General features: G+C 34.9%; 4 protein-coding genes and 1 long non-coding RNA gene across 8 annotated transcripts; 2 read left to right on the forward strand and 3 right to left on the reverse strand.

Annotated features, from left to right (window-relative positions):
* Nucleotides 1–4,467: 4,467 nt before the first annotated feature.
* Nucleotides 4,468–10,795, reverse strand: LOC137824034 (putative E3 ubiquitin-protein ligase RING1a). 4 transcript variants are annotated; one of them, XM_068629460.2, is made up of 10 exons: nt 10,454–10,795; nt 10,322–10,364; nt 9,115–9,173; nt 6,896–6,977; nt 6,560–6,680; nt 6,447–6,488; nt 5,538–6,059; nt 5,344–5,451; nt 4,840–5,061; nt 4,468–4,750 (listed from the first exon to the last, which is right to left on the reverse strand). In XM_068629460.2, the coding sequence occupies exons 1-10, from the start codon at nt 10,587–10,589 to the stop codon at nt 4,724–4,726; spliced, it is 1,362 nt and encodes a 453-aa protein (XP_068485561.2). In that variant the 5' UTR covers nt 10,590–10,795; the 3' UTR covers nt 4,468–4,723. The 4 variants fall into 4 exon arrangements, with proteins under 4 accessions (XP_068485561.2, XP_090153576.1, XP_068485568.2 ...); XM_090297450.1 differs by lacking the exon at nt 6,447–6,488; XM_068629467.2 differs by lacking the exon at nt 9,115–9,173 and having other exon boundaries at nt 10,454–10,775.
* A 15,420-nt stretch (nt 10,796–26,215) lies between these two features.
* Nucleotides 26,216–33,871, forward strand: LOC137830387 (protein kinase and Mad3-BUB1-I domain-containing protein). The gene is made up of 14 exons (XM_068637699.2): nt 26,216–26,370; nt 26,460–26,601; nt 27,508–27,665; nt 27,743–27,833; nt 27,977–28,087; nt 28,181–28,268; nt 28,703–28,806; nt 28,909–28,980; nt 29,056–29,145; nt 29,228–29,385; nt 29,926–29,986; nt 32,629–32,767; nt 32,857–32,974; nt 33,196–33,871. Exons 1-14 carry the CDS (start codon nt 26,288–26,290, stop codon nt 33,383–33,385), a joined length of 1,605 nt encoding a protein of 534 aa, XP_068493800.2. The 5' UTR covers nt 26,216–26,287; the 3' UTR covers nt 33,386–33,871.
* A 10,768-nt stretch (nt 33,872–44,639) lies between these two features.
* LOC137829062 (ADP/ATP translocase 3, mitochondrial) lies at nt 44,640–48,203 on the forward strand. Its single transcript, XM_068635860.2, has 4 exons — nt 44,640–44,856; nt 46,120–46,587; nt 47,132–47,503; nt 47,726–48,203. The coding sequence occupies exons 2-4, from the start codon at nt 46,141–46,143 to the stop codon at nt 48,020–48,022; spliced, it is 1,116 nt and encodes a 371-aa protein (XP_068491961.1). The 5' UTR covers nt 44,640–44,856; nt 46,120–46,140; the 3' UTR covers nt 48,023–48,203.
* Nucleotides 48,204–51,746: 3,543 nt separating this feature from the next.
* On the reverse strand, nt 51,747–52,256 carry LOC137824641 (uncharacterized). The gene is made up of 3 exons (XR_011083274.2): nt 52,078–52,256; nt 51,912–51,985; nt 51,747–51,827 (listed from the first exon to the last, which is right to left on the reverse strand). It is a non-coding gene; the product is annotated as an uncharacterized LOC137824641 (long non-coding RNA).
* Nucleotides 52,257–52,529: 273 nt separating this feature from the next.
* Nucleotides 52,530–54,668, reverse strand: LOC150023150 (exocyst complex component SEC10a-like). The gene is made up of 6 exons (XM_090297741.1): nt 54,660–54,668; nt 54,414–54,578; nt 54,243–54,317; nt 53,621–53,726; nt 53,420–53,538; nt 52,530–52,801 (listed from the first exon to the last, which is right to left on the reverse strand). The coding sequence occupies exons 1-5, from the start codon at nt 54,666–54,668 to the stop codon at nt 53,456–53,458; spliced, it is 438 nt and encodes a 145-aa protein (XP_090153867.1). The 3' UTR covers nt 52,530–52,801; nt 53,420–53,455.
* Between the last annotated feature and the right edge of the window lie 17,421 nt (nt 54,669–72,089).

Raw genomic sequence — 72,089 nt, forward strand, 5'->3', positions numbered from 1 at the left:
TCCTACATATCATCATATTCAAAATAAAGATCTGTATATTTGTTCTATGTGTACGCTTTATGAAAATCACAAGGAATCTATTCAATATTTATTTTTTGAATGTTCTAATGTTTTGCGTATTTGGAGTTGGGTTCGACAGATTTTTCCTACTTCTCATTTCTCTAATAAGGATTATATTCTCTCTTTTATTAAAAGTGATGGTAGTCCTTTGGTTAAATTGATTAAGTTTGCTGTGATAATTTTTCTATTTGGATGATATGATGTATGAGGAATTATGCTCGATTTCAGGATAAGATTGAGGCTTTTAGGACTATTTCGGTTATTAAAGATTTAACTCGTCTAGTGGGAAATTCGTCTAAAGCTTCAATGAAGAATGATATGTTGGATTTCTACATGATCAAGTTTTTTGGTATTAATACTCGTATTGGTAAAGTTCTTCGTCCTCTTCCTATTAGATGAGAGTTTCTTTCACCAAGCTGGGTTAAAATTAACACTAGCGGGGTTGCTAGGGGATATCATGGTCTTGCTATTTGTGGAGGTATTTTCCGTGAGAGTATGAGAAATTTATTGGAGCTTACTCTGCGTTTCTTGAAGTTCAGACTGCTCTGGTTGTTGAGTTTTATGGGGTTATACATGCTATGGAGGGCTCAAAAGATGGGGCTTACTAATGTCTGGCTAGAATGTGATTTTGCTTTTGTTTGTGTTGCGTTTACTGCTAGGACTAATGTTCCTCGGATGCTTCGTAGTTGATGAAATACTTGTCTTAATTACTGTGGAAAAATCAAGTTTAAGGTTACTTATATTTTTCGTGAAGGAAATGTGTGTGCTGATAAGTTGACTAATTTAGGATTTATTCATAGATAATCTTTTCATTGGTATAATAGACTACCATCTAGTCTGTTCTTAAAATTCTTTATGAATAGATAAGTCTACCTATGTATCGTTTTTGTTAACATATGGATTTTGGTCTAGTCCCCCATATTTTTGTATTTTATTTCTTTTTTTAATAATATTTTTTTTCATGTGATGACAAATAATTGTTGTTACTTGAGGTGTCAGCATAGTCGAGATGTCAAGTTGTATAGTGATGCATAACATGAAAGCTTTTATTTAAAAAAATATATAAAATTATAAGAATATGTATACCTAAAATAGATGTATTTATTATAATAATTATTAAAATAAAAAAATATGTGATCCGGTCGGTCATCGGTAGTCGGTGACGTCAGCAAAGGATAGCCACGTGGACCGTTCTTAGGGGAACACGTGGGCCAGGGAAGCAGACGAGTCATTGAGAAAGTCACCCAGGGGGGGTGATCGGTCGTCAGAGGATGTGCGATCAGCGCCTAGATAAGCGCCTAGAAGCTGAGGGCGTGGCGCTATGGTGCACCGATCGGTCATCCGGTGTGAGTGATGGTCATCGGGTTTTCGTGTTACACGTAGTTAAGCTGGAAACGAAGGACGTTTCCCAGCGAGAGTGTTGCATACGAACCTTGGGTGGCAGAGTATCAGAGAAAGGAGAAGTTAAGTGTTTAGTAGTGTCGTGCCCGAGAGTGGCCTAAGAGAGCTAGTAAGCCAGTCGGTGATTGGTTCTCTCTTAGCCCATAACGTGCATGGCGCAAAGCAGAGGTGATCGTTCACACAGTAGGTGATGCCTGGTGCGTGCGCTTAGCCAAGCCACACTTGGTACTCACGCTGAGGTTGCACGAGACACCTAGTGAAAGAAACGCGCTAAGTTACTTCATACACGAATAACTTAGGTGCGCAACAGAGGGAGGTAAGATTCATTCTTGCAACTTACTAGTTTACACACACAGAGAGAGAATCACAGAGTGCACACGAGTCTCGCTGAGATTCTTAGTTCTTAGTTCTTTGGTGGTTTTGCGAGGCTGACTTGAGTGTCGGAGTGCAATCGGCTGCTAGAGGCGCCGTTTGTTGTGTTTCGCAGGTTTGCTTGGAGTTCTTGTGGAGTGCTTGGAGCGTTCTTGCGTTCTTACGGAAGACAGAGTTTAACGTGGCGAATCCTTTGACATTCGAATCCCCCGCGAGATCAATATTGAATTATAAAAATATTTTCATTGAAAGTAGTTTTAAAAATAATTTTTTATTTTATTTTATCGTAGATAATTTTTTATTTTATTTTATCGTAGATAATTTTTTAATATATAAATGGCTTTTTTTTGTTTTGTTGGTAGTTATTTTTGAATTTTAAAAAATAGTTATTTAAGAATAAAATTATAAGAAATTATGTGAAAAAATATATCATCTTTATATATTATTATTATTATTATCTAACTTCAAATATTATTATATTTAATAATATTAAAGAAACACATCTAGTATAGTGGTTTGATAATATAGTAGACTTGGGTTTTGTAACATCCTTAATTTTACTATCTCAAAAGAAATATCCCTCTTCATAGGGATTTAATATATACATCAAAAGTTTTAACAACAAAACAAAGCATTCAAATAAAACTATCTCATTCTCTATTACCTGCAATCTCATCTGCTCCCGTGTAAAACACGATCATCACAGATAAAGAAACAAACACAAACAAATAACAGGTAAGCTATCTATATAAAAAGTTTTGATATAATTTAAATTTCAAATTAATAAGCATAATTCATCAATTCTCATATGATTTCTCAAACGTCTATTACATTCATAAAATTCATCTGTCATATGTAAGACTTTTACTGACTCACAACACATAGACACTTGACTCTACTTCCGGAAGACTCGTGTATTGAAATTAGCATCCAGAGACCTGCACCTGTCATACTACTGCTGTGAAACCCACACAACCATGCATATAATTATCTCAATATCTCATCATCTTCATATGACAGGGTAAATCCATTTGATATGCTCTAATCAGTTCTTTCAAACCTCAGACTCAGCCAAATGGACCTCCTTCGACTCTCACCAACTGACTAACTTCATCTATGTGATTCCATTATATCAGTAGAGTCATGATCGTCTCATTCACAGGACACTCACAAATCAATACACCCTAATAACAATCTCAACATGGTATTTCCTTTCCTGAAAATACTACGTCTTGATCACACTTTAACCTCATTACATACATCATTTAACATATCAATGCACCACTCAATCACTTCATATTTAAACTTTTTAAACAATCCAAATATATCTCAAACTTTACTTAAACACATAAGTAATTCCAAATACATGATCTTTAAATCAGTCATCATCTGAAATCACACAACCACTTCTCATCAAACATCTCACTTAAGTAATTCAACAAAATATTCAAAAAGAACCGTTCAACTCATTCATATTATCATTCAAACACTTTCAATTCTCAATCACAAACACTTTCAACAAATTATTCACCTTAAAATTAATATAAAAGATTCAAAATCAACCATTCCAATCAATATATTACTTTACTCTTCAAAACAGACAATCCTGCAAGCAAAAACAATTGAAATTGGTGACCACGTCACCTCCACATCCAGAATAAGATTAGCTTTCCTTACCTGAACTTTAGCTGATGCTCACTAAGAACTCCAAATCTACCTAAAAGCTTAAAGGTAATTAACCTGCACCACATAGTCCTAATCAAAATCTACATGTAAAACTCATAGACAACCTATCAAGTTCAAAATTTGACTCAAAGAAAAGGGCCAAAAATGAACTTATTCTGCTTAGGATTTTGATCGGGCAATCTTGTAGAGTTCATTGCCAGGAGTCCAATGGCAGACTCCGATCTCCGATCGTCAAACAGATGAATGAGGAGATCAGAATCTTAGAGAGAAGGAAGAGGAAGGAAAAGGGAAACTTTTAGAGAGATAGTAGTTATTTTAAAATGAAACCTGAATAACTGAAATTTCTATTTATATGTCATTTTCATTTTAATAATAAAATATTCAGGTATCATTTAAAATATTCTAATTTTTGTTGTTTATTTTAAAAATTTGGCTTAACACAGGTGCATGCAGAATTTGACTAATTATATCATGTGACAAATTTGTTATGCTCTTCGGATTTAGTTAAGGTACATGCATTTTGAACAGGTGTTTATGTTCGAAATGCTGAAAGTACAAAGGAAACCTTGCCAAATTCTCTATAAATTTAGAAGTAATGCTTGAGAAATTAGTTTGCTAAATCTGCTTAAATGAGCACTAGAGTTTTTTGTTTTTTTGTCAATTAACACCAGAGTTGGCAACGGTATCCATATAAATACGACTTTTTTTTTAAAAGAGATGGGTATAAAATAAGTAGTAACCTAATTACATGTGATCATTTCCATTATATCATAAAATAAATAGAACCTCTCTTTACATGTGTGCCGAATAAGTCCAGCATTAAACGTGTATTCTTTAATTGCAAGAACCTCTGCGCTCAGTGCTGGATAGTTTAAGATAAATAAATAAAATTAAAACTAATCAAATTTTGAGGGTACAAACCAAAGTACCAAACTTGTATGCAACAAGTTGAAACAAACTCTTGTATATAAATAACCTTTCGGGAGGTTCATATAAACTCACTATAGTTTTAAGTTGAAAATTTTCCTATGTACATGCAGAATAAGTCCTGACATCAATAATATCAAAACTGTCTATATATATATATAACCTTGGGGAGGTTCATATTATTTAACTATATATAGTTTCGTAGTTAAAATTTTCCTATGTACGTAGAGAATAATAAGTCTTGGCATTTATAAGTCTAAAAGCTGTCTTTAATGTTTCACTCCTTCCGCCTGTATGCCAGAATCTGAAGCAGCAGAAAAGGGTAAAAAAAATTAGTCAGTACTTGAACAAGTAATAATATTGGGTGAAAAATAAGTCTTGATTGATACTCACCAAATGCGCCCTCTGAGATATGCATTTGGATTTAAGTTCTGCCAAAGATTCATGCCCTTGCAAAGTTTCCAGTTCATCTTTGCTAGGATCTATAATCAGCGTTGTTAGCTCATCAAAGGATGAAATCTCATCAAATGACTTGTCACAAACTGTACTGTAGCATCCTTTAACTGCCAGTATCTCAACTTCTTCAATTGGCAAAGATGTCTGGCGAGCAACATACTATGCAGAAAAAGGATTCATAAAAAAAATTAGAAAATCATCATCAGGCTTAAAATTGGATCATCCAGAAAAGACATCATGCAGTCACTTTCATTAATAAGAGAGCATTGGGAAAGTAAAAGCTTGTTATACATACTGAAAAACATGCTTTTATTGCGTAAATATCAACAACTTCTAGTAAGCATGAATCAATGAAGTCTGGTATTGATTTCACAACGTTGTTAAAATTAACTTGACTACAAATTATCATTGCAAGAAACAAGTGATCAAAGAGAACCTCACCTCACAAAGGTGCTTCACAGACAAAATTGGTCGACAGCAAAGGTGTGGCTGCTGCAAGCTTGGTGTACTTTGTTTGTCCAGAGACAAAAGAATGAGATGGACATCTAACTGCAAAAATGAATATAGCCTCTATAAATTGAACTGAAACTGGGATATATTCATCATTATAGAGGGAATTCAGCCGTAAGCTGTACCTCATCAGTGTTTTCATTCAAGTTACGGAGATAATCAACTAACTTAGCCAAGCGGCTACTGCGGGCAGTTTTGCTATTGATACCATTGCCACTGCCACTGCCATGCCGTGTGTGACTCCTAAAACCACCCCTTCCCCAAGTTAGCTTTTGATGTTTTGACAACGGTCTAGAAGAAATTCCTCGATTCTCTCTTATATCCACATCACTTTCCATGCATCCACCATCAGGACTTGCTGTGGATGACGATGGCTGAGAAGGACGACCTCTGGTCCGCCTCTTTCGCCTTCTGTGCCTAATTTCTGTACATCGCTCATCTGTGGAAGATGAGTCCTTTTCATTATTGTCATTTTCATCCTCATTATCTTCAGATCCTTGATTATCAATTACTTGGTTTTGTCTCCTAGAAAGAACATTGCGTTGATTCCGCTGTGATCTTGTTACAAATGAACTAGGTGTCTCTCTACGTCTCTTAACCAGTGCTTCAGATTGTCGTTGAACAACTTTTGCAATTGAAGCTTGAATCTGTCAGAAAAGCTATCAAATGACAACCTAGTAACAAAGTACTCTTGAACATGCTAAGATCTGACTATTTAGAGAATGTTGTTGACGAGTGATAAAATTCAAATAAGGATAACTATGAACAGTAAGCAAATATAAATTGATGGATGAGAATTTTGGGGCCACCAAGCCACTAGATAGTCAACAAATCTGATTTTAAAGAAAAAGCAAAGATCATCAACAATACGAGCATTCCCCTCAAAAGCTATGATTTGAGCCTTCATAATCCAGGAGTGTGATGCAGTCAATAACAATTTCGCCGTGAAACTTTCCTTACTGGTGTAACTATTGTACACGATACATCTGAAAGTTGAAGCATACTTAAAAATGATTACTCAAAAAAATATTTACCAGCTTATTGCGGTTCTTGTCCTCTTCACGAAACTCAAGCTCCTAGCAGGTGTGATATAAGTAGTTAAACATTGTGAAAGTTTACATTAAATACAAAACAAGTGAACTTATACCTCTTCCTCGTACTTCTCGATGTCAGGATATAAAGCTGCAATTAGAGCATCGTAGTTCGGATCATCTCTCAAAGAACGACGACTGGCACAGTGTGTCCGACAAGCAGGACATTCATTGTTCCTGAATTACACAATAAATTAATAATCTAGTTGCATATAGTTTTTCTGATAAAAGAAAATCTAGTTACATAATAAGTGTGTCCTGAATTACACAATACATTATAGCTATAGTTTTTCTGATAAAAGACAAAATAGGCAAGAAGAAGACCTAGTTTATAATTATCAGGAGCACATTAACATAAAAGAAAAAATCTGGAATAGCTTCATTTCACCTACCCTAGTCTCATCGACTTGTCAATGCATTCCCTGCAAAACCGGTGCAAGCATTCCATAACTGTTCGTGTCTTCTTAATAATACCTGTTAGAGGAAACAGAAGAAATACTTAGTAATTTCTTCAACGAACAGGACGTTTTTATTAGAACTCGGGTATAACATGAATAGCAGATTTAAAAAAATTCGTTCAAGGATAAAATCCAGCTCTACCAGGTAAAACCATAAATAAGACTAAAGGCACCAAAAACAATGGCCAATCAACATTATGGTAGACGTACAAACACCAGATACAGTGAAAAAACATATAAAATTGCATTCATTAAACAAACTATTCAGGCAACATTGAGATCTTAAATCTTTTTGAAATTTTATTTCAAAAACATGACTCAACAAAGTAATATGCATTTCAAATAAAAACTTATTTAGTCATTCATAAACTTGAGCTGCTGCAACGGAATCACTCTTCCCTGCTTTATGTAACAAATTTAGAGTTTTAGTTTAAACACTGTTCAAAAGCCTTGAAGCACCGAAAATATCTTGAGATCGTACAAGATATTTTCTTTCGTCGTACATGATATTTTCTTTCGTGTTTGTAAGTTTGCGTTGATATTTGGCACACCTTCACAAAAATATCTGTGAAATGAAGTTGCAAATCTCACACAGTTGCCCCGAGTGCACACTCCCAAATGACCTTTGAGCAGAGTATTGGAAAGTGACAACAGAAGCCATGAGAATGAAAGCTGATCTTACTGGTCCTAAATAAGAAATGCATCCGTCTCGGCGAAGACCATAATCTCACTGAAGCAAAACAACAAATGGGTTTTGGGATTGACAATCAATTAAATCATCATAATCAGTGAACTTTGATCACCGCCTTGATTGGCTACTTCAAAATCAGAAAATTCTTCCCATCAAGAAAAACAACAATGGAATAAAACAAAGACACAAGTCTAGAAACAGGAAAGCTGAAGTTTAAAACAGATTTGACTGTGAATACATGCCTCAGGGTCAAAACAAGCTGATGATACCAAATTAAATTAGACTTTATGGTAGTAGAGAAAATGGTAGAAAGCAAGAGAAAACAGAAATTCAAGAAAGATTGATCATTGAGAATTGTAGTTATGATTGATAAAGAACTTGTGTGGTTCTTGTATGTACAGGAGCTGTTACAAGTTGTCAGAGATGCCTCTTCTGACTGACCAACCAATCACTAATTTTCTAATGAACTTCGTATCACGCTTATACAAATTCAATTATAAGAAAATTGCAGCTTTGCTGACACTACAGCACAGACAGTGCTATTAAAATGAGCTAACAGTATAAACTCTACTGGAGGGGAATCCACACTTTTTTGCTTTTGGTAATAATGTTCCAGAATACTATTTAAATCACAGGAGAGATCTTTGCATCTTGGACTGGGAGATTTAAAAGGGACAAAAACTGTGGCACAGTGGTAGTAGGAAAGAATTCCACTTAAAGTGATTTGATGTGAAATACATCCAAAACAACTAAATCTAATAAGACCCTTCAATACTTCTCTTCAATTCAAATTTCAAACCTTCCTCTCCTTCCACCCAACCAAATATAGCACAAAAACAGGTTTATCATAAAATTCCTTTTTCTATCCAAATCCACCCACCCAGTGATATCCATTTCTGGTATACACATACCACCACCAGCTTCTCTCATCCAAATAAAACATAAAAGCAGCATTATCAAAGAAGACACCAACGTCGAAATTAAGTGTTAAAGAGAAAATGTCTGTTGAGGCTTGAATACTGATCTCTTTATCATAGTATACAACAAAGATCAACCTTGAGTTTCTTTGTAAGTTGGTTTGAGATGTACTCATCAAACATGTCCAAGAGTCAATGTCACAATGCATATTTTTTGAAGATGATAGAGTAGTTGTGCAGAAAAAATAGGGAAACACATGGTTTCGAAGGACCTAGAAGTATGGTTTCCATGTTTAGCATAATGCACCAATAATAGTAACATTAACAACACCAGTCATAATCCACCATGAGATTCCTTTGATAATATTCTCACGTGTCCTAATCTCCATCCACCATTTTTTCACATGGCTAAACCTACATGATCTACTTTCATCTCCGATGCATGCCTTCCTTACGGCAACCAAGAAGAAAAAAAATATATTCTCGCTTATAGTTTAATAGCAGAGTTGTACCAAGAGCTATCGGACAAGATAAAAAACACATACCAAGGCAAATTGGACATTGGACTTCTTTGCGTATTTCCAGAAGTTCTAAAAATACAAATCTGCAAACAAAGCATGAACATAACTTATTTATACAAACTTAATAGGAAAAAAAATTAATATTCCAGATCTAAATAATGTAATTTATAGCTGGTATATTCTAATTGGGTAGCCACAAAAATATTCACTAACTTAATAGCTAATATTAATTTGTTAAACAGAGCTAAGTTGCTATATGATTGTAAGAAAAGACTTCATGGACACTACTCATAGCCGCCAGAAAAGGACGAAATGCAGTTTTCAAACTTAAGTGGCTGCTTGCAGATACCCATTGTGTGAACTTTCATTTGAGATAGTTAATTTGCTTTTGTATAAAAAAGAAAAAAGATGCAATCCTTTTAAAGAAGGTTAATTATGACAAAAGAATTTCATATTGAATGCACCTTTATAGTAATTCATTGATGGACACAAACTTTAAATTCAAATAAAAATATCTGTGATCCCAACCCAAAAGAAAATTACAGCAATACCATTGTTATTTCCAATTCTTCAGTAAGGACAAAACTAAACCTAAATTTAGTTTATGATCCCAGTCATGCTTCTCATTTTCGTCACAATTTTGAATATCTAATAGCTAGCTGATAGAGATCCATCAGTTGGTTAAATTAATTTCTTTCTTCACCAAAATACAAGATACAACGTTAGAATTTCAGCAATTGTTTGTAATAAAATCTGCGACCACAACCAAAACTATTCTAACCTAACCTACGATAGGAACAAAATAAACACTAAGCAACCTCCTATTCAACTGCAACCACTTCAACAAAAAATGATCACCAATCCAAAACTTCACGCAAAAAGTGATAAATCATATTCTGATTCAGAAATTAAAAAACACATTTCAAAACCACTTCGAGCGAGATCTTCATGCTAATCAACATCACACAAAGCAACGCAGAAAAACACTTAGGATTCAGAGCTAGGACCTAATACCAAAACCTATGCTAAAACTAAAACAACAACGTCGCACACACGCAACAAGAAGACGAAAATCGAAACATGCAAACGACGAATCAAATCGGAGGAATTTGGAAACAGAAGGCCTTCGTAACTCGAACAACACGAACTGGATCAAAACGGTAGCATAGAGAAGCAATATATAAAATAAAAGCTAGATAATTCGTATGATGCAAGCTGAGAGATATAGTACTCAGAATTGTCTTCGGAGGGAGAGGACGGAGGACGGTGAGAATCTGAGAAGAGAATGAAGTCACAATAAGAAGAAGAAAAAAAGAAGAAAATAGAAGAATCTATAAGGAAGGAAGGGGAATATAAAAAAAACCTGAACCGTTTGATTCGTAATTATCCTCTTCTTGTTGTTGTGCTTCTTCTTCTTCGATTTTTTCTTGGTGGTGGTGTTTGGTGTGACGGTGGTGATCGTGAGGAGAATCGGGGAAAGAACGTTTCTGAGCGGGCATTGCTATTGGTATGGATGGCAACTTCACTGTGTGTGGTGGTGGTGGCGAGAGCAGGGAGAAGGGAAGAGGAGGATCAGCCACTCGAGATGGAAGCGCAGGAATGAGATTCGCAATTCGCAATTTTGGTGTCAATGCCTTTCTCTCTCTCTATGTATTTCCTTGTAGCGTGTTATGTGCTGTAATGATGATGTAGTTAGGTGAATTTCACGTAGATAAATGGATTTTATTTTTATTTAATATACATGGTGTAAGGTTTAGATACATGTTTTTAGGGGGTGATTTGATGCATAGATAAGATAATATGATATTATTGGATAGATAAAAAATAAAAATATAAAAGATAACAAAGTTATATTTGATATATGAAAGATTTAACCTTTTCAAAAAATGTTAATTTTTTAAAAACAGGAACTAAATTACACAAAACTTATACTTTACTTATATAACTATTTTTATATTATTAAAAATTATATAAAAAATTTAAATTATAATTAATATCTTAAAAAAATTATTATTATTATTTAATTTAATACTTTAATAAATAATGTAATTTAAATTTATATGTTACAATAATTGTATAAATACATATGATATAAGATAAGATAATAAGTTAAGTAATAGATTATGATATATATTATCTTATAAACTAATTTTAATAAAATTATATATATTTTATTTTATTTACAGAATTTCTTTTTCTTAAGATTATAAATAAAATACATAGCATTTATGAATAAATATTATTATTCAAATACTTTTAATATTTTTATTTGCATCAATGAAGATCTATTGAGTAAAAAAATACTTTTATCATTGTTTCTGTCGATTGACTCGATTATCTTCGCGCGCCTACATCGATCACACGCCCGTTATTCCTGCTTTCGTTTGTGTCTTTCTTCTATCAAACACCTGAAAATGCAAAGATAAAGGGCGCCCTAGAGGCCGTTTGAACTCTTACGCTCAAGTCAGTGTAGGGCTAGGAAACATCAAAGTAAGCTGTAAAAAGTGTTAGAATATATGGCCTTAAACGAGATGGAAGGTGAATTGTTTAAGAGGGATTTTTGAAATCTTTTTGAGTTTTAACAAAATTCTTTGTATGAATCCATAACAGAAATTAGGTTAGCCAAGAATAAGAGCAATAAAACAGCAAAGCAGCAGAAAAACAATCAGTTGTTTTTGCGAAACAATCGATTGTTTATACCAGTAAAAACTAAAAACAGAATGTAAATGAGTTTAAGGGTAAGAAAAAGATACACCAACAGTTTATACTGGTTAACTCTTAAACCAAGAGCTACATCCAGTCCCCAGAAAACCACTGGGTAATCCACTAAGTAAACAAACCAGATTACAACACACAATCCACCAAAGCAGTGACCTTGAACCCTTCAAGAAACACACCCACTTTGGCAAATCACACACCAAGAGTATTGATCTTGATCCCTCAAGAGCACACAACACTATTTGGCAACACAACACCAGAAATACAGAAGATTGAGAAAAGATTACACTTATTTACAGAACAATCTGAAATCAATACAAATGCAATCCTATTCCACTCGCTTAGAAAACCCAAAGCTTTGATGTGAATGTTCAAATCTTGAATCAACTCTTTCACAACTGAAAAACTCAAATATGTTTCCTTTATTTGTTTGAAAACATAAACAAACTATTTTTATTTTCCAAAGATTGATCAAAGCATTTAATGAAGGAGTGTATTCAGTTGGAAATCATTTAAAGCACATTCAACTACCAAAACAGAATTCTATTAGGATTTTCAAAGAAACAATTGGTTGAAACCACGAAACAACCGATTGTTTGGTTTGGCAGTTGAGTCAACCAAACTCAAACAGTTTTCAACCTTTTCAAAAACTCCTAAGAGTAAAACAACCGGTTGATTCGACAAAACAACAGGTTGTTTTTCACTTAGTTTGAAAAACACTTTATTTAAAAAAGATTTAAAACACATTAGCTTTAGATTCAACAAAGGAGTGGATTACATATAAAGCTACCATGATCCCTCCCAAAACACAACAACAACACAGCCTTGCATCAAACACAAAGGATTTGGATTCTTCAAAGCATAATTTGAATTCTTTAAAGCACTTGATCACTCTTGATCAACAATCTCCCCCTATTTGATGAAGACAAATCCCTGGTTGCTTGTGTTGGTCTTTGTTTGAATCTGAAGCAGCACCTGCAAAGCAAAACTTATGCATACCAGAGCATCTTTAACAGCAGGTTAAAATAGCACATTAACTAGTTTTCTGCATGAACGCAAAAAAACCAGCATAAACACAATACTATATCAGACAAACAATCGGTTGTTTCCTCGAATCAATCGGTTGTTTCTATCAGCAGAAGCAGAAAATCAACCTTAAAAGCATAAATTAAAGAGATTTAACAGTTTGAAACAGATCGTAGAGCAACACACAACCAATTCTCTCCCTATTTCTCTTCACAAATAGACTTTATGCATAGAAAACAGTTTAAGAGAGATTTTGAGAGTCAAGAATGCCTAACTCATTTCTTAAAAAGAAAAACCTGTCTTTTGGCAAAGGTTTTGTGAATATATCAGCAAGCTGTAGTTTTGTTTCAATGAACTTCATTTCACAATCTCCATTGTTCACATGATCTTTTATGAAGTGATGACGAATCTCAATGTGCTTTGTTCTTGAGTGTTGAATCTAATTTTTGGTGAGATTTATAACACTTGTGTTGTCACAAAGCAAAGGAACCTTGCTAATCTTCAATCCAAAATCTGCAAGCTGCTGTTTAAGCCAAAGAACTTGTGCACAACAGCTCCCAGCAGCAATGTATTTAGCTTCTGCAGTGGAAAGAGCTACACAAGCTTGTTTCTTACTATGCCAATAAATGAAACTTGATCCAAGAAGATGACAAGTGTCACTTATGCTTTTTCGGTCCAGCTTACATCCTACAAAGTCAGAATCTGAATATCCAATTAAATGTATAGGTGAGTAAGAAGGATGCCATAGACCAACATTGGTAGTTCCTTTGAGATATTTGAGAATTCTTTTGGCAGCCTTGAAGTGAGATTCCTTTGGATTTGCTTGATATCTTGCGCAAAAACATACGACAAACATGATATCCGGTCTACTTGTTGTGAGATAGAGTAAAGAACCAATTAAGCCTCTATATTTTGTTTGATCTACCTCTTTTCCAGCAGCATCTGCATCCATATAACAACTTGAAGACAGAGGTGTGCTAGCTTCCTTGCAACTCTCCATCTCAAATTTCTTGAGGATTTCTTTGCAATACTTTGATTGACATAAGAAAAATCCATCCTTTGATTGTTTAACCTACAGTCCAAGAAAGAAGGAAAGCTCTCCCATCATGGACATTTCAAACTCACCTTGCATTGCAGCAACAAACTTCTCACACAAATTATCTTTGGTAGCACAAAAAATGATGTCATCAACATAGATTTGGACCAAAATAATTTCAGAATTTGCTTTCTTGATGAAAAAAGTTTTGTCAATCATTCCTCTTTCATAGCCATGAGATAAAAGGAAGTTGCTAAGCCTCTCATACCACTACCTTGGAGCTTGCTTAAGCCTATACAAATCCTTTTTCAACTTAAAAACATGATTGGGATGTTGATGATCCTCAAAACTCGGTGGTTGCTCAACATACACTTCTTCATTGATGAAACCATTGAGAAAAGCACTCTTCACATCCATTTGAAAGAGTTTGAATCCACTCATACAAGCAAAGGCCAGCAACAACCTCACAGCTTCCAACCTTGCAACAGGGGCAAAGGTTTCACCATAGTCAATTCCTTCCTTTTGATTGTAGCCTTTGGCAACTAGCCTTGCCTTGTTTCTAGTAATTACTCCATCCTCATCTAGCTTGTTTCTGAATACCCATTTAGATCCAATGACATTCATCTCATCTGTCTTGGGGACAAGAAACCACACATAATTTATAGCAAACTGATTCAGCTCTTCATGCATTAATTTTTCATCTTGAAGAGCTTTTTCAATAGACTTTGGTTCAACTTGAGAGACAAAAGCAATGTGCCTGCAGAAGTTTGAGATAGAGCTACGTGTAGAAACACCCTCCTTTATCTGCCCAATGATGTTCTCCACTGACAGATCCCTTGGTATTCTCCATTCCTTAGGCAACTCATCCTGCTGCAGAATTTCAACCGGTTGTTTCGATGAATCAATCGGTTGTTTTTCTGGACAGCTATCTAATTTCTGCATAATGATGTTCTGTTCATCCTCTTCAGTGTTGATCTGTGAGGGATTCAAGACTTTGTGATCAACTTCATCAAATACCACATGAACATATTCTTCTACAATCATGAGCCTCTTGTTGTAGACTCTATAAGCACTCTATTCATCACATAGCAAAAGGTGCTAACAGCATCAACCCAAAAGTACTTGGGTAGGGAAGACTCACTTAGCATGGTTCTTGCTAATTCCTCTAGAGATATGTTCTTTCTTTCCACTACCCCATTCTGTTGAGGGGTTCTTGGTGCAGAAAAATTGTTCAAGATCCTAGTTTTCTCACAAAATTTGCTGAATTTCTCATTTTGGAATTCTCCTCCATGATCACTTCTTATTGAACCAATACTGAAGTTTCTTGTGTTTTGTAAGGCTCTTGCAAGCTTCTTGAAAGCTGAGAAAGCATCACTCTTTGATTCTAAGAAGAGTGTCCATGTGTACCTAGAAAAATCATCTACAATAACAAGAGCATAATAGTTGCCACCAAGACTCATGGTTCTTGAAGGTCCAAATAAATCCATGTGGAGCAGCTCAAGGGGTCTTGAAGATGAAACAACATTTTTAAGTTCGAAGGAATTTTTAACTTGTTTCCCCTTTTGACATGCTTCACATATGTGGTCCTTCTCAAACTTAAGTTTGGGCAACCCAATCAAAAGATCTTTTGAGATTAATTTGTTTAATTGATTCATGTGAATGTGAGCAATTCTTCTATGTCATAACCAAGATTCACCATGCTTAGAAAGAAGACAATTAATAGAACAAGGAGAAGAAATATCCAAGAGATAGACATTGTTGATTCTCTTACCAATCAACATTACCTCTTTTGAGTTGGGAAGGCAGATTTCACAAAAGTTTGTCTTGAAGATGACTTGATAGCCTTTGTCCCACAGTTGGCTAATGCTAAGCAAGTTGTGTTTTAGTCCCTCCACATACAAGACATCATGAATAAGTAAGATACTCTTGTCTCCTATAGAGCCTCTTCCAAGAATTCTTCCTTTGTTGTTGTCTCCATATGTTACATGGCCTTCTTGTTTGAAGATGATGCTCACAAACTTAGATTTATCTTTTGTCATGTGTTTTGAGCAGTCACTGTCCAGATACCACTGTTGCATGCTTTCCATCAATTTTCCCTACAAAAGACAATTTCAAGTACAAAGATTTGGTCCCCTTATAAATGTGGGTCCTTTTGATTTACATTCATCACTGGAAACTCCAGAATCTTTAGGAATCCATCTCATAATGCCTTTAGGAACAAAATATTTCCTAATTTTACAAAATCTAACTGAATGGCCTATTTTCATGCAGTAGAAGCATGTAACAACCAGTTGTTTCGATTTAACAATCGGTTGTTTTCTGGCAGTTTTGAAAATGACTTCGGAAACTTATCTTGCTTGTTTTGTGGATTAAAACATAATCCTACTTTTCCAAAAACACAATTTTGAGATGCCAAGACATTCTCAAAGTTGGATTTACCCTTTGAAAGCTTATCCACAGTTCTTACAAGATAATGAACTTTATTTTCAAGATTTTCACAATTTTCACAAACAAGAGAGTCACACTTGCAAAAAGAGTTTCTGTAAAGAATTTCAAGATTTTCAAAATTTGTTTTTGAATTTTCCAACTCTTCTTCCAGTGATTTAACTCTGTTTTCAAGCCAGTTGTTCATTTCCTTCAACCGGTTATTCAAGAGAGCCAATTAGTTAGCTTCTTCATGAGTTTTTTTAAAGGCTTGAAGTAATTGACTATAGTTTTCAGCATTTAAAGAAGCATAATAACTTACGCTACTTTCATGCTTGAATCATCCTCCTTTTTGGCCATAAAACACAGATTGAGACCTTTTTTTATTTTGCCTCCTTTTTCTTCTTGTTTGACTTCTTGTCTTTACTTTCTTTATTTCAGTGATACTCTCATGAGTTTCTTTAAGTGTATCCCACATCTCCTTAGCAGATTCACATTTTGAGATCCTGAAAAATTATTTAGGGTGTGTTTGGATTAGGGAGTGGATGTGTGAGGATTTGAGGGAGTGGATGTGTGAGGATGTGAGAAGAAAGTGTGAAGAAAGTGAGGTTGTTTGGATTGGGGTATGTTAGAGTGGATGTGTGAGGAAAATTTATTTTTGTGAGTGATGAGATGATTGTGAGGAAATTTTGATTTTTTTTAAATGTGTAAAATGTAAGTTTACAAATTTACCCTTATCTTTAAAAATATTTGAATAATAAAATATAAAGTATTTTTGCGTAAATTTGAGTTAATTAAAATTTTGTAATTATTTCCAATATCATTGAATAATTATTTAAAAAAAAACACGAATTTCTTATCATTTAACACATGAAATTTTTTGATAAAAATAATAAATCTGTAAGTGACATGATGAGTATGATTGAAATTTTAATTAATGAAAACTTAAAATTACAACTTTTTTTATATTTAAAAAAACTAATTTATTTATTTATATAAATAACTATATTTAATTTTATTATATTATAATTTTATTTATTATTAATAATAAATAATAATTATTAAATATTTGATATAAAAATAATTATTATTAATATTACTATTATTTAATAATTTTATTTAATTTATATTTATTATCATTATTTTAAAAATATATTTTATTAATAATATCATTAAATATTTGTGTTGGTTAAATTTATTGTAATAATTAATATTTATATTTAGATAATTTTAATATTATTTTATTTGTATTATATTATGTTATATATTAAGTAATCTTCTACTTTTATGCAAAGACAAAAAAATGAGACTAAAATGGGAAAAACACACTTGCTTATGTGGCTTTCTTCAAGGTTCTTTGCAATATGAGGAGAAGTAAGGGAAGTACTGTTCACAGTGATCCTCTCTTCCTCTTCCGCGCACATCAGCAGATCCAAACAAGGGATATCACTGCACTTCCATTCTCGTGAACAGTACATCCCTTGAAGCAAACAGGCCCTTAGAATCCAAAGCAGAGGTTATGATATTCTTGGCAATACAATCAAACTTGGCCTTTTCACTTTTTTCATTAGTCCATTGGGAACAAAGTTTTTTAATAAAAGATCCACTCTTTTTAATCTTAGGAATGAAAGGGCCATTTTCAATTGCATCCCAAATTTCTTGATCAATGGATTCAACAAAGATTTTCATTCTAGCTTCCCAATACTTATAATTCAAACCACAAAACAATGGTGGTTTGTTAATTGAAGCACCCTCCTCAAAAGGTAGTTTTCCAGTCATAGAAAAAAGATTTTAGGAAAAAACTTGAATATTTTTCAAATACCAAGCTTTTGATGCCAATTGTTAGAATATATGGTCTTAAACGAGATGGAAGGTGAATTGTTTAAGAGGGGTTTTTGAAATCTTTTTGAGTTTTAACAAAATTCTTTGTATGAATCCATAGTAGAAATCAGGTTAACCAAGAACAAGAGCAATAAAACAGCAAAGCAGCAGAAAAACAATCGGTTGTTTATACCAGTAAAAACTAAAAACAGAATGTAAATGAGTTTAAGGGTAAGAGAAAGATACACCAACAGTTTATACTGGTTCACTTTTAAACCAAGAGCTACATCCAGTCCCCAGAAAACCACTGGGTAATCCACTAAGTAATCAAACCAGATTACAACACACAATCCACCAAAGCAGTGACCTTGAACCCTTCAAGAAACACATCCACTTTGGCAATTCACACCAAGAGTATTGATGTTGATCCCCTCAAGAGCACACAACATTCCTTGGCAACACAACACCAGAAATACAAAAGGTTGAGAAGAGATTACACTTGTTTACAGAACAATCTGAAATCAATACAAATGCAATCCTATTCCACTCTCTTAGAAAAACCAAAGCTTTGATGTGAATGTTCAAATCTTGAATCAACTCTTTCACAACTGAAAAACTCAAATTTGTTTCCCTCATTTGTTTGAAAACATAAACAAACTATTTATATTTTCCAAAGATTGGTCAAAGCATTTAATGAAGGAGCGTATTCAGTTGGAAATCATTTAAAGCACATTCAACCACCAAAACATAATTTTGTTAGGATTTTCAAAGAAACAATCGATTGAAACCACGAAACAACCGATTGTTTGGTTTGGCAGTTGAGTCAACCAAACTCAAACAGTTTTCAACCTTTTCAAAAACTCCTAAGAGTAAAACAACCGGTTGATTCGAAAAAACAACAGGTTGTTTTTCACTTAGTTTGAAAAACACTTTATTTAAAAAATATTTAAAACACATTAGCTTTAGATTCAACAAAGGAGTGGATTACATATAAAGCTACCATGATCCCTCCCAAAACACAACAGCAACACAGTCTTGCATCAAGCACAAAGGATTTGGATTCTTCAAAGCACTTGATCACTCTTGATCAACAATCTGACGGGATGACCACATGGGTACCAACTTGTGTACTAACCTCTGGGGCCATCCGTTCTGGGAGTGTCCTAGCTGTTCACGTGCCATGCATGCAGCTCACCCTTGGAACGTGACCCTCACGGGTCGTATCTCTTCCAGTGGCTCTTTACTTGTGTTACGCCTGAACGCGCCATCCACACCACACGCATGGACTTCTCGTGATCTAGGCTTCTCCCTAACTGATAATTGGTGTGTGGTCTGGGATCCACCTCTCATGGCCCAGCTCTCTTGTTTGAGTCACCGATGTCTGATGTCTCATCGCCCTCACTATATTGCCGAGGACACATCAGCGCATCCTGATGGCCGATGTCTGACCACTCTTCGACACCTTGACTCACTTGTCTTGCAAGACACTGGCCCACACCGCTTGTGGGACCCAACTTACGTGGCCCCTCACTATTAGCGGTCAACGAAACCCGAGGGCTGATCGGTACAATCATTTTGATGGAGAAAATCCTAATTATTTAAAACTGATTGTGATTGGTGTCCGTGTAAAAACAACATTAATTAACATAAATGAGAAATAACCCAAGTTAAAAAAAATACTTTTATCATAGTAAAATCCTAATTAGTTCAAACTGAATGTTATTGGTTTCAATGTAAAAACAAAACTAATTAACATAAATGAAAACTAACATAGGTTTATGATGATAAAAAAATCATGTTAGATCTTATAATATTGATGATATAACATTCATCTATTTTCAGACAAAAAAAATCAATGACTACCAAAAAATAATTAAACTTAAATTTAAAAAAATATAATCGATATCAATAAAAAAAACAATGTTTTATCCATAACAACCCAACTTCAATAGTATCAAAGATATCTTTATTAAAATTAATATAATGATCTTTGTACCGCCCTGGTGGTCGGGTATGATGACGTGGCATCCTGCTGAAGTGTAGGCGTGTTGACAAGGCGCCAGGTTGGCAGTTAGGAAGGAAGTCGGGAGGCACGTGTAGTCGCACGTTGGCGTGTTCCGATCTCCAGCTTACCAGAATAGGCGATCGCCAGGTTGAGGATGAAGTCGCCAGATGCAGACCCAGGCGACCAAGCAGTCGGAGATCGCCAGAACAAGCACATCGCCGAAGATGAAGGAGAAGCAGATTATGAAGGCGGCCGGCGAGACCACAGGGAAGGTGTATGAAGGCCCTAACTCGCCAGTTCCAGTATAGATCGCACTCCTAAGTTAGCTATGCACTGGGCAGTACCATGCATAGGTAACTTAGCCGAAATGAGAGTAGAAGCAGCGCCAAGTCAGGGAGCCTCCAGATGATGGCACGTGTACAGTTGGATGCGAGCCACGTGTCCAAGTCTGTAACTGCCAGGAGAGAGAAAACCACCAGGTATATAAGAGTTCTTAACAGATTTTCTGAGGTACGCACGTTCAGTTCATACACTTTACGCTTGCGAGTGACAGAGCTGTTTGTGAAAGGATTTGCACGGTTCTAGTTCTATCAGTTTTTGGTGATACCGTCACTGACTTGAGCGTCGGAGTGCGATCGGCCGCAGCGGCGCCGTGTCGTTTCTTTGCAGGTTCTTGAGGTAGATTCCGGGGAGGAACGAAGGTGAGAAGCGGTGCGCACGTCGATCCTTTGACGAGGCATTCTCCAGCGCTCCGGTCAACAGGCAGGATCAATCTTAATTGAGATCCAATTAAGAAATTATGAGAGAAAGAGCTTAAAATTTATTAAAATTCTAAATACATGTATATTGTCATAAAATATCTCAAATTCTTTATAAAAATAACTATCTTCTAAAAAAATTTCTTCAAAACATATTATTAGGTTATTCTACTAGTACTCCCAATCTTTTTATATAAAAATAATATTATATTTAGGTAAAATAAAAATAATTTTAATTTAATTTTAAAACATCTTTAATTAGTTTAATTTTAAAAATTACTTTTCAAATTCATAAATTTGGTTAGATAATTTTTTTTATATTCTAGTACTAAAATTAAATTTAAATTATGTAATTTACTCAAAACTTGTCATTTGGTTAAATATACATTTGTATGAAAAAGGATATCTACAATCAAGTTTTACATTGGTTATTTATTTAACAATCAACTATAAAAAACATGATCATAAAGTTATAAATATTTATAATTTTTTGACATTGTTAGTATAATAATTCATGAAGAATTTAGCTTTCATAGTCAATTCTAGACATTGAAAGTTATACATGCTTATTCTACAATCAAAGTAAGGAGGTGAATTAAAAATATTAGTCACAATTTGTGTTGTCATTTTTTTTAGTTCTTGAATCTTCTTTGTTCTTACCATTTTATGATTGTTATCAATTTTTCTTATTATTATTATCATTATTATATTTTATTATTATTGTCATCGTTGAGTTGTGATGAACTTGTTCGCATGTCTCTGTCACTTGGTTATAATTGTATTACTTGATTTTATACCATCTTTTAATTTATAAATTTTTAATTTATTATAATAAAATTGTTAAATAGTATTTTTTTTTAAAGAGTGGAATTAAAGTTTAACTTAATATCAAAATTGACTTATAATAAGAGATTTATATATAGTTATAATATAATTTAACTTTATTTAGTTTATGTGAACTCTTCAACACACTTTCTAGTATTAAAGACAAGACAGTATTAAAGACAAGACATATTGAACGTGGTTGAATGATTATGAGATAATCTAAAAGAAATGAATTTTAAGCTTGTACGGTTGGGGTTGGACGAACCATGTCACCTGGTACCAGAGGTTGTCCGACCGACTAAATTTAGTGCACCAAGGTAATTAAAGAAGATACACGATAAATCAGGTAATTCCATATAAGTTATGATACACATTAAATATGACCCATGATAGTTGTTGTTTTGTTGTCAAATTAAAATGAATCATGTGTATAGTCTAATAGATAATAGTATAATTGTGGGAAGATGACCTTAAGTCGTCTCTCAACGAATCCAATAGTGAAATCAGTATATCAATGATTAGAATCTATCTGCAAGCAAGAAAAGTTAGCAATAACAATAAAGATAAAAAAAAGATTGAGATTGTTTAACATAAAATATAAAAAAGGATTAAAATAACAAATAAAAAGTTGTTGATCCCCAAATCGTTGAATTCTTCACCGGTTCTCTAAATAATAGTCATTTCTTAATCCTCAAACAAACAGAGTTAAACCAGATTAAACATGCCCCAATTTGATTCAACTGAAGTTCACTTGTAAAACATGGTTTAATCAGTACTCACCTTGTCCCATGCGTATACTTCATGAGAATTCTTATCTCCTCTCTTTTAAATCATGTGCCCAATAAATTAATTAGAACAATGCGAATTAACTAAGAAACCACAATTTAAGATAAGAAAGACTCTTAATCATGAGTTCAAGTACAATCTATCACAAAAACCAGTTTTCCAAGAGATTAGAGTATTAAAACAACTGCTATAGAAAATTGAAAAGCAAAACTTTTATTGATCAAAACTTCATAATTCAATGGGGGGATTTCAAAGGAATCAACCAAAAGGTTTAGCCTTCCATGCGAAGAAAAAAATACGAAGATAAAAAATGTAGAAAAATAAACAACGGAAGCAACTTTGCACTCAGGGATATTCGTCTCCTATGTGTTTCCCTGACTCTCCTTAAATAGGCATGCTCCATGCAACCTCCTCCTCATTCCATGTTGGAGGCACCACTTTTGGTGGAGAAGATAGTGGAGAAAACGATGGAGAAATTCAAGGTGGAAAAAATCTCTCTTACTTTGCATAAAATCCTCTCAAATATTTTGTTTTGTTTTGATTCAAAGAAACAACTTGGACTTTTTTTGCATATTTGACCCATTCAAAAGGTAGACACTTCCTTCATACCATTCACTCTAAAAACACAAAATTAACAAAAATAATAGTGGCCCAAATAAACTCAATTATATGAATCTTAATTAAAACAATGGATCTATTTATTATTATACTCCAATAGTCTATGATTAAAGTATTGAGTGTGAATAAAATTATGCTCATCAAATACCCTCACTCTATCCTTTTGCACTTATGGGCAAAACAATCTATGGACTCAAAGAAAATAAAAAAGAAAAACAGTGTAAATAACAAATAGCAAATTCTAATAACGCATTAGGAAAGACATGATATAATGTCAAAAAATTAAGAAAAATGTGAATGGAAATTCCTATATTATAACACACAAACAAATAATTGAAATCAAAGGTTGAATCAAGAATGATAGAACTTTCACCAATCGCTCTCCAACTCTCAAGTGTGTAGGGTTTGTATTTACACTCAACACTCAGGAAGAAAAACACTATCATTTGCTTAACAAAACTCTAATATTCACAACAATTGAAAAACATACAATTAGATATCAAAAGGACTTCATAAGGGATGTAATGAAGCTAAGGTAAAGGTAGGTAAAATGGGGAAAAAAGCTTAAAACCATAGAAAAACAAAGGAACAATGGAGTATAGGTATAAAAACAAGTGTAAGTATCATGAAAATTCAACTCCTCTTTTTTATTTCAAGACATCATTTTTTATTGTTTTTCTCATGCAATAGATAATCTAACCAGTGTATTAGACAATCCACTCTTATGTTCTTTATTTGTTCTTCTTTTCATTATTTTATTTCTTTTTTTCTCTTTTTCGATAATGAAGAAGTAAACTATGAAAATGAGGTACACCTCCACACTTATTCAAGATTCAAGAACCTATTCCCAATTTGATAAAACTCATTTATCTTCTAACGTAGGGACAAACATGATTTTTGTTTTGTTTCACTAACTAGACACTTACCAAGTCTTTCCTGATGAGAGTTTTTCCTTTATCACTATTACAATTTTCCTTAATTTTTTTTTCTGGAAACTTAAAAATTAAAAGGAAAAAAAACTAAAGTTTAAGTTAAAAACAAAAATAAAACTAAAATTTGTAAAAAAAAAAGCAGAAAAATATAAAAATTGAAAACAACAATAGAAATTAAGAATAAAAAAAAACAGAAATAAAAAAAATAATTAAAAAAATAAAATAAATAAAATAAGATCTAGAAAATCAAAATAAGATATAAGAAAGTAAAATAAAATATGAGAAATCAAAATAAGATAAAGATATAAGAAAATAGAATAAAATAAGATAAAAAAATATCAAATTTTTTAATTTTTATTTTTTTTAAATTATAGTAAATAAATAAAACTAATCAAAAGAAAACAAAGTTAGATATAAAAAAAAGGAAAATAATTTTTTGTCATATTTGAATTGGTTATTAGTTTTTTTTCTTTATCTACATAATTTGACATATTTGACTTCATAAAGGTAGACATTTTTTTTTCCAACCATTTACTCTAAAACACAAAATTAACAAAATAATAGTTAAGGTCAAAATAAATTAAATTATATGCAGAAACTGGTTTCGGGGAAAATACCAGTCGGGCAACTGACCGATCGGAGTCTTTATCTCCAACGAATGGTTCTGCTCCTATATTTCCCACAGCTATCTCAGCTATTTGTGCTTGGACTCGATCCACCGGGTATGGATCCGAATCATAAACTCGCCATGGGATTGCCACAAAAACCGGCACTGAATCTAATTCAGTTGCACTTGCCTATGACTCAACCTTAGCTGAGGCATACGGATGAACCAGAACTCTCTTTCTGTCCGGAGGGAATCATTCTTTCTCAATCAATCATGCCTCAACTGGATAAATTCACTTATTTCACACAATTCTTCTGGTCATGCCTTTTCCTCTTTACTTTTTATATTCCCATATGCAATGATGGAGATGGAGTACTTGGGATCAGCAGAATTCTAAAACTACGCAACCAACTGGTTTCAAACCGGGGGAACAAAATCCGGAGCAACGACCCCAAGAGTCATTCTTAATTAAAACAATAAAATTAATTATTAAAGTTCAATAATATATGATTAAAGCTATTGAGTGTGAATAAAATTATGATCATCAACACATCAACGAGAGGACCCATTACAAACTCTATAAATAAGCATGATTATACGATAATAAGTTATGTTTTTATCAATATATTATCATACTCAGACACATATAACTTACTTCATTGTCTTTTGTATACACACTTTTGACCATGAACTAAGGATCGAATACGAGAAGGAAAGAGAAAAATGCATAATAGAAGGAGGAGTATCAATTGTTGAACTGTTAGCGAATAATGTCTAAACCTATGCAAATATAAAACTTAACCTCAAATTTAACTTGTATGTATTAATTTTATATCTTATAATTTTATGTTATATATAGTTCATGGATGTGAGTTATTCAACAAATTTAATTAATCAGAATAATGTTATTCAGTGTATTTTTATACATTCATTTTAAATGTTTCATTATTAAACTATTAAAACAAAATATAAACTTCAAAATTATACTTCATATTTCAATTCATTATATATTTCTTATATATTTTCTATTTTTTATAAATTTATATGAATAATATTATTATAAAGTTTTATATTTTATTTTATCTTTCATTGAATATTTTATAAACTATCATAATAATAAAAAAAATTATTTTTGATTATATTATAAAACTAAAATTGAAATTATATTTAACTTTTGTTAAAATTTATTTACATTTTTTTTATTTTGTTGCTTCTCTCAAGGAAATTAAAATTAATCTCAATTTTTTTAATTAATTATTTAAAATTAATTTTATCTATTATAATTTTTTTATTTTTAAATTTTTTTTTTTAAAAAAATTTGTAAAAAAAGCTAAAATTCAAATTTGGAAGAGTCTAATTCTAATATGGTTTTCAGCATGGAGTCATTGTGCACACTTAAGAATTTGAGCATTTGAAAGGAACTTACACAAATTTTACAAATTATGAACTTACATAGTAAATATATTTAATTTAAAAAATGAAGTACATTGTTTTTAATATTGGGGGTTTTAGAAAATAAAATATGTTCTATAGGTCCAAACATTTTTTTAATTATAGAAAAAGGCTATGTAGATTTAAAACTGTGCATTTCCCGCTTCAACTCCAGTTATCAGATTCTGAGTGAGTTCAAGGTTCAACTCCATGATCACCACCACGCTCAGCCGTTCACCCGGTTTCACAATTGCGGTTGACGCATCCAAGGATCCTCTCGTACCGTTTCTCTGGTTCATCCCTTTCTCTCTCTCGAACACTTGACACACACAAAGTTCCACAATCTCATCAATCTTATGCGTATTTTTTTGTGTGAATTTAGGTCTATCAAGGAAGCCCTAGAAGCTTCGTCGGACGAATCCACCTCGAACCTCAGTAACTTACTCAGAGATTGTATCAGAAACTTCAAGAACAATGACCGGTATCGGAACGACGTCAGATTCCTCAAGATCTGGCTCATCTATGTAATTCCCTCTTCTCTCTCCGAAAATTATTTTCTTGATGTTGAACTCAACACGCTCTAGGTTATAGTACATACAGAGCTAACAATTGGACACACAACAGTGTCTTAGGCTCTATTTAGATAAATTTATGGCCAAACACTTGTATGAAAGCAGAATATAAGAAGCAAAGCAAGTTACATTTTTTCTCTCAACTTGTGTACTTCAGATTTTGTAAACTTTGGGTTGTTTGTGCTTAAAAATAATGAGATTGTAAATAAGAAGCAGAACAAAAAATAGAAAACTGTTGTATTTCTGTTTCTGCTTTCTTAAATAATTTACCTAAAGTTGTAAAAATTTCTAAGAAGTGATTATTTTATTAAGAAATTACGCTTCTCTGAACAATAGTTTAAACAAACATATTTGAGATGGAAGAACTTCTCTAAAGATTGAAACTCAACAAGATACTCTTTGAATAAATTCTGGAATAAGTACTGTAGAAAAAATGCAGAAAATAAAATGAATGAAGTTTCTTATATAAGATAAAATTAAGTATGAATAAATTAAAAGGATTCTAGAAACCAGATTATACATAAACCAGTTTTAATTTATAGGCCAAATTTATTTCATTTTTTTTTCTTATTTTATAAGTGTTTGTTGACAACTTTATCTAAATAGAGTCTAAGTTGATTTACACATTCTTTTCTTCTTTTATAAGTTTATTTTAACATGTTCACATATAAGTTTGTTTGAATGGATCTTAATGCTTAACATAGTAACTTGTGGTTGCGCGCATGTAGTAATTAAGGAAATCATTTATATTGTTGGAAGTTTGGAATGGTTTACGAGCTAGAATGTGACGTGGAGTGTTGTTACTTTTAAGGAACTTTTGGAAGGGTTGACATTGATTCTGTTGGTTTCTTTGTGCAGATGGGAGTTACTGATGATTTTGTCAGTGTTTTCAAAGAAATGCTGGACAGTAATGTATGTGCCAAGAATTCTTCACTTTATGTGTGGTCTGCAAGTTTATTTGAATTGAAGGGAAGATTGCGTTATGCTCTCTTCATCTACCAGCTTGGGATTCGCAGGTTGGTTTTGTTGATATTGCAAGTGGAATAATTAGAAAATGTAATTTTGATTTACTGTTTGGGTCAATGTTCGATAGGAATGCGAAGCCAATTGAGTGGTTGAGGAAGGCGCTGACCTTATTTCTCAATAGGATGTCTGAAATACAGAATGCTGCTTCAAACCAGAAGGTATGCATATTGGAACAATCTCTTAAAATTAAAAAACAAAATTTTGTGTACTATTATTTTTTATGGTCTCTACACTTATGTCAGTTCAATTTTGAGATTTCTAATTTCTAATTCAAGAGTTGTTATATAATGTTTGAGTTCAGGTTGATGATCTAGAATTCATGAAATTGGAAAATAGTGGCATTAATCCTTGGGACACTTCCACCATGGATAACCTCTTAAAGACTATACATCCTTTAATTATAAAATTTGATGTGAGATATTTTAATCCTTTGATATCTACTCGCCTTGATTAACACATGTGACAAAGATTCAGTTCCCTTATGCTTCATTCAAAACTCTTTCAGGGGTATCGTTCAAAGGCTAAACCATACTCAGGAAAAGTGGTCTTATCTGCGTTGAAGAATTCATCAAGGAATAAAGTTATTGAGATAGGTTGTTCACTCTTTAGTCTTATAGTATTTATTATCTGAAATCTGAGAATAAAACACTATTTTGTTCTTGAAAAACTTGGAGTCAGGTGACATTAGTTCCTAAAAAGTAAAAGTCACACTATTTTTGCTCTGGAAAGATGAAAAAAAAATCAATTTAGTTTCTAGTAATATCGTGCAAAACAATCACCAAATTATTGGCGTGTATATATATATATATATGTATATGTATATGTATATGTATATGTATATGTATATGTATATGTATATGTATATGTATATATGTGTGGTTGCGCGCCCCCGCGAGGATTAATGTTTCAGAATGGATTATACTATAGTTTTACTTATTTCTCTATAAGCTGCTTCCTCATATGTGAGCTTCAATTTATTTTACTAACAGTTCTATTACTCCTCTTTGTTCTTATCATGACATTAAAGGTGGAATGAAGTACCTTATAAAGGGATGCGCTGGACAGGGTGGTTTTGCCCAAGTATATAAGGCTAATGTCAACAGTGATCCTGACAATGTTGTTGCTCTAAAGGTGATGATGGCCTTTCAAAGAATTTTTCTCCGAATTGAAGACCTATTGTCTCATTAGAATTTAGATGTATTTTGAATTGAACTATTAAACCTGAAATGGCAGATACAAAAACCAGCTTTCCCGTGGGAATTTTACATTTACCGTCAGCTTGATCTGCGCATCTTAGACAGAGAGGTGTGTTGTTGTCAACTATACCATCGACCCACTTTTTCTAGGAACATCTGATAATTCTGACTTTTACTTTATCAGAGGTCAAGTTATGGTTTCGCTCACGGAATTCATCTGTATTCTGACTGTAGTATACTCATCTGTGACTATTTAGCTAATGGGACACTACAGGTCCGTTATTTATTTCCTGTGATTTTCCTTATTTTCTTCAATATCCCTTTGGTATTAATCTTCAACTGAAAATGCTATGCAGGATGCGGTAAACTCATATGTGGTCTTAGGAAAATCCATGGAAGAAGTGTTATGCATTTATTATACAATTGAAATGTTACACATGGTTGAAACTTTGCACGGTGTTGGCTTGATTCATGGTGATTTCAAGCCTGATAATCTGCTAATTCGATATGCTAGGTAAATTTAAGCTTATGTACAGTTCATGCCCACGTTACTTATTTTCACACACCTCATGCTTGTACAATCAGTATTCTAATACTTCAAAACTTTTCCTTTTTTTTTTCAAATTATCCATTTCTAATTTCCTTCATTCTTTGGTTTGTTTGTACCTTACAAGACTGTAATCTTAAATTTTTTTCTCCATTCTTAATTTATGATGGTACGATTAATGTATCTAAAGGAGGGGTATTTTCAAACCATTATTTGGTCCTTGTTATTTTATACCCTTGTATCTAAGGATTTGAGGTTTACAAATGTCCTCTATATCTACCCAAGCATCATCTACTGGAGGAAAATGGAAAGCAACATCAATATAATCATATAAACATGCTTTCCATATTTCATGAGAGGACTTGCTTGCAAATTCTTGAAAGACTTTTGTTTGATGAGCATTGTATATGATGTGCAACGCAGGCTTAGTAATTGCGTGTTGTGTTAAGTTGGTTACATGATTTTTATTAGTGGATTGTTCTAATTTCATTTCTTGCTATTTTTCAGGGGTAAGGGTGACCTTACAGAAGATGGGTTCTTGAACCGAAGTGGTCCTTGGTGTGATCAGGTTAGTTTTTCTCCGGATGATTACAATTGAAATAACATGTTAACTCTCGGAGGAGGAATTGAATAGAACTTTTAAAAAAATGCTCTGAAACCTTTTTGCAATAGGATGATGATTACACAGTTTGGGGATGATCATCTAATGGTCAGAAAACGTTTCAAGAGGATTTTTGCAAAATCTTGAAAACGCTATCCGATAATTGGTACAAGAGTATTAGACGAGACAATGAAACACTTTTATATCGGTTAACCTCAAAATTGGGTTATATCCACTTCTCCTTGTAAAAGTTTCGTTAATAAAAACTTATTACAAACTTATCAATATCACTTTTCGCTTACACCAAATAAACAAAATCACTTTTAACTATTTCTTAGGAAAATTAACTAAAATTAATTCATTTTCAAAACTACACAAATGTACAAATGCAGAAAAAATTAAACATTTCTTAGTCAAAAAAATTAAACATTTCTTAGTCAAGGTTGCCTGTAGACAATTTTAATTAAATTTAAATTCATTAATCTGTCATTTATTATTTTATTTTTTTAATTAAAGTTGTCAACTAAATTGACAATTTTAGTCTAAATTTAAGTTGAGGTTGTCAATTTTGTTGACAAGTTAACTTTTTTAAACAATTAATATTTTTTAAAATAAAAAATGTATATAATAAAATTAAATTACTGAATATAAGTCATTAAAAGATGATATTAAAATATTTTATGATAACAACATTATAAATGATGATTCTACTGTCTAAATGGACCATTTCTTCTATTGTGACCTTCATTGCGATAGTAAGACCATTTTTTTTGGCTTGTTCTGAATTGGTTGATCCATTTCATTATGCAAACGAGTTGTAATTGATTGTCCCGACTCTTTACGTCGCATGTAGGGGGTCAAATATGAAATTTGGCCCTGTATAAGTAGACCAATAATCCTTGTTTCGAATGGGATGAAATTCAACTTGACATGCCTTTCTAACTGTGTGGAGGTTGTAAATTGGATCATGGAATGTCGTCATTTGTAAATGACAAGAAGAACAAACAGTAATAACGTGACGACAGGAAAGTCGAAAAGCTTGGAAGTGGTCACAATAACACCACCAATCATTTAATCTAACTTTTATATGACTGAGATCGTCCACCATGTTGGTGGGGGTGACTAATTTTTGGACATCAAATTCATAATTATCTGTATTAAACCTTTCCACAAAACACATAGTCAAATCTTGTTGATTTTTTCTAAGTAAGGTTGTGATATCTTCTGGATAATAATGATCCCCAATATCTTCTAGATATTTTTTAAATTATTATTATATATATATATTATTTATTTATTTATTTTTAATTATTTTTAAAAAAATTAACTGAAATTGTCAACATAATTGACAACTTCAATTTAAATAAAATACACTAAAGTTGTCAATCCGGTGTACAATTTCTTTACATTTTATTTAAGCCGAAGTTGACAACTTTAATTAAAAAAATAAGAAACAAATTAATGAATTTAATTAAAGTTGTGTATACCATTGACAACTTTAACTCAGAAATGCCCATGCATTTGCCCATTTGTGTAATTTAGAAAATGGATTACACCATTTTAGTCAAATTCCCTATTTCTTATCTCTCCTTAAGATAAAGAACAAGTATTCTTTTAACACTAAACCAACTTTTGTGTTTCTCGTGTATTCTTTTACTGCCTCTCCTAGCTATAACAATAAAGGTTACAAGGAAAACTCTTTGAAGGGAGCATATAAACTATGAACACTCGTTGTTAGAGGTTACAAAGTGAAAGTTTTACTAATAAAGGTCATTCTCATATATTTATCTTGCACTTACGGAGGCTTTACAATACTATTGCATGCAAAACACTTAATTTCACGTTGAATTACCTAGCATCACTAGTCGTTTCCGCATGAGAGAGCTTCTATTTATATGTATTGAAAAAGACCGTTGGAGCTTGTGTGTGGATCCTCGTCCTTATGTTAGTGCTTTACCAAAGGTTGATAGCCTTCTTGTTGACATCGTTGTCTTTTTCATTCAATTTTTTATACAAAGGACAACTTCTCTTTTGAACATCCCTATATATAACTAACAACACAAATTGAGCATACAAATTCAATAAAAGGTTAGTCTACTGTGTCAGACTCATTGTAGGGATTTATGACTTGCATTTGGAGAAAAGTAGACGGTCTAGCAAATGAAATTTGCATCTATTGATATCTATGTGGCTCAACATGTACTAGCTATGTGTTGACATCTATGCTCTAATTAGACGATCTAGCCACATAACTTCATTCTGACATCTTATGTTCATAGTTTAGACTTTTTGTGCATTATCTAAACTTTATTTGTACTTTAGATGATCTTGCTTTAGAGGGTCTTGTTAACTTTGTATTGGTCTGTCTTGTCGTCTAAGCCTTAACTTGTTTATCCTGATACACTCTTAGAGAAACTATGATTAACTCTTCAAAACTTAGTATTATTTGTTATTATCAAAATTATAGATTGTGACCATATTTATTGATGGGGGATTAAACTATTCATTATAATTTATGGCTAATCTATCCATCTATTGTCTATGTTTAATAACAAGAGACCTTTTTGTTGGTTTTGTTAATCGACGAGTCGTATTGTTCTATCTTGTAGGGTCTTTGCCTTGTTGACTGGGGAAGAGGGATTGATCTGCATCTCTTTCCAGATCACACGCTATTTAAGGGTGATTGCAGAACTTCTGGTTTTCGCTGCTTTGAGATGCTAGCGGATAAGCCGTGGAAATTTCAGGCAAGTCACGTCTTAAATTGCACTACAAAATGCAATGGAACTCATTATTTACTGCTTTTGAGTTTCTCTTCTCTATCTCCTGCAAACAGGTAGATGCATATGGCCTTTGTGCTATTGTTCATGTGATGTTGCATGGTTCCTATATGGAAGTCGTCAAAAAAGAACAATCTGATGGGGGCTACCTGTATCTTCCCAGACGACCCTTTAAACGGTATATCCCTAGTGTTATATTGTATGCAATTGTTACTTTTGTTTATCTCAGCGATTTTTTTATTTATAAGCGTGTCGTTGTATGAAACTTGCATCTTTCTAGTTTCCTGGTTACTAAAGTAAATTTGGAAAATTTAATGCCACAACGGAAGTGCTTTTCACCCTTACTTTTATCTTCAACTTCCTTTCTCATTCTGATAGTTTGCTTGTTGGAAAAAACAGTTACTGGAACATTGAGCTATGGAAGAGTTTCTTCACTAAGATGCTAAACGAATACCCCCATCATGATGATAGGAGTTTGCTGCAGGACTTGAAGAAGTCCTTCCAAGACTATATGGGCTCCAATCCCCATCTTATAAAGAAACTAATGGAGTTACTCTCAAAGCAAAGGGCTTCCATGTGTTCTGCTTAATGCTTCAAGATCATTGCACCCTCACTTTTGTTTTAACCATCTTGCAGCCACTAAGCACCTCTTATATTACTGTTATGAAGGAAGAAAAGTAAATATATGCACAATGCAAGCAATAAAAGACAGATTTAGAAGGTAAAACGTCCTTGTAGCACATGCTCATTAACTAAGGAAAATACCATGTTTTGCTAGTTAAGATCATAGTAATTTCAAATTAAATGAAAACTGGATGCACTCTTATCCACTGTAGAGACAAGCTCACCTTTTGTGTATAAGCACGCATTAGCCCCTGTAATTCCTTTTTTTTTTGTCTTCTGTAGTTTGAGTAAGGTCAGAAATTACCCTTTTTAAGTAATGGGTTCGCGCATGTTCAAATGTATTGTATTGTATGCAGTTATGACAGTTGTATAATGTATATTGCGTTATGTTTATTGTTTACAACATGCATCATATTCAAAAAAACTATAAAGGACTGGGTTCTTTTAAAAATCTCTATATATTTGGTAAGTTCCATGATACTTGGGTGTTCCTTTTATTTGTACGCTATGCTGGTAGATGGAACTTACGTAATTTATTACTGGACAGAGTTTTGAGATGATTCTATAGACATAATGAAGTTTCAATTACTGCCTCAATTACATGAGAATAGAATTTTGCTTCCACTTCCAAGGGCATATGGATGGACCAATTCAGCAACACGTCAACTTTTCTCAGAACTTGATTAACAAGGTGCATCCACTTGGTGCACCAAGTTTATGCAAAAGTGTTTAAATCTAGATATTCAATTTATCAATTGATATGAACAGGAAAACGCTCCCAGAGTCAAGAATTTTGACAAGTTTCTCCGTTCCCTGTTTTCTCCCGACAATGAATGCTCTTGCCAACAAGGAAATATGGTTCTTTGACGATTTGGGTTGTGTTACTATAAGTTGTAAAATGAAGGGATTAATATTTATTGAAAAATGATGTGATTTTTAGTGTGATGGATTTAAAAATAAATATATAAAATAAAAAATAAATTTAAAATTAAATGATATGAAAAAATATTAAAATAATAATATTAGGAGTTATAATATGGTAAATCTATATCACCCATATTTATTTCATCTCTAACTATAAGATATTGCATTGAAATTTTATTGTTTTTTTACAAGAGTTTTTAACTATCTCGTATGAATTATTTTTTGAGCCAAACATTTTGAATTATTTTAGATGTTATGGAATGTCTCTTTTTTCTCTCCTAAGCTTTGGAGAGTTGAGGACTTCAATTTTAAAAATTTAAACTTTACTTGTTATTTTTTTTCTTTATATATTAGTATTAATTATTTAAAAGTAATTTTGAAAAATATTATAATTACAGATAAATTTAATATTATTAATTATTTTTTAGCGAATTAATTATAATCATACGCTGCAGTTTACATCTCGACTATTTACACAATATAAGCAAGATAACTTTGGTTCTATAAAAAATACTAAACGTTTTGTAGGAGTGAGTTTGGATTAGAAGATGAGGGATAAAAATTGATGAAGAAATAAATAATAGTGGTAGATTGACAGAGATAATTTTTTAAAAAATAGTATCAATTTTCATCTATCTCTACTCATTTTTTCCTATTTTTATCTTTATCTTTTTATTATTTTTATGCAACCTTATTTCTAACTTTATTAATAATCTATTTAAATCCTATTTATTTTATTATATCTATTAAAAATGGGTATTTGTTTTTGTATCTCCTTACTTACCAATATGAAAGTTCCATTTTGTTTCTTTTTATTGTACAATTTTGAAGTTATAAGTATCTTTCAAATTGTTCAATTTAGAAAAAAAAATTGGATTGTGGAAGATACTTTTAAATTTTAGATTGTAGAATTAAAAAGGATAAATTAATATTTTTTTATATCTACAAGGAAAGTATGGAAAGAAATACCCATTGCAAATGGTAGCAGGAGTAACTGTTTTTCTAACTGAGGTATATTTTCTGATAAGCCCAATTCGGTATATCTATCACTATGATTATTCATTTCATTAATATCAATAATAATATGTATTTAACTCGACTAATTACTTTAAAATCGTATTTACGATTATTTTTAGTCAATAGTAAAAAAAGTATACACCAATTCCTCACTTTTAAGTAAATCACATATAAATTTGTTTTAATAACAAAAAATTAGACTACTTGTATTTTATCATTTTCTACTTACACCAAATTTTGTTTCAAATCTCGTACTGATTAAATTTTTTAAATTAAAAACAAAAAATTATTACTATTTATTTATAAAAAACTGTATCATGTAGAAAATAAAGACTTAGATTTAAGAAACCTTTGGCATGTAAATTTGTTTAAAAGAAAAAAAAAATTAAAATACTGTATCTTAAAAAGGTTCACCAAAATACTTACATATGTTCTAAAGTATAAAAATTTGAGTAGATTAGTAGATAAGAAAGAATTTGGATGCAGGGATGAAGAGAAATGAACACACAACAATTATACTGGTTCACTCAAATGAGCTACATCCAGTCTCTCTTAATCCAAGGTGAAATCCACCAAACAAAATGTACCAAACACACTTACACAGCCACACAGCCACTGTTCTTGAACCTACAAGAAACTTGGCACTGAAAAACATTATTTCAGCACACACTCTTCAAGAAACCCTATCAAGAAGAGTTTACAACCACACTTCTAAAAAAAAGAAATATGAAACGAATACACCTGATAGAGGATGTAGAAATCTACCTTAGACCAGTAGAACAGATTACTCAAACAGTAGCAACACCTCTCACCAAGCCTTAGAACCAAACAATAACAAGCACACTTTTGATTTTTGAAATCTTTCAAGAACACATGCTAATTCTCTGTAAATCCTTAATTCTCTGATGTAAAACTTTTTCTCAAATGTATGATTCTTATCTAAACGTAGGAACAAGTTTTCTTTTTATAGAAAAACAACTATTAACAAATTTTCAAAAAACAGTTAAAGCTGTTATAAAAAAGACAGATTGAAAATAAAAGGAACAGATTTATTTTCAAAAGCAGTTAGAGAATCTGTTATGTGAAGGAGACTCAGTCAACCATTCTGGTGCAGGAACAAAACGAAAAAACCATTTAAGATAAACATGGCACCAGACTAAAAAGAATCTATTCATTTACAGATGAACAAATTTATTTTTCAAAACGATAACAGAAAAGACTTAATTATCGAAACACAGTCGTTTTGAAAGAGAGAAGACTTAGTCAAAATACTTGATGCACAAAACCTGATTTTCAAAAGCCTTAGTCAATGCATCAGTTTAAAAAAGAATCTGTTTATTTAGAAAAGAACAGATTTATTTTTATGCAGTAAATGTGTTTTTTGCAAAACATGTGAAAAACAGTTTCAGAAAATTTGTGCTTGCTCTTATCACATGGTCAGGGGTTGAGAGGTGAGTTACCCAATAGAAAGCCTACTCTTAAACAACCTCTAACCTATACCTAAGACATTCTTAAAGCAAATACAACTATACATGAAAAGTACACAAATGGCTTCATCAAACACATGTCTTGAAGGGGCAACAACCATCTTCAACAATCTCCCCCTTTTTGATGGAGACAAATCCCCATAGCTCTGTTGCTTTAAGAACCTGTACTGCACCAAATACTAAACCAGAAAATTGAAACATTGCATAACATGTAAATCAGTTTTAAGGTGCAAAATGTAACTTCCTGTTTCAGCTAGCTTCACTTAGCATGGTGAGCTATTTTTCTCCCCCTTTGGATTCATCAAACAACATTTAAGCATAGAGAAAGATAAAACAGAAACACAACCATAACAGTCCAGAAAACAAATACAAATTGTTCAACATTACAGAAATATAATTTGATGAAAGAAAAGCATGGAAAACAAGATACTTCTAATCTTTGTAATATAACTCTGCAAGCTGCAACTGAACTCCTTCAATTTGATCATCAAGGTGCTGAAACCTTGCTTGAGTGGTCTCAAAATATGCTCTCTATTCTGCTGTCATGGCATCAAGGCGATACAGAACTTGCCTTTCAAACATGGATAATGGTTCACCTCTGTACTCTGGAGTTTGATAGGCAACGATAACATTTTGATGAGTTGCAACAACTTCTTTATGCACTGATTGGGAAGCAGGTGAGTCTACTCTGATTTCTACAGATGGAGAGCTTGTCCTATGACTTCCAGCATGACCAGCAGATGGCTCTTGCTCGTAGGAGTGATGGATAACATAACATGAGTGTTCTGCAGCTTGAACCGTGTCATCTTCCATGGGAACAACCTCATCTCCATCTTCATTGTTGAGGCTTGAGGCTCCACATTCTTTTTGAGGATCCTTACCTTTGAGAATTACCCAGTTGTCCTCCACTTTATGAAATTTCATTTTTGTGAGAGTTGAGTTGTCAATCTCACTTACAGCTTTGATGGTTTCATTTCGCTCATTGGAAGTGTCAATGCCAAAGTGGTCAATCAATTTTGAAACAAGTATAGCATAAGGAAAGCGATAATCAGTTAATCTTTTGGATTTCAGCATATGCTCATTGATGATATAAACCCAGTTAACCTTGATCAGATTCATGATGCAGTATAAAAGGATTAAATCCTCTTCATGTAAAACAACATGATTTGTACCTCTTGGGATGAGCTGCCATGCTATAATGTAGGCAACAAGACGTGGTGTTAGGTTCAAATGACCTGCATGGAATTTTCTTATGCTCTGGGCAGAGGTCCTCATACAGCTTTTGTAATATTGAAGTTTGTTGAACTCCTGAATCCCACTTGTGTTCCCTTTTCCAACCTTTAGACTAGAATACTTGATTCCAGCCACTGAATTCCAGACATCACTTGTGACCTTCATTTTGATTCCTTTCACATAGGAAACAATGTTCTTTCCATCCAAGGTTAGATTAGTGTAAAACACCTTAACTAAATCAGGATACACATTACCAGTTAATTCCAGCAACTTTTTCAATTTCTGGTGCTTCAATGCAGACCTTGTTTCAGCCAATTTCTCTGATTTCAGCCAGTTGAAATCCAGCACCTTGGGTATGTTAATCTGTTTTCTGCTCATTTCGTGAATGTAGGCATTGATACCCTCTTCATCTCCAGCGAACCAGCCTTCCAGCACACCTTGAAAGGTGCTTTGCTTGTCCTGATTTTTCTTTTTCTGTCTTGAAGAAGAAGCCATGGTTGAACCAGAATTTTCTTGTGTTTCAAATGGTGAGAACCGAAAATGGACAACCAATGTGGGTAGCAGATTTTTACACAGATTTATATTGTAAAATGAATGAGTTGATGGAGCAGTTATGAATGGATATGCATGAAGATTTTATGCTCTGAAATTGTGCAGAGAATCTTTGAAAATATGCAGCAAATATTTAGGGTCACGATGCACACATACCATACCTTCATTGAGTAGCCAATGCATCAAATCGGTTACATAACCATGACCAGAACCGTCAAAGGTACAGTGGTTAATGCCCACTAAGTCAGTCAATCAGTCAAAGATCACTTTCTCTTTCCTAGTCATCAAAGCATATGAGTACCAAAAATAAACACATTTAATTACAAATAAACTGATTGAATTTTTCACTGCGAGGTACAATTGACATTGATAATTCCCAATTCATTAAGCAGAAAATTAAACCTATCTTTAGCCAATAGTTTTGTGAACAAATCTGCAAGCTGTAAATCTGTACCAATAAACTTAATCTCACATGTTCCATTTGAAATGTGTTCCCTTAGGAAATGATGCCTAATTTCAATGTGTTTGGTTCTAGAATGCATAACAGGATTTTTGGTTAAGTTGATTGCACTTGTGTTATCACACAACAGAGGTATATGGTTAAGTAAGATACCAAAGTCATTCAATTGTTGTCTTAGCCATATGGTTTGAGCACAACAACTCCTTGCTGCAATGTACTCTGCTTCAGTAGTGGAGAGAGCAACACATGCCTGTTTTTTGCATTGCCATGAGATCAAACTTGATCCAAGCAAGTGACAGGTACCACTGGTGCTCTTCCTAACAATTTTGCAACCTGCAAAGTCTGAATCAGAATATCCAGTTAAACTCAATGAAATGTTACCTGGATACCACAAGCCAACTTCTTTAGTTCCTTGCAAATATTTCAGAATCCTTTTGGCAACATTGAAGTGTGATTCTTTAGGAGCAGATTGAAACTGAGTACACATGCATACTGCAAACATTATGTCAGGCCTGCTGGCAGTGAGATACAATAGAGATCCTATGAGTCCTCTATATTTGGTTTCATCAACAGAAATTCCAGCTTCATCATGATCCAAGTGACAGCTAGTTGAGAAGGGTGTGCTGATTGGTTTGCACTTGTCCATTTCAAATTTCCTTAGCAGATCTTTGCAATACTTAGCTTGATTTAAGAAAATGCCTTCCTTGAGTTGTTTGACCTGCAAGCCTAGAAAATAGTTCAACTCACCCATCATTGACATTTCAAACTCACTCTTCATGATTTCCACAAAAGTTTCACACAATTCTTCATTGTTTGATCCAAAAATGATGTCATCCACATATACTTGTACTAGAATTGTGTCATCTCCTTTCTTCTTAATGAACAAGGTTTTATCTGATGTGCCTCTGTTATAGCCTTGTGAGGTGAGGAAATCACTTAGCCTCTCATACCATTGCTTAGGAGCTTGCTTGAGCCAATAGAGAGCCTTTTTAAGTTTGAACACGTGTCCTGGATGTTGATGGTCTTCAAAACCTGGTGGCTGTGAAACAAATACCTCTTCATTTATATAACCATTCAAGAAGGCACTCTTCACATCCATTTGAAATAGTTTGAACCCTTTGATGCAGGAGAAGGCAAGTAGCAATCTAACAACTTCTAACCGAGCCATTGGTGCATATGTCTCATCATAGTCTATTCCTTCTTCTTGATTATACCCTTTAGCCACTAGCCTAGCCTAATTTCTGGTAATCACCCCATGCTCATCCATCTTGTTTTTGAATACCCATTTTGTTCCAATTATATTCATCTCAGGTATTCTAAGAACAAGAGTCCAGACCTCATTTAGAGCAAATTGATTCAGTTCCTCTTGCATGACCAGAATCCAGTTGCTGTCCTTGAGAGCTTCATTCAGATTTTTGGGTTCCACTTGAGATACAAAGGCCATTGTTTCACAGAAGTTATTCAAGGATTTTCTAGTTGACACTTCTTTCTCAATGTTCCCAATGACATTATCAAGGGTTAGATCTCTCGGGGTTTTCCACTCTTTTGGTAAACCTGTAGACACAGTAGGTTCTTGCATAACATGTGTATCAGCAGTATCAATATGAATCGATTCATTTTGATTTAAAACAGATTTAAATTCATTACAGTCAAAGTCATCAACAACAGTTTTAGATATGCTATGATCTGCTTCATTAAATACAACATGCATTGATTCTTCTACTGTGAGCAATCTTTTATTGAAGACTCTATATGCATGACCATTCAAAGCATAACCAATGTGCACACCTTCATCAGATTTAGCATCAAACTTACCTAAATTCTCTTTGCCATTATTCAATACAAAGCATTTACACCCAAGACTCTAAGGTGACTCACACTAGGTTTTCTGCCCTTATACAATTCATATGGAGTTTTCTTAAGAATGGGTCTAATTAAGGTTCTGTTTAACACATAAGCTGCAGTATAGACTGCATCTGCCAAAACATATTTAGGAAGCTTAGATTCATTTAACATAGTTCTAGATAGTTCCTCTAATGATCTGTTTTTCCTTTCAACTACACCGTTTTGTTGGGGAGTCCTAGGGGCTGAAAAGGTATGTGATATCCCATGCTTCTCACAGAACCTCTCAAATCTAGCATTCTGAAACTCTCCCCCATGATCACTTCGAATTGATTTTATGCAGCAACCATTTTCATTATGTAAAACCTTTGCTAATTTCTTAAAGGCATTGTAAGCATCATTTTTATGTGCAAGAAACAAAGTCCATGTAAATCTAGAGTAGTCATCCACGACAACTAAATTATACAAATTTCCATCCAAGCTAGCAACTCTAGAGGGTCCAAATAAGTCCATATGCAATACATCCAAAGGATTTTTAGTAGAGACAATATCTTTTGAATTGAAAGAGGATCTGATTTGTTTACCTTTCGCACAAGCATCACAGAGCCTGTTATCCTAAAATTTAATGTTAGGTAAACCAGAAACAAGATCTTTAGATTTCAGTTTATTTAAGTGATTAGTGTGTATGTGAGCTAACCTCCTGTGCCACAGCCAAGACTCATCACTTCTAGACAGTAAACACTCATTTGAAGAGATAGTTTCCATGATATCCAAGATGTATATGGTATTCACTCTCTTACCAGTAAACAACACCTTACTAGAGGAGTCACTTGAGATTGTGCAGCCCTTTGACTTGAAGTTCACCTTGTATCCTTTGTCACAAAATTGACTGATACTGAGAAGGCTATGCTTGAGTCCTTCTACATAAAACACATTCTCAATAGTGGTTGAATTCCCTGTTCCAAAAGTGCCTCTGCCCAAAATTCTTCCTCGGTTATTATCACCATAGGTTACATGTCCCTCTGCTTTGAGCTTCAAGCTAGTGAATTTTGTAAGATCTCCAGTCATATGTTTGAAACAGCCACTGTCCAAGTACCATTGATTTTTCTTGCTGCCTATCTGCAAAACAGAACAAAGATGATACAAATGGTACCCTTTTCAGTATACGGTCCAGCACAAATTAAAACCTTCCCTTTGGTAGCCATTTTGCTAAGTTCTTAGGAACAAGATGCTTTCTAGCAATGCATGACCTAGAGGTATGACCAGATTTCATGCAGTAAAAACAGGTTACATGAGATGCCTTTTTGCCACTGTTAAAAGCTAAAAAACCAGATTTTGCTGGAACAAAAAAACTTGAAAGCTTTTTGACATTGGTTACATTTCCAGGGTTATAACCAATACCATTCTTGTTGAAAACAGCATTCTGTGAGCCAAGGAGAGACTCAATGTTCTCTCTTCCCTTGGTGAAATTGGAAAGGATTTTTAGCAAATACTCCACTTGTTTTTCCAATTTTTTGCAGTTTTCACAGGTTTTAATAGAGGCATGCAAGCATGTTAGTTCAAGGCTTACCAAATCTGTTTTGGCCTTATGCAGTTCTTCCTCAAGTGTTTTTACTTTAGGTGCAAGCACATTATTTACCTTTTGCAACTTACTGCATATTACAGCTAGCCTATTTGCTTCATCATGTGTTTCCTTGAAAGCAGCAAGCAATTGATCATAGTTATCAGATTCCATAGAGAATACTTACTGAATCAGAGATTGACCCTTCATCTTTCATCATGAAGCACAAATTGTTTTCCTCACTCTCAGTTGAAGAGCTGCTGGTTGAAGATACTTCATTCTCTTCCCATGAAATGTAAGCTCTTCTCCCTTTGCTCCTTTCAACCTTCTTGCTGGCAGATTTGTCCTTTTATTGATTGTTTGGACAATCCATTTTGATGTGCCCTGTTTTGCCACAGGCAAAACAAGTATAGTTAGAGGAATTTGAGTCATTAGGTTTAGGATACCTTCTTTTTTGTTGGTTCCTATCTCTGCTTTTCTTCTTCAGGAATCTACTGAATCTCTTTGTAAGTAGGCTAATTGTATCATCATGTTCAACATCTTCTTTTTCCTCACTAATCTCATTCTGTTCACTTGCTTTCAGTGCAAGTCCTTTGGGTTTTCTTTCCACTGTTTCCTGCTCTTTGAGTCTCTTGAGCTCCAGTTCATGCTCCATTAATTTCCCAAAGAGTGTAGCAGTTGACAGCTTTGACATATCACGGCTTTCTGATATGGCAGTCACCTTGGGTTGCCAGCTTCTGTCGAGGCACTTCAGCACTTTTATGTTGAGTTCCTCTCTGTCAAATTCCTTTCCCAAACCAGTAAGGTGATTCATAATATGAGTGAACCTTTTCTGCACATCAACAATGCTCTCCTCGGATTGCATTCTAAACAATTCATATTCTTGGATGAGAGAATGTTTTCTTGACCTCTTCACATCTTCAGTACCCTCGTGAGTGACTTCCAAGACCTCCCACATCTCCTTACCTGAACTACATTGGGATATCCTGAAGAACTCATCCATTGTTAATGAGGAGGTTATGATGTTCTTGGCCACAAAATCATATTGAGCCTTCTTCCTTTCGGTCTCATTCCATTCAGTCTCATTCCATTCAGATCTTGGCTTTACCACTTCTTCATCCTTGACAACCTGCATTGGCACATAGGGTCCATGGACCACAGCTTCCCAAATAAACGAGTTAATAGATTCCATGAAAATTTTCATTCTAATTTTCCAAAAGGCATAATTCATTCCATTGAACATAGGTGGTCTACTAACAGAAGATCCCTCAGCAAAAAGCACTTTAAACTTAGACATTATTGCAAACCAACTTGATTAAAATACAAGTCCTAACTCTTGATACCAATTGTTGGGTTCAATAGTGTCAAAGTTCAAGAGGGGAGGGGGAGGTGAATTGACCTTTGAAACTATTGAACCTAACATTTCCTTCTTTCACTTGCTATTTTTCAGTTAAGTATTTATCCTCTCTTAGTCTTTTCAATATTTTCTTAATTTCTATCTCTAAAGTAAGTTTTAATAACATTTTAAAAATAATCAATAATTAAAAATAGTCTTACGCCACAATTAAAATGATTTATTATAAATTTAAAACATAATTAATAAAATCAAATATTTATTACAAGTTATAATTATATAAAATACACAATTCTTTTACATGTTAAATCTTTTAAATGAAATTACTCAAATAAACTCTTTCCAATATTATTTACCTAACTAAATTCATTTAATTATTGAAGAGTCAAATTTTCATAATAAAACTATAATTTTATACTTATATCTTTTCTCATACCTAAACTATAAACTAAATTGAGTGTTCGAGTATAATAGTAGGTATCGTGTAGAGATTTGAAAGATGCAATTGAGAAAGTTCCAAATTCGTAAGAACATTTTGTTTTATTTATTTTCAAATAAAAAATAAAAAATCAAGAATTGAATTCTTTCTGACTAGTCAATTTGTCAACCTATAGAGTAAAAAAAGGGTAGTTTAAAAATTAAAACGAAAATGAGTTTGTTTGGGTAATTATTTTTTTAAATCAGTTTATTTTGGAAAATAATTCTTCTGTAAAATATTTGGAATGGTTTTATTTGTTTATTTTTATTTTAATTATTGTCATTATTATATTATTATTATTTAGAAGTATTAGGAAGCGCAGTGGACAAAATTTGAGAGAGTATCTCTCGGGCGCAGACGCTCCTCAGTTTTTTCCGCCAAAAGAAAATGGTCGAAGACAAAAAGAAAATAGTTAAGGGCAAATGCGTCATTATGTAAAACCCTAATGCATCTGGTTCCGTGCTCCCATTTATACTCTTATAGTCTCACTCTTTTTCTCTCCCCTTCTCTCACGTACCCTCTCTTCAGGTATTGCCATTCTTCTTCTTCTTCTGTTGTCTGCTATTTTCTCCATTATTCTCATCGATTGTACTTTTTTTTTTTCCGCATGTTTTCTGTTAATTTTTTCTGTGTAGTTAGTTCCTCTGTGATATTTAATAATACTCGATTTGCTATGCGATCTTCTCCTTTAGCCTGTTGGAGATCGAAAACTGTATTCCTTACTTTGAAGTTTACATTTGAGCACATATGCCCTCTCTATTGTACCAGCGAAAATACAGGCTCACACGTGTGTTCATATTTTTGTAATTTTTGAAAAATAATCTAATTCTTTATTAAATAATTGTAATTAAAAAGTTATATTAAGAATTTTTTAAATGTTTTTATTTTTTATTTTTTTTTGTTTATTCGATCTAAGAGATATTGAAAAATAAGAGTGAAATATTTATGGTTAAAAGTACTTTTGAAAAATTTGTGTACATTTGGAAACCAGTGCATAATTGTTATCGATAGAGCTAACAAAGATATAGTTATTTAGAGTATCCTCAATAAAAATTGCTTAAAACTAAAACTATTATTTTAGTTTAGATCCTACATATGTAAATAATTTTCTTTATATATAGGTGTATATATAATGATATTCTTATTTATAAGCAACCTTCATTGGAAATGCTTTTTACAAAACGCATAGCATAAATATTTGGATCAATTTCACACCCCCTCTTGATCCAACTACTTAAAAATAGAGCAGGGTACACGCCCTTTTAACCCATGCCACATAAAAAGTTTCCACAAAACCTGCAGGCTATAAAGGCCTACATGCTCTCGGAAAACTGCTAAAAAAATCATTAGAATATAATTCATATGCATATTTTAACGCAAAAACCAAAAGGGAGGAAGAAAATTAACCAAGGAAAGGAACAAAAATATTTCGACGTTGTAGAATCTCTGGGAGTTGTATGCACAAAAGGGTAGTGGAGCGATAAATGTGGATGTGAAACATTACAATGGGGAAACAAGAAATCTTAAAACCTAATGTGGGCTGGTAGCTCTTAACTCTGGGTTTAATGGGCTGGGTTTCTTGAAATAAAAACTTTACTGAATTATAAGCCCGCACCCACATGGTGTGTGTAATTGTAGTCGGATTTGCTAAGTTTGTATTAGATCTTAGGTGTACAGTACTTCAAATACAAATACATTTGGTTTTCTTTCAAAGTGGCATTTTAGTAAGAATTTGTTTTAACTCTGGTATTGTTGAATCTATGGCTTATTGGTATGGGTGAATGTTCGCAGGTTGCCATCTAGACTGCAATCATGGCTGATGGACTGGAGCATCCATCAGTTGTTCAGAAGCTAGCTGGACAGTCTTACCTGGTCTCCAGGCTTAGCCCCAACTTTCACTCCAGGAATTATTCTGCAACTGGTTCTTGCTTCAATGGAGGACTGCACTCTTCTGGGTTGGCTGCCTTGTCATCTGTATCTCCAATTACTGCGCATGCTCCAGCAGAGAAAGGACCAGGTGCTTTCATGGTGGATTTTCTGATGGGCGGAGTATCTGCTGCTGTATCAAAGACAGCTGCTGCTCCAATTGAGAGAGTCAAATTGCTTATTCAAAATCAGGATGAAATGATCAAAAGTGGTCGGTTATCTGAACCATACAAGGGAATTGGTGATTGTTTTGCTCGAACCATGAAGGATGAGGGTGTGATTGCTCTTTGGAGAGGCAATACTGCTAATGTTATCAGATACTTCCCTACTCAGGTGAAGATCAAACTTACAAAGATTAAGTAGTTCTAGAGATGTCTGCCTTCATTATATTTTTGCCTATGCATGTGGTAGTAGTACTTTTTCCTCCCAAGTATAGACAGTTTTAGAACTATAGGTTATACCTGTACTAAAACATGTGACATCTGATTTTATTGTCTTGACAGTCCCTTGTTGGCAATGCTTGATTGGTCTTTTACATTGCCTGTATTTGTTTGAATTTCACACACATACACACTCACGCAAAACATTCAGTCTTGCTCCTGTTTCTGTATCACGAGAGTCCCCTCTAGATGTGTGCTGTGTCACAGTCAGAACAGACGTCTATTTGCAATCTTATGGCTGTTCATTTGTCATCACTTTTTTCCAGTAGTCATGTCCTGTTGCACTATCGTATTTCTAGATTAGCTTATATTTTTCAAGGGCGATCTAGATATCTAGTCATGTCTTTCTTGATGTTTACATCTGTTGACAAAGTATATGTTTTATCCTTTTCTCTATATCATATCTGAAATATCTAATATTCTCCTTTTTCTTCCAGGCTCTAAACTTTGCTTTTAAGGACTACTTCAAGAGGCTTTTTAACTTCAAAAAGGACAAAGATGGCTACTGGAAGTGGTTTGCTGGAAATTTGGCATCTGGTGGGGCTGCTGGGGCTTCTTCTCTCTTATTTGTCTATTCTTTGGATTATGCCCGTACCCGTTTGGCTAACGATGCAAAGGCTGCAAAGAAGGGTGGTGAGAGGCAGTTTAATGGCATGATTGATGTGTACAGGAAAACCATCAAGTCTGATGGCATTGCTGGCCTTTACCGTGGTTTCAACATTTCATGCGTTGGAATTATAGTGTACCGTGGTCTTTACTTCGGAATGTATGATTCTTTGAAACCAGTTGTTTTGGTTGGTGGAATGCAGGTATGTAAACAATTCGAATGTCATGGTATTTTTAATTTGTATTTTCTTAAGTTAATAATACTAATCTTCGGCTCATTTCAATTTGAATACCTATTTCCTGTATGTATTATACATTGTGACTGCCTAGTTCTAAATCTTGGAATTTGTACTTCTGAGTTGTGCTCCTTTTTTGTCGTGATTTATTTTTATGTTTACTTACAACGGTACTCTCATTGTTAACAGGATAGTTTCTTTGCTAGTTTCCTTTTGGGATGGGGAATAACAATTGGTGCTGGTTTGGCTTCCTATCCTATTGACACTGTGCGTAGAAGGATGATGATGACTTCTGGAGAAGCTGTGAAGTATAATAGCTCTTTGCATGCATTCCAAACAATCGTGGCAAAAGAAGGTACCAAATCACTCTTCAAAGGTGCTGGTGCAAACATATTGCGTGCTGTTGCAGGTGCTGGTGTGCTTGCTGGTTATGATAAGTTGCAGCTTGTTCTGTTCGGAAAGAAATACGGCTCTGGCGGCGGTTAAAATGATGACGACAATTTCCTCGGACAATTATGTTTCCCCATATGATATGGAATAATTTTGAATGAAAATATTGGTATTTGATATTTTCCAAATTTAGGACCGTGAAACTTAGAAATCACAGTTTTGTGAACAAAAAATCTTCATTTTGGTTGAGAAAATAAGACTAGTGTCTTGATTGCTAGTGTGATGACATGTGACTGTGTCCCATGAAAGTTGTTAATAGTTTGCGCTATATTTATGGACTGAATGCTCCTTTTTTTTACTAAAGAAGATATACCATAATAAGAAACAATTAATATTTAATAAAATCTTATATCATATTATCAACCTTTTCTTTCAAGATGATTTTGCTTTTTTACCAAATATTTTTAAATTTATCTTTTATCTATTTATGGTTGCTTTTCATAGGGTTCAAAATTCTTTGGAGTTAATTTTATTATTCTTTGTACTTAAATTGTTTAAGTGTGACACCAACTCATAATGACTTTTGTTTTTTCACAAAATTTTCCTAACATCATCTTTTTATTCATTTGTGGTTATTTTCTATTAGTACGGTTAAAAAACTTTTTAGTCAAAATTTCATTATTTTTTGCACGAATAATACTTAAGTCCAAACCAATTCATGATTACTTAATATTTTCACCAAACCTTTCAAACTTGGCTAAGTGGCAAACCAATTAAAATCAAATCAAGATGATTTTGTTTTATCTTCAATCAATTCATTCTTTTTTTTTCACCAAAGTAAATCATTCTTTTTTTTTTCACCAAAGTTTCTTAACATCATTTTTATCCATTTGTAACCATTTACTAGTAGTACTCTCCTGTCGAGTTGACTGGGTTGGACGCCTCCTTTTGGATCTGCTTGAGCTGGGTATTGACTCGTGTCTCCCTGTTGCATTGAAGTGTGACTTCGTTGTGACAGAGGACACCCTACTTGTTGATTATACTCCGACGCTCAAGTCAGTAAGGACTCACAAAAGTAACAATTCTTAGTTTAGTGTGCAAAAACAGCGTACCTTCACCGGGGATCCAAGGCCCCTTTTATAACCGCATATGCAACAACTCTCACTTAAGAGAAAAGAAATCTTAATTGAAAATAAACACATCAATCTTTTATCTCTAAGAGAAAAAACCACCTACCACAGACACCAATGATCTTCAGGTGCTAAACCGCTGGCTAACATTTTGTTATAAATGCACATAACAAACATGCAACAAAACAAATTTATACGTAATAATAACAAACACACATATATCTATATGCATTTATCTATAAGCACATGCAACTGGTTCTTAACACATAACAACTTTATTATGGGTTTTGGGCCCAATAAGTAAATTGGGCCAACATCATGACCTTGACACACGTCCTACTGCTGAGCTGACCTCTGCCCCCCAGAACCGAGTTGTAACCAGTCCGAGGCCGAAGACCGAACTCCTACCCAGTACACAAGGCCCCCAGGTTCGAGCTGAGCTTGGCTAAGCGAAGAGTCTTTGAGTACCCTGGCAACTGATGTGACGGTTTCTCAGAGGGTAGGTGAGGCGCGACGCACGAAGTGTCTTTGACATGACACTTTGTCGTATTTAAACTTATGCGTACACGTGGCTTACCATTAACGGTGGAAAACCCTTAACGTTTTGTATTCCCCATTCACTTAAAAACTCGTTTTAGCGCCTCATTGTTTCATCATTCACACTATTGAAGCCTTCTTCCTGCTTCCTCATGAACTCCTTGCTTCTCTGCACTCGCGCTCCATCAACGAAACCTCTTCTTCGTGATTTTACCAGGTATTTCCTTTTAACTAATCTTCGTTGACGATCACCTGCAATACCTGTTCTGTTTGAAGTTACTTCATAACTCATCTATTGACGTGTATATCTGTATGATTATTGTATATGATATTCGTATCTGTGCAAATTCTGAAATGCTGTCTGTCCTGTTTGCTTCTGTATTTTGCTTGGTTTGTGTTGCCTTTCGTATGCTGTTTGTGTTTATGTCTGGATGCAACCCGCCATGGATTACAAATCCTTGTACCCCTGGGCACCCCAAAACCTTCTTTCCGAAACCTCTTCTTTCACTTTCCATGAGAAAATTATAAATCTTAGGAAGAGTTGTTGCCACTTCGGTAGGGAAGATGATTGGATAAACCTAGAACCTTGTAGAGTAGATGAGCCCGTATGTTGCGACGAATCCACATCTCCTGACAAACCCTTTTGTTATTTTTATGCCACCATCGTTAAAATGGTCCTTCTACGCCTCCCTCTTGTCTATCTTTGAAAAAGGACTATTAACTAAGCTCAACGTGGCTCCTGCCCAACTATACCCCAATAGTTGGGCATTTGTCCGAGCTTTCTCCATCCTCTGCTCCCAACTCGGCATCTCACCCTCTGTTGACGTCTTCCTTCACTTCTTTTAGGCCAAGAAATTAGGCCGTTAACTTTGGGTGTCTTTGAATGGTGTTCTCGGAAGGGGAATTCTTACCCTCTTCCAATCTTCTTATAAAAATTTCAAAGGCCACTTTCTAAAGGTTCATGCAAACAAGTGGTATCCCGACCTTCTAGATGGATTCCCATTGTATTGGATCCAAGAACCTAACTTCAATGTCACTCGGCGCTTAGAAGATTTAGCTTTCGTTGACTAGGAGGTTTGAAAATTTTTATCTAGCCTCCAAGTTGTCTTTGATACTGCTTACCTTCTGGCCAAGGAGTTTGTCCTAAACTCTTTAAAGAGATACACTGGTACATCTTTTTCCTCTAGCATTAGAGAGTAACACTACAAAAAAATGTGTATATTGTGGCGGTTATTTTCGTATAAACTGGCGTTTATAACCGCCACAAAGTTTAATGTGGCGGTTTTAGTCTACCCGCTGCAACACCCGCCACTTTAAACATAGTGTAAATAGTGGCGGTTTTTATATGTAAGTAGTGTCAGTTATAATTGTCGCAATTTACATTCATTGAAGAAGATTCTGGCGCCATAACATAAGTAAGTAGTGACGTTTTTAACTGACGTAATTTTAATTCTGAATAAATAACATTTAACCACCACTTTTTATAATCTTTTTTATAATCTGTTTTATACAATTATAAAATTTAACCACCATTTTTTTTAATCTTTTTATAATCTATTTTATACAATTATAAAATTTAACCACATTTATAATCTGTTTCATACAATTATAAAAATTAACCACCACTTTTTCATAATAAAATAAAATAATGTATAAAGTTATAATCATCCATTTATTTCATTGAATATTAAAGCACACATAATAATGTTCAAAAGTTTATATGTAAATGAAAATTAAAACACATAAAAAGTTCATACATCCCTAATCAAGTTTAAAATTACACACATAATTGTTCAAAAGTTCATACATCCCTAATCAAGTTTAAAATTAAAATACATATTCTTAATCAGTTTTGCTTCCACCACTTGATTCTATTATTTGATTAGGTGATGGAGCACCACTTCTAATGTCTGATACCTGAAATAAATAATTTTTAAGTAAATGAATTTGAATATTACAGTAATGAATATATGTAAAAGTAACATTAAGAGTCCATTAAACAAGACATAAGAAGGGGGAACTCACCAATGGAAACAGATCGAGTGCATCTAGCATATCTAACAAAACAAAAACATCAAATTTAGTATCCTGTCTAAAAATGGGAACATGGGAATTTGAAAAGCAACGCAAACGAACTTACGTGTAGAAAAGGTTGTTAGTAAGAGTTTGCAAAGCATTTGCAGTAAAATTGTTTTCACCCACAACACGTGATAGTGAGCAGGACGGCTTGTACCCTGTGTAACACATGGTTTACATCAGTGAGGATGTAATTTAACATAAAATTACAAGTTATGAGCAAAAAGAGTAAAAGATCTCACCTGTATTCTAGCATGGCTATGAAGATAAAAGTCAAACTCTGTTGGATGGCAGATTTTAAAATCAACAATTGTGTCTGCAATATTTTATAAGTAAAATTATTTACCACCATAGTTAAACAAGTTTCTTTAAAGGATATGGCACCAAATAGTGAACTAAAGTAAATACCAGGCAATATGTTGCCACTCTTGTCAACACACTCTTGTCAACAGAACTCTTGTCATGATGGTTGCTAGCAAAGAGTCTTGGGTGATGACGCTTTTGAACTACAACAAATGTCACAGGAGGTTGATAGTTGGGTTCAAGGGATGCACATGCATGGGGTTAGAACAAAGAAAAGATGAACAATTTAGCATTAACAACATTAAGTTCTCACATTGATGCTAAGAAAAATACTAAACCATTTCACCCTTCCGAATAACATTAATTGACTAATTTACAAAATCATTGGAAGTCCATAAAGAATAAAAACTGATATTAGATGGAAAAATAAGAGTAAACTCCATTCACAATAATTTCAAATAGCTAATAGACAATACATCTCTAGAAGACTTAAGGCATATCTTGTGTCCATTCACTTTCCAATTCCATACTAGCAACTCCATTTGCATGAGGTATATTACATCATACACATGTGCCCACAAAAAATATCCATACAAAGAAGAAATGAAGGATTTAACTAAATAAGGAATTTAAAATATCTTTGCCTTAAAAAAATTGCAATATCAGTTCATGCTAACTTGGTAAGGTGATAAAGGCATCTGAATGTTTGGCCATCTCTGCTTTTGCCTTCCTTTGATGCATTGTATTTTCCCAAAATCATGGCTCCAAATCTCAGCAACTAACTTCATATCAGCTCAACCTTTACTTCTCCTACTGTTTCATCAATTAGCTGCAAAAGGAACCAGTGCATAGGGGATGGAGCAGATAATAAGATCAACAAAGTAAAGAGAAAAGGAGCATCTAAGCAATTATGAGAGTTGAACGGTTGTTTATTTCATGCTTTACCTAGCTATACAAACATCAATAATTTATAATCCAAGGGATTGAAACTAAAAACCAAAAAACAAAACCAAAAAAAAAAATAAAAAAAATTCTAGCCAATGAAAGAAAACCTACAGAGGGAAAAGAGGTTGAACTTAAAAAGATATCACTAGCAAACTAGTCTCTAAAATATCTAGTTATCTTGATATATTTACCATTGATTTATTTCCACAATCAAGTTACATATAAACATTAAGAATTTTCTAAAACAAAAAGTATGACTCTTAATAGCCATAAAATCAACAAGAATATGCATATAAAATAAAGGATTCCAGGAAACACAAGCTTCACCAATGCTCACAACAAATAACATCTCTTTTAGCCAAATCTTCATTTACTTTGAAACAAAATCGAGACTTAAAAAAAAGAAAAGAAGTTAGTCCAAATGTATTGAATAAATTAAAGTTATTTCAATGTAAGTTATTGAATAAACATGTCCCTGTTTTTCATAAAAAAAAAAATTTACCATTGCAGTATTCCTGCAAATTAGCAACTGCAACTTCTAAGCCTCTGCTAGCAGTTGCATTTCCCATAGCTGATGGAACAGGTATTCCATGTCTTCCAATATCTTCTTCAGCAAATGACCTTGAAAATAAACAATATTAGCATAGTGTTGACATAATTAGGTTAAAGCATTATATAAATTAAAAGGCATATCAATTCTTACGTAATTTCTGGGCAACCGAAGCAGCCTCAACAACACGGCTATCATCAGAAAAAAGAGGTGAAAGCTCCATCAAATCACATGGGCTGCTATTGAACTCCATTAAATACTGCAGAAATAACCAACCATTGGTAAACTTTCCTAACATGAATAATGGTAAAAACCACACGAATAAACTGAAATACTTTTATCAACTCAATTGTTTGACTAGTTGTTTCTCGCTGGGATTATATTTCAAAGACAAAGGAGGAATTGATCTACCAATAAAACATAAAACATAATAATAAAGCTCATTATTATTCTGACCTAGTTAGATAGCAAGGTATAAAAGATCTTCATTATGAAGAAAAGCAAAATAATAAAGCACAAAAGAAGGAGCTTAGAACTAACAAATGTAATTTTTAAAAGAAATAATTACTATATTGCAATTTATTTTGGTTTGAGACCATGTTTAATATGACTACCGTGAACGATAAAGTTCTTCCTCTGCAACCAAAATATACCTAAGGCTCAAACTCTAGAAGACCAATTAACCTACAACAACCTCACACCCATTGATCCAAATGCTCAGCAAGAACAATTGCAAATTTTAGCATAACACAAACCAAGTAGATTCGAGACTCACCTCAGAAAGTGTCTTTCGATGCTTAGAGTCTTGAACTGAGACATCTTTCTTAAGATTGTAGAGTCTCCCATCAATCTTCCAACCAAAACACAACAACAATAAAATCAAGAGCTTAAACAAATTAAATTCCCAAAAAAATTTAAAATTACCAATCGGTAGAGGAAGGAAAACCTCTTTCCGAAGCTCAAGCAGCTCCTTGCAAGAATCCTTGAACAACGACAAGAGCTTCTCAACCCCAGGGAACAACGGACTCGCAACTGCCTGCGAGGAGTACTTGGCTGCATCGGACGGCACTCGGATATGCCTGTTTGGCTCGCCGTCGTCCGCTTCCGCTTCCTCCAATTTCACAACCAGACACAGACAGACTAAAAATTATATGACCATAGAAACCACAGGAGGAGCTGACATTCATGTTACCTGCAACATCTCAACAAGAAGAATGATGCGCGGGTTCGTGTGGAGGCAGAGAGCGCGGGTTCGTGTGGAGGAAGAGAGTGTTAGGGTTCATTGCATAAAACCTAAAATGTAAAGGACAAAGCAGCATATGAAAAACTAGATTTAACAATGACAAACTATCATAAGTATAAGGAATGCACAACAGGTTAATTACCTTCAAATCGGTTCCGTGTAGAGGCAGAGAGTGCTAGGGTTCGTGTTGAGGCGAAGAGCGCTAGGTTCGTGTGGAGGCAGAGAGCGCGGGTTCGTGAGAGCGTTAGGGTTAGGGTTCATGTGAGGCAGAGAGAGGGACGAGAGTGATGAGTGTTAGGAGTTAGGGTTTTTCCAAACTGAAATTCAAAAAAAAATTATTTTCTTAAGTTTTCAAAAAGAAAATCAATTTTCAAGTGAAAATCTGAAGGATTTTTAAATCAAGTTAAAAATGTAAATATAAGAATAAAGGAATAAAAAGTTTTCTCTAAAAGAAAATTATGACAGCTAAAAATGACATAATTTGAAAGCTAATTGTGGCGGTTAATGAAATGACGTATTATGCTGAAATTTGTGGCGGTTATTAATAACCGCTATATTAAAACCGCCATTTTTTACACATTTTTTTGTAGTGTAAGTTTCATCTTTATAAAATGTAACTGGTTCTCCCTTTATTTCTTTGCAGAAAAAATGTTGGCGCGCTTCAACAAGGAGGACCTGTTGAACATGGCCACGAAGGGCAAAGTGGCTAGCCAAATGCCATTGAAGGCAGTAGTCACCTCTACATCCTCTGAAGATGACGAGGACACCGCCTCAGGCTTTGTCATTACTAGGAAAAGAGGAAGGGACCGCATTGCTACCCCTGTGCCCTCTCCTTCCCGTGGTCAGGCTGCTTCTAACACTGCTTCTCCTCCACAACCCTCCAACATTCCTCCATAATGTCAAACCTCGAAGGGGACGCGAAGAGCTCAGGGAGGAAAGGATTATGGGACCTTGACATCGACATCACCTCTTACTTGGAGGACTCCTTGCTACGTCCCGAGGATGAGGAGAGAATGATGGTTCATGGGGGTCACCATCTGATACAAGAAGCCATAAATCAGTTTGGGCAAACTCTGGCCACAAGCTGCTTGGCTGCAAAGAAACTGCAAAGTCAGGAAGCTGCCACTGAAGCATTAATTCGTGAGGATCAAGATCTTCATCAAAAGGTGGCGAGCCTGCAACAGAAAATTCAGAACCTCCACGCTTTCCACCAACAAACTTAGAAGCTCCTAGCAGACAAAACAAAAGAGGCCGTCGAACAAGCTGCTCGCCTGGTAGAGCAGAAAGATCAACTTACCAATCTGCAACAAGAACTAGTTCAGAAGGACAAGTTCTTTGCCAACGAGATCAAAGTCTGCAAGGGAGAAACTGCTCAAGCCCTCTTGGTAGGGTTCAAGGTTTCCATCGAGAAAGCCTAAAGCTTGTACCTGGACTTGGACTATTCCCAGCTTGGACCGGGCAAAAAGGTGGTAGATGGACAAGTTGTAGAAAAATAGGAAGCCAAATGCTCTGTAATTATTAATTGTCGGCACCTTTCGTACTTGTATCTTTATTATTAACTTATTTCACTTTACTGCAATTATCTTGTCATATAAGAATGCCTTAAAGCTTTGCAAATGCATGCCATAATAAATCTCGACTAATTTAAGTAACTTATACTAATGTGCACGCGTTTAAGTATGTCAATCAAACAACTTATCACTGGTGCTAACTTTTCCCATCATGGGATAAAAAAGATAATCAGAGTTTAATAAAACTAACCCTTTGCTGAACCGTTTTCCATAGCCCCTACAAGCTAGTGCTCAAATGTGGCACATCCAGGGGTATCCTACCTTGATCTCGCCAAGTACTGCTTCACACACCGAGTTAGCCTGACTTACCATGTGTCAAACTGGATGGCTTATCTATGCAACTTCACTTACCCCACAGAGCGCTTAGACTCAGGTGTTTACTTACGCGCCAATTTAGCCCGACTTATTCTGTATCGGATCAAGTGATTTATCTATGCAACTTTACTCATCCCACAGAGCATCTAGACTCGAGTGATTAATTTCACGTCGAGTTAGCCCGACTTATTCAGTGCTGGTCTGGATGAGGCATCTATGCAACTTTACCTGTAGGACGACTTCACAAGGAAGGTCGATTTATTTGCCAATTGTAATTATTCGCACACACGACCTTTACTCAGAAAATTCTCTGAGAAAGGTCGTTGCATCATGTGTCACAATAAACAAGAAAGAAAGGCCACAATGCATCATAAACAACTTTTTATTAGATGACCTCGTTAAAAAACCCTATTTGAGGGAAAAAGAGCGTCATCTTTCAACATCACATTGTTCAACAATAAACATTTAATAAGATAAATTAATTGAAATAATGTAGACGTTCCACGTCTGAGGAATAACTCCCCCTTCCAGGGTATCTAACCTGTACGCGCCATTCCTGAGTTCTTCAACTACACAAAACGGTCCTGTCTATTTTGAAGGCAACTTGTTCTCTAGCTGGTAAGGATGGGTTTTCCGCATCACCAAGTCAGCCACTTGAAATTGTCTAGGTCTGTCCTTGGTTTTCTGTTTCAACTTTACCTTTCTTTTCAGTGCCTCTGATTTAACATGGGCTTGCTTACGGACTTCATCTAATTAGTCCAAATTCACCTTCCTCCCTTCGTTGGACTCTTCTACAACAAAATTCTAACACCTAGGGGAGCTCTCCTGGATTTCACTAGAATCATAACGTCTGCCCCGTACACCAAATTAAAAGGCGTTTCCTTGGTGGTTGACTGGGGTGTGGTATGGTAAGCCCACAGAATCCGAGGAACCTCCTCCGCCCATGTTCCCTTCACTTTCTCTAATCTCCTCTTCAACCCTATAAGTAAAACCCTATTAGCTGACTCTACTTGGCCGTTTGTCTGGGGGTGCTCAATAGAGGCAAATATCTGCTTTATCCCGAGCTTTGAACACAACTTGCCTATCTGCTGACTGATGAACTATGTTCCATTATCTGACACCAGGTGTCTAGGGATTCCAAAGCGGCACACAATATTCTTTATGTGCGGTTATTTGTGCAATTGGCTCAACTTATGTAAAGTACTCAATGGCTACTATAAGATACTTCATCTGTCGTATTGCCAAGGGGAAAATAACTAAAATGTCTATTCCCCATGTGTGAAATGGCCATGGACTGTATATTGACCGCAACTCCTCCGTTGGCGCGTGGTGCCAATCAGCATGTTTCTGGCATTACTCACATCGCGCGGACGACCTTTAACACAAGAGCTCGACCACCTATATGACTTTCATAAATACCTTCGTGCAACTCGACCATCACACAGACACCCTGATCTCCACTGATACAAGTGAGGGTAGGGTGAGTATAGCCATGACGAAACAACATGTCATCGATTAGAGTATACTTTCTTCCATTCCTCTTAATCGCCTTGGCTTTTGCAGGCTTGATGGGAAGCAACCCATCAACTAAGTGACGCTGGTAAGGGGTGATTCAGGTCTCCACTGTACTACCCTGTGAGACAGTAACCACCTTCTCCTCTCGCATCTGGCATGCCACTACCCTGGGAACTTTCAGTGTCTCTTGGATCAATGACCGGTGACTCCTTCCTACCCTAGAGTTTACCTCCAAGACCTCTGCTTGGCCGCTCTTAGGTAGGCTGTCCTCTGCCGTTCTCGACGACTTCAAGGTTTTCTGAATCACTGGCCTCTGCCGGTTTCCCTTTCCCGAGCTGGCTAGCTTGGCTAAGAGGTCAGCCTGGGAATTATGCTCTCTCGGCTCATGGATAAGTTCAATTTGGGTGAAAGCCTCTCTCAACAACATGACGTACTGGAGGTACACAACCAACTGTGGATCTTTGGCTTGATACCTTTGTGTCACTGTTCAGTAACAAGTAACGAGTCGCTCTTCACCAGCAGGTTCCTGGTTCCTAACTCATGAGCTAGTAACATCCTTGCTATCAGCGCCTCATGCTCGGCTTGATTGTTGCTAACCTTAAATGCAAACTTCAAAGATTGCTCGATCAACAAACCAATGGGCCCTTCCAGAATAACTCCTGCTCCACTGTCGTGTGTCGTGTTGGTTGGAAGATCCATCCGCAGATAGGATCCATCGAAAGTCTCTGGGGTTTAAGTGAGGACCTTCAAACACCAATTCGACCATAAAATCAGCATATACCTGCCCTTTGATCAGCTATCTTGGTTCATAGTGGATATCGAACTCGGACAGCTCTACTGACCACCAGACCATTCGTCCTGCAATGTTAGGTTTCTGCAAAACCTTGTGGATAGGCAGGTCGGTCATCACTGCCATATGAAGATCTGGAAGTAATGTCGTAGCCTCCTAGCTATAAACTACCACCAATTCAGCTTTCTCAATCGCTTGGTAATGCTCCTCTGGTCCTTGCAGTACCTTGCTGACAAAGTAAATCAGCTTCTAGACCTGATCCTGGTTCTGTACTATCACTGAGCTAATTGCTCAGTCCAAGAGGAACACCTGTCATCGGCTTACCGAGAAAAAGAGGCCTGGCTAGATACTCTTTCATCTTGATGAAAGCTTCTTCACACTCGGGAGTCCACAAAAAGCGAGTGTTCTTATTTAAGCACTGGAAATACGGGTAACCCTTGTCTCCGCTAGCTGATAGGAAACGAGAGAGAGCTGCCATTCGTCCAGTCAATTGTTGGACTTCTTTGATGGTGGCAGGGCTCCTCATCTCTATGATAGTGGCACACTTGTCATGGTTAGCTTCTATGCCCCTCTTAGTCAACAAAAACCCAAGGAACTTCCCTGTCTCCACCCTGAACACACTTTTTGGGGTTTAACTTCAGATATACTTGGCTATGGTTGCGAACAGTTCCTCAAGATCAATCACATGCTGCTCTTTCTTCTTGGAGGTGAGGACCATGTCGTCCACATATACCTGCACATTTTGCTCGAGCAAGGGGGCGAGAATCTTGTACATCAACCGCTGTTAAGTAGCACCAATGTTTTTAATGCCAAAGGGCATGAACTTGCAATAATAGCTAGCAAACTCTACCATCAAAGCAGTCTTTCTTTCATCATTGGGGTGCATCTGAATCTGATTGTACCCCGAGAGTGTATCAAGGAAGCTCAGTAGTCGACAACCAGAGGCATTGTCCACCAAGGAATCAATGCTCGACAGTGGGAAGGAATCTTTTGGACACGCTTTATTTAAGTATGTGAAGTCAACGCACATCCTCCATTTTTCATTGGCCTTCTGAACCAACACAACGTTTGCTAACCATTCAGGGTACTGGATTTCCCTAATATGGTCGGCATTAAACAACTTATGAGTTTCTCCTTGTTGAATTTCCTTCTCCTTTGCACTACTGGTCGGACCCTACTATCCATAGTAATTTTGTGGCATAGGAAATCAGGGTCTATCCCAGGCATGTCAGCGGAGGACCAAGCGAACGCGTCCATGTGCTTGGCTATCACCCCAACTATCTGGTCCTGCAGCTCTTAACCTAGTGAGGCACGAAACTTGAACGTCTTTCCCTCAATCTACCTTTCTTGAACATCACCAAAAGGCCTTGGCCATTGTCTATTGTCAGCTTCGGTTTTTAGGATCTCAGCCCCCTCCCTTTGTGAGCTATAATGACAAAGTTTAAGCTCATTCTGTTTTTCAGGCTACTCTCATAGCATTTTCGAGCAGCCTTCTGGTTAGACTTGATTGTAATTACCTTCCCCTCAAGGGATGGTAGCTTCATCTTCATATGTTTTGTAGAAGCCACCGCACCTAACTTGTTCAAAGAGGGTCTTCCCAAAAGAAAGTTATAAGCAGAGGGAGTATTCACCACAATGTACCTGACGACGACAGTTCTGGCCGCATCCTCATCTAAAAAAGTCGTCCTCAAGTTGACATACCCTCGAACCTCCACACGGTCTCCTGCAAAACCAACTAAGCACCCATCATGCGGCCTCAGTTGGTCGGGAGATAGCTGCAAATTGACAAACGTGGACCAAAACATTACATCAGCCGAGCTCTCCTGGTCAATGAGAATAACAAATATAACCACTAGGTCGTTGTTGTGATGGACTACACCTACCAAATCAGCTTTCGTGAAATAGAGATTTGGTTCAAGCGTATCATCATGATCCCTTGTATCCAGCGACATCACAACCCTTGCATACCACTTATGTTTGGTAGCTGTGCTGCCTCCCCCGGAGAACCCACTCAAGATAGTATTCAACTCGGCGTGTACGGGCACCTCATGTGCCTTGTCTCTTAGGGCAGCTTCCCCCTGGGGTTCTCCTTGGTCAGCCTCAAGGTATTCCTTCAAGAAACCGTCCTTCAACAGCTTGACCAACTAGTAACCTAAGGCTATACACTACTCAACGTCGTGCTCGAATCCCTTGTGGAATTCACACCAAACATTCTTTCTTGCCCCCAAATTTCTGTCAGCCTTTAGGGGGAACCTCAGCTTCACGGCCACCATAGGTATGCTTATCAGTTCCTTGTATCATACTCGGAACTTGGGACAAAACTCCTCTTCCTTGCCCCTCGCCTTGAACTGGTTTTTCCTGTACGAAGCGTGTCTTGTTTTTGCCTTCTTCCCGGTTGAGGTCTCATTAACCCTTAAGGGTTGAGAAGCTTTATTAGTCTCCTTCGACTTAGCTAGCTGAGAATGTGAACCATTGTTTCTAGCCACCACTGCTTCTTTGGCGTTGATGTGGGCGACTGCTCTTTGTCTGATCTCAGAGAAAGTCTCTGCCGGATTTTTGATAACGGTCCCGGAGTGACCCCCTGTTCAAAGGAGGAGACTATAACGTTCTCATCGTGAGTTTGGAGTCTTACAGTGAAAGCCAAAAACTTGTTCAAATAATCCTTCAATGTTTCCCCTTCCCTCTGACACACATTGAAGAGGTCATACAAGACTGGGGGTTTAACTCGATTGGCATAAAACTGCTCTCGAAACAGCTTGGCGAACTGTGCAAAAGAAGTAATGTGGTCGTCCGTTAGTCCACTAAACCACTGTATCGTTGTACCTGTGAAAGTACCCATGAACATCTTGCATCGCACAACATCTGACCCTCCTGAGATGATCATATGGGCATTAAACGCTGTAAGATGACTTTCGGGATCTTCTACTCCCGTGAAGGTGATCTTGGGCATGAAATAGTGCGCGGGCACTAACTCATCCATGATGGCTCGTGAGAAAGGCTCAGGGCAGTCTCTCTAAGGTGGGTTTGAGTCTCGTTCTCTCGGGAGACGTCGATCTCGTTGTTGTAGATCTCTATGCAAATTCTCATTGGTTTTGCGTAACTCTTCTCGTAATCTTTCTTGCTCCTCTCTGGATCGTTCATTAGCTTCTCGTAGCCTTTCGTGCTTCTGTCTGGACTGCTTATTGGCTTCCTGGAGATTTCTAACTGTCTCCATAAGCTGCTGCAGGGTGAGAGCCTCACCTCCTTATTGTCCCGATGGCACTTGTCTTGCATTTCTCATCTTCGTCTAGAAACTCAAACTCGAATGTCGATAGGATCAAGTTTTCGCAGGCCCCACGGTGGACGTCAAATGTTCCCGTTGGTTGACTCTCTCGTCGAGTTGACTGGGTTGGATGCCTCCTCTTAGATATGCCTCAGCTGGGTATTGACTCGTGTCTCCCTATTATCTATAAGCACATGCAACTGGTTCTTAGTGTTGATCAAAAGTGATTAAGAGCTTTGAAGAATCCAAATCCAAGGTGTTTGATGAAAGGCTGGTATTGTTGCTGTGTATGGGTGAGATCTGGGTAGATTAAACTGTAATCCATTCCTTGTTTGAATCCATAACTGATTTGGTTTGAAACCTTTTTAAAATGGAATGTTTTTTTTAACTAAGTGAAAAAAACCCTGTTGTTTTATCGAATTAACCAGTTGTTTTGTTCTTAGAAAGTTTTGAAAAAGGTTGAAAGCTGTTTGACTTGGTTGACTTTACTGTCAAACCAAATCAATTGGTTGTTTCGTGTTTTCAACCGATTGTTTCTTTGAAAATCCTAACAGAATTCTCTCTTAAATAATTTCTAACTGAATGCGCTCCTATTTTAATTGTTTTTAATTATTCTTTGGAGTATAAAAAGTTAGTTATACGCTCCTGTAAAGTAAGGAAAAACAGTTTTGAGAAATCATAGTGCAAATTGAATTTTAAGTTTTCAAGATTCACATCAAGCTTTGGATTTTCAAGTGTGTGGAATAGGGTTGGGGTGTACTTCTGATCTTTAAGCTTTGTATTACCCAGGTGTATTCTATTCTCTTCTTCCTTGATTATCGTATTTCTGTAATTGGGTGTAACTGCAGAATCAGAGGGTGTTCTGATTTCTTTGGATTGTTGTGCCAAAAGGAGTGTGTTTCTTGAAGGGCACAAGGTCACTCTTTTGGTGGTTTGTGTTGTAATCTAGTTTTGGTTGCATAGTAGAAACCTAGAAGTTTCTGGGGACTGGATGTAGCTCTTGGTTTAAGAGTGAACCAATATAAACTGCTTGTATGCATTTCTCTTTCTCTGATCTCTTTTAGATTCTATTTTTAAGTTGTTTCAAATTCTACTGGTATAAACAATCGATTGAATAGAAGAAACAACCGGTTGTTTTTCTGTGTTTCACTTTAAAACAAATTGTATTCTTGGCTAACTTGGTTCCTTTTATGGATTTCTTCACTGAGTTTCATTAAACCTTGAAAAGTAATCAAAAATATCTTTTAAACAATTCACCCCCTTCTTGTTTAAAGGCCATATATTCTAACACTTAGCACAAAACAACTTTATTATGGGTTTCAGGCCCATTAAGTAAATTGAGCCAGCATCACGACCTTGACACACGACCTGCTGTCGAGCTGACCTCTGCCCTACCAGAGAACTGAGCTGTAACCAGTTTGAGACCGAACACTGAACTCCTACCCAATAAAAAAACCTTCTTATCAAAATTTCATTATTTTTGTACGAATATTATCAAGTTACAACCCAACTGATGGAGGTATCATTCTTTTCAATTAAAAGCATATTATTATATAGATAACAAAATATTGTTTTTATCTAAAACTATACATGTTCTCAACAAACTCGATATTACACTCGGTGTTGAATATGATGCTTCGTTCTTGATGAGGATTCACCCTAAAAATGCAAGAAAGAGAGAGAGGAATGGAAGCTGATGAACCTTAATCATGCACCAGAAGTGACAGAAGTGTGAGAAGAAAAGCAAAGACTAAGGAAAAAGTAAAGTGAAAAGGTTATTATTTCACACATGTGTCTTAAAGAAATTACAAATAGTGTATTTATAAGAAAAAGCTTTGCCTAAACAAGGGGTAGAAAAGAGAAACCTAACGTGCTTATGCAGTAAAACAGGCCCAACTACTTAAAACAGAAAGGCATAAATAAAATATTTTAACACCCCTCTCAAACTGAGAAGTAGATATTTTTCATTCCCAGCTTGGACTTCAAAATGCAGAACTGTGGAGAAGTGAGTGGCTTGGTCAAAATGTTAGCAACTTGCATAACAAAGGTGATGGGTAGTAGTTTTAGAAAACCTATATTGAGCTTTTCACGAACCAAATGACAGTCAATTTCAATATGCCTTGTACGTTCATGAAAAACTTGGTTTGAGGCAATCTGAAGTGCATATTGGTTATCATAGTATAAAGTTGCAGGTTGGGTGGCAGGAATGTGAAGATCCTGTAGAAGGTAAAAAATCCATTGCAGCTCACATGTAGTAGTAGCCATTGCTCTATATTCTACTTCAGAGGAACTGCGGGATATGGTTTGTTGCTTCTTCGATTTCCATGAAATAAGGGAGTTCCCTATAAAAAGGGAATAACCTGTTACTGATTTTTTGGTGGTGGGGCAGGTTGCCCAATTAGAGTCGCTAAATCCACAAAGGGTAAGAGTGTTGTTGTGTGGAAAGAAGAGGCCATCACAAGGAGTGCCTTTGAGGTAGTGAAGGATACGGGAAATCGCTTGTTGATGAGAGGAGGTGGGGGCGGAGATGAACCGTCTGAGATTGTGAACCGCAAAAGTAATGTTTGGACGAGTGTTGGTGAGATAAATGAGGCGACCAAGTAATCGTCTGTATTCAGAGGTAGCGACATTATCCAGGGGAGTTCCTTGGTCTGGAGAGAGGCGGGAAGTGTGGGTTATTGGAGTAGCCATGGGTGCATAGTCCAACATTCCAGTTTCTTGAAGAAGATCAAGGGTGTATTTGCATTGACTGATGTGTAGGCCAGTGCTGTTACGTTCAACTTCAAGTCCCAAAAAATAGGTAAGATTACCTAAGTTTCTGATTTTGAAGTCATAGCGAAGGGCAACAACGATGGCATCAATTTCCTCTGTGTCATCGCTAGTTAAGACAAGGTCATCAACATAAACAAGGATTGCAGTAATTTTATGGTGAGCATATTTAAGAATAGAGAATGGTCAGCAACAAAAAAGGAATATTTGTCAGAAAAGAAAAGAGGAAAGCTTGGCATACCATTAGCAACCAGCTTTCTTAAGACCATATAGAGAGTGTTGAAGTTTGTAAACATGTTGGGGAGAGGGAAGAGAAAGGCCAAGAGGAGGAGTCATGTAAACATCTTCATGAAGGTCTCAATGGAGGAAAGCATTATTAACATCAAGTTGTTTTAAAGTCCAATTTTTAGTGGTGGCAACAACAAGAAGTAAACAAAGGGTGGTTAATTTTGCAACCAGAGCAAAGGTATCTAAAATGTCCAAACACTATAGTTAGGTGAACCCCTTTGCATCAAGACGTGCTTTATAACGATCAATGGTGCGATCAAAATTGTGTTTAATTTTGTATACCCACTTACAACCAATGGTTTTCTTCCCTGAGGGAAGAGGAGTAAGAATCCAGGTGTTGTTAGTGGTAAGAGCTTTAAGCTCAACTTGCATTGCAGATTGCCAACAAACACTTTTGGAAGCCTCATTGTAGGAACGAGGTTCATGACTAGAGTTAATAGAAGAAACAAGGGTGTGAAAAGAAGAAGATAGTGAATGATATGATAAGTAATTATTTATTGGATAACGTTTACTTACAGTAGTGTGGACAATATGAAAGTCTTCAAGATATGCAGGTTGGCGACAATGTCGGGTGGATCGAAAAGGAAGATCAAGCTGAATGGTGGGTGATTGAGCAACATCTGGTGACTCTATTGCAGCATCTAATGGCTCTGTTGGAGGTGTAGTGCTGGATTCAGGATGAGGAATAGGCACCTTGATTGACAGTGTATAAAAAAAAATAAGTAGGGTTATATTCATTAGAAACAGGTAGAGATAAAATGCGGGGGCCCCTAGTTAAACAACAACCCAATTTATATGGAAAGTAGTTTTCATGAAAGATTACATCCCTAGATATGTTAATTCTATGATACTTTAAATTCAAGTAGATATAACCTTTTGTGTTGTGCGGGAGCCAAGAAAAATACCCTTAACAGATCTATCATCCAACTTTTTTTGGTGTGTAGTGATAAAGCTAGCATAACAAAGACAACCAAATTTTTTAAGAAAGATATATCATAACGTTTGCCAAAATGCTTTTCACAAGGAGTAAAGTTTTTGAGCAAGGGAGTTGGAATAGAATTTATTAACAAAACAACGTGGTTAACATTTAAGGAAGATTTGCTTGAAAAAGTAAGGCGCGAGTAACATTTAAAATATGTTGATGTTTTCTTTCAACAATGTCATTTTGTTGTGGTGTTTCAATACAAATAGTTTGATGTATAATTCATTTTGAAGAAAAAAATGAAACATAGAAAATGATGCACCATTATCAGTGTGAATGGTTTTTACGGTGGTTTTGAAACTATTTTCAATAAAAGCCAAGAAATTGATTATGTGGTTACGAAGTTCAGATTTATTGTGCAACATGATAATCCAAGTATAATGAGAATAATCATAAACTATAGTGAGAAAATAGCGAAAACCTTGCATGGAAGTAATGGAACACGGTCCCAGATATCCATATGTAAAAGATCAAATACAGCACATTGTTGAAAGGTAATTTCCTCTGTTTTGCATGATTACAAGTATCACATATATGCAGGTCATCAACAGTAATAAAAGGAAATTTTTTTCTTAGGGCATGTAATCTTTCATGAGAAGGATGCCCCAGTCTATAGTGCCACACAATTTTATCCTTGATATTCCAATCAATAGAAGGAATATAGGTGTGTGGTGTAATTTTTGAAAAAGCAGGTAAAGGGTTAAGCAGATATAGGCTAACAATGGCTCTAACTATACCAATCCTCTTGCGGGATAGATTGTCCTATATAACACATTGAGTAGAGTGAAAGTTAAGGTGCATCTAAGATTAAGAGAGAGTTTAGAAATAGAGATCAAGTTTAATTGAAACTTAGGTACATACAATACATTAGTAAGGTAGAGTTTTGCAGACAATTTTACAATACCAGAATAGGTGGCATAGACAGCTTGACCATTAGGCAGACTTATTAAAACAGGCTCAATTTTAGTGGAAGTAGTAAAGGCATTTAGGTTATGGCAGACATGATCAGTTGCACCCGAATCAATAATCCAAAAATCTTTAATGGCAGATAAAAGAAAAAGAGATTTACCAGTTGAAGATTGTTCAGTGTTGGTGATCACATCTGCACAAAAAGTTCCAACTTGGTTGATTTGTGCTTGAGGAGTGTGATCCCCAGTGTTTTGTTGGCGCAGGATGTCAGTCAATAGCTGACACTGTTCGGAAGTAAGGTGAATATGTTTTGTATCATGTTCTTTAGGGAAAGACTAAGAAGAAAAAATATTAGTAGTAATAAGATTGTGTGCCGGTGGTGTTCTATTATTGAACTTGTAACCAGGAGGAAAACCATGCTTTTTATAGTAGGTATCCACAATATGGCCAATGCGATTGTAGAAGGTACAAAGATTTTCAGAGAACATTTTTATAGTCTTTATATCAGCAGTAGGAAAACCATGTTTATGAAAACATACAGCTTTAGAGTGACCAGACTTACCATAAAAGGTGCAAAAGATATTACTAGGATGAGTAGTACGACTATTGTTCAAGCTATGTAAATTGGGAGTAGGCACAACAACAGATAATTGCCATTCTTGTTGTACAACCAAAGATTTTTTTTTGGATATAGGTGGGATGGGGTCCATGAGCAGAATATGTGAGCAAATATTGCTATACTGATCATTAAGCCCTCTTAAAAATTGCATAGCACGGTCCTCGCATTTTCATTTATTTATAACAAGATTAACAAAGCAAGAACACTTTACAGGGCAAGTACAAACAAAATTAGGTTTGAAATTTTCGAACTCATCCTAAATAACACGCAATTTTGTGAAATATTTAGTAACAGACATGTCACACTGGCTTAAAAAAGAACCCTAAAGTTGTAAATTAGAGATACGGGAAAAATCACCTTGAGAATATCTAACTTTTAAATCATTCCATATATCGAAAGCCACATCCATCCAAATAACACTTTGCCTAATAGGAACAGAAACCGAATGTACTAACTAAGAGATGACCATATTGTTACACCGTGACTAAGCCGCGAACGTTGGATCATTCTTTGGCGGACATGGGTGAGAACCGAGGATAAATTCTAGTTTATTCTTGACACTGAGTGTTGTAACGAAAGATCGACTCCACGAATGATAATTGTTGGAGTCAAGAACAGGCAAAACTAGCGAGGCAACAAAATTCTTGCTAGGATGTAGCTAGAGGAAATTATGTGTTGATTGCTTTGAAGAAGATATCGATGTAGGGTTTTCATCAGCCATGACTTGGAGATCAAGAAACAATCATAAAACGTGCAAGAAAGAAAAAGAAAACGAAAAGAAGATTATAGCAAGAATATCGAAAGAACGAGGAAGAAACAAAGAAGCGCAATCGAGCTCTGCATATGAAAAGCTCTGATACCATATTACACTCGGTGATGAAGATGATGCGTCGTTCTTGATGAGGATTCACCCTGAAAATGCAAGAAAGCGAGAGAGGAATGGAAACAGATGAACCCTAATCAAGTGCAAGCTAACAGTGACGAAAGCATGAGAAGAAAAGCAAAGACTGAGGCAAAAGTAAAGTGAAAAAGGTTATTATTTCACACATATGTCTTAAAGCAATAACAGATGGTGTATTTATAAGAAAAAGCTTTGCCTAAACCAGTGACAGAAAAGAGAAACCTAACAAGCCTATGCAGTAAAACATGCCCAACTACTTAAAATAGAAAGGCATAAATAAAATATTTTAACACTCGATCACCAAAAGTTTTGGGCCGACACCGTACATTGGTAGTTGCCACCTACAATGTTTTTTTATGAAAATAATGGACTTTGGTCCTAGTAATTTTATCAAGAGTAGAACATGTTTAATATTCATATCCATATGCCTAAAGCTTTTTGTATTTTTATGTTTATATATTATTTCTAACAAAAAATAAAATTATATTTGTTTAACATCCCAAAATTTGTAATTTTAAACTTATTAAAACATATAAATAGATGATAAGGTATTAAAGAAGAGTGAAAGATAGAAGAGAAAGAGAGAAAATAAAGATTTGATATTATTGAAAATCACATACAATGTTTTGTTCAAGTTACATAAAATAGAGACAAACAAAGTATATATATAGAGAAAGGCGTTAAACAGAAGTGTCAGAAAGAAGCACTTGATTGAAACACCAAACGGAGACTGAAGCACCAGACAAAGGCGATAGACGATCTTACGAGAAGATCATCTGGTGGGTATCATGTAACATCCCCTTTAATCTTATGGTGGAATGAGCACGAACCATAAGTTTATTACGAAATCTAATAAAAGAAGCACTCAACAAAGGTTTTGTATCTGTCTTAATCTTGTATAAATTTTGTGAATAGTAGAATAGTATTTTCTAGCTTTGTATTTCTGATCCAACTTTATATAGAAGTATAATTCTCTCCAAACAAGGCATATATTTGGGGCGCCTTAAGATGCAACCTATACGCCTTCTCCATGACTCTCCAATCATTCAATGGCACATGACAAGCTATGAAGGGATAGTTTATTATATATAGGATTGCCACATGGAAAACTAAGAATGGAGAGTATTATCCATTTGTGATTGTTTCCCATCAATAGGGTTCAAAATTACTTTCAGTCAAAATATCATTCTTTGCATGCAAATTTCCTAAGTGCAAAACCAATCAAATACTTGGTTTTCCACCAAACCTTCCAAACATAATTTGTTACCCATTTGTGGTTGTTTCTATCAATACATGACTAAAAAATTGTGCTCAAATTTTATAATTTTATGCACAAAAGTTGCCTATGTTGCAAATCAACTCATGATTACTAGGTTTTCCCACCAATGCTTCCAAACATATTTCCCATGAAGATGGGTAAAAAAGATTTAAATTCCTTGGTTGTTGATGGTTGACAATGGTGGAGAAGACATGGCAGCCGAAGATCTATATACAAATGGGTAAGAATATGATGGGTTTGGATTTGGAGAATGGTGCTAGGAATGAGGTTAGGCCAAACCTCTAAATTTTTCTAAGGCTTGTAGACTTAGAAAGTGAGAGCAAAAGAAAAGTGGGACTTGAGAGAAATTTTGAAAACCATTTAGGCAAAAATTCTTTACTTAATTCAAGTCTCGTTTTTATAGTAGAAAAGGCTATTTATTATAGAGCCAAAAGTGACTAATGGAACTCTAAAAACACTCCAATCATGGAGTGACACATGGCACCTAAAATAATCTCCATTCATGAGTTGCCATGTGGAAATCCATGCACCTCCAAGATTTCCATTCATAATGTGATAAATGGCACCAAGGAAGAGGAGAAAGCATCAAGGAAGAGGAGTAGTCAAGTGAGAGGCACCCCTTGCTCCAAGTGGAAGAAGACTAGTCACTTTGGGGAAAAGGAAATCGAAGGTTCCATGTAGGTGTCCTAATTACTCTATACAAAATTTACAAGGTATAAGAAAGAGAATATTCTTGAAAACAATATTCTATTCAACACTTCTTCTCTTTTAATCCCGATGTTTTAGGTGGCGGGTCCTCCATCAGTTCGGGGATGGTTCTCCACCAGTCCTCCCCTTTTGAAAAGGACATGTCCTCAGATTCTAGCCTTTTGATCCCGGGGAAGCTACCTTAGTCTTTAAAATTCTTTACTCTCCTCCAGGATCATACACCATTCTATTGAAATAAAAAAAACAATAAAATATATGGTATTTGTGCAAAAAGAGTAATAACAAGAATGGAAGACAAGATTAATCCTAGGAGTACAATTATTTTTGTTTTCTTACCTCGTGAAGTTGCTTAATCTTTTGATCATGTTCTTTTGGCAACACTTCATTAGGTTTTTCTCTATAAGAAATGACATGTAAGTACGAAGATGACCAAGGAAGAAAAAGACAAAGCACAAGGTGAACAGTCATCTCAGCAAACAATTCAAGACCCCACCAAGGATCACATGGACCTCACCAGAGGAGCTGAGCATAAACCAACACACCAACTATTCTTCCTTTTGGTCTTCTTATAAGATACAAATATGTTGTAAATAATTGCGCTGACTCACTTTAGGGGTCCAAATAGCAAAGATAGGCTAGAATAACGTGCCTTTAGCATAATAGGGGCTATAATTATCATTTTAGCTTGTTCCTAGCCCTTTAGGAAGGCATTTTGACCTAGTTTCTAGAAGAACAAGCCTAAGATGTGGGTTGGACTTAGTCAAACCCTAAGATTGCCCATTTTTTCCCTTTTTCCATCCTACCCGTCTTGCTTCTGTGAATGTACTGTTTACAAACAAATAAGTGAGAGGATAATAGCTATTTGGATTCAGAATTTTGTGGGGAAAAGAAGGAGAAGATATACCAGTGAACAGTAAATATCATTGTCCCTAAAAAATGAATAGATGTAGAGAAAAAGTCACGTCAACATATATTATTTATGAATTCAAACTCATTTATTCTCCTGTTATAGTATTTTATTCATTTATTTTCCATAACGGTAAGATTTTCTAATATTAAAAAATATTATTTTTTATTTATATAAGATGTGATTTATTTTTTAATTTTATAATATATGTTTAATATTTTAAAAAATTACTTAGAATTTTTGTTTTTATTTAATTTGTTGTTGTGTTTATATTAATATATTTATGTGTATAATTATTATGTTTATGAGTTACAATTTATTTAATTATAATGTTTTATGAATTTTTTTTATTGTTAATTATTTTATATTTTTTCTTGTAATATATTTTATTTTTCATTATTACAGGGTTTTTAATGTTAAAAAAATAATATTATATATATATATAATATCTTATTTATTTTTTGAATTTTAGAATACATTTTAATATTTTAAGAAATTACATGAAGTCTTGTTTTTATTTAATTTGTTGAATACATATTTGTTTTAATTTTAATTTTTAATTTA

This window comes from Phaseolus vulgaris, chromosome 11, assembly GCF_051622355.1.
Source record: "Phaseolus vulgaris cultivar YP4 chromosome 11, ASM5162235v1, whole genome shotgun sequence".
Taxonomy (NCBI): domain Eukaryota; kingdom Viridiplantae; phylum Streptophyta; class Magnoliopsida; order Fabales; family Fabaceae; genus Phaseolus; species Phaseolus vulgaris.

Excerpts from the sequence above, each read along its gene's own strand:
- LOC137830387 (XM_068637699.2), top strand. The coding sequence starts at position 26,288 with ATGATCACCACCACGCTCAGCCGTTCACCCGGTTTCACAATTGCGGTT. Across the intron at positions 27,666-27,742 it reads TACCAGCTTGGGATTCGCAG|GAATGCGAAGCCAATTGAGT; the intron begins GTTGGTTTTGTT and ends AATGTTCGATAG. Across the intron at positions 29,987-32,628 it reads GTGGTCCTTGGTGTGATCAG|GGTCTTTGCCTTGTTGACTG; the intron begins GTTAGTTTTTCT and ends TCTATCTTGTAG.
- LOC150023150 (XM_090297741.1), bottom strand. Across the intron at positions 54,318-54,413 it reads TGCTTGAGCTTCGGAAAGAG|ATTGATGGGAGACTCTACAA; the intron begins GTTTTCCTTCCT and ends TTTGGTTGGAAG. Across the intron at positions 53,539-53,620 it reads TTCGGTTGCCCAGAAATTAC|GTCATTTGCTGAAGAAGATA; the intron begins GTAAGAATTGAT and ends TTTATTTTCAAG.
- LOC137829062 (XM_068635860.2), top strand. The coding sequence starts at position 46,141 with ATGGCTGATGGACTGGAGCATCCATCAGTTGTTCAGAAGCTAGCTGGA. Across the intron at positions 46,588-47,131 it reads TCAGATACTTCCCTACTCAG|GCTCTAAACTTTGCTTTTAA; the intron begins GTGAAGATCAAA and ends TTTTTCTTCCAG. Across the intron at positions 47,504-47,725 it reads TTTTGGTTGGTGGAATGCAG|GATAGTTTCTTTGCTAGTTT; the intron begins GTATGTAAACAA and ends CATTGTTAACAG.
- LOC137824034 (XM_068629460.2), bottom strand. The coding sequence starts at position 10,589 with ATGCCCGCTCAGAAACGTTCTTTCCCCGATTCTCCTCACGATCACCAC. Across the intron at positions 6,489-6,559 it reads TCGAGAAGTACGAGGAAGAG|GAGCTTGAGTTTCGTGAAGA; the intron begins GTATAAGTTCAC and ends CACACCTGCTAG. Across the intron at positions 5,452-5,537 it reads TGAATGAAAACACTGATGAG|TTAGATGTCCATCTCATTCT; the intron begins GTACAGCTTACG and ends TCATTTTTGCAG.